Source organism: Pseudopipra pipra, chromosome 3 (assembly GCF_036250125.1).
Source record: "Pseudopipra pipra isolate bDixPip1 chromosome 3, bDixPip1.hap1, whole genome shotgun sequence".
Taxonomy (NCBI): domain Eukaryota; kingdom Metazoa; phylum Chordata; class Aves; order Passeriformes; family Pipridae; genus Pseudopipra; species Pseudopipra pipra.
The window spans coordinates 81,086,287-81,158,375 of record NC_087551.1 but is presented as its reverse complement, the minus strand read 5'-3'; the positions used below and the strand labels follow the sequence as shown (position 1 = coordinate 81,158,375).

At 41.6% G+C, this 72,089-nt stretch overlaps 1 protein-coding gene and 1 long non-coding RNA gene across 6 annotated transcripts; one reads left to right on the top strand and one right to left on the bottom strand.

Annotated features, from left to right (window-relative positions):
* Positions 1–18,380: 18,380 nt before the first annotated feature.
* TBX18 (T-box transcription factor 18) lies at positions 18,381–63,613 on the bottom strand. 5 transcript variants are annotated; one of them, XM_064650056.1, is made up of 9 exons: positions 62,898–63,613; positions 61,958–62,141; positions 60,263–60,364; positions 57,224–57,395; positions 50,667–50,834; positions 49,384–49,448; positions 45,817–45,911; positions 21,521–21,604; positions 18,381–18,830 (listed from the first exon to the last, which is right to left on the bottom strand). In XM_064650056.1, exons 1-9 carry the CDS (start codon positions 63,166–63,168, stop codon positions 18,772–18,774), a joined length of 1,200 nt encoding a protein of 399 aa, XP_064506126.1. In that variant the 5' UTR covers positions 63,169–63,613; the 3' UTR covers positions 18,381–18,771. The 5 variants fall into 5 exon arrangements, with proteins under 5 accessions (XP_064506126.1, XP_064506125.1, XP_064506127.1 ...); XM_064650055.1 differs by lacking the exon at positions 18,381–18,830 and having other exon boundaries at positions 20,501–21,604; XM_064650057.1 differs by lacking the exons at positions 18,381–18,830; positions 21,521–21,604 and adding an exon at positions 33,142–35,203 and having other exon boundaries at positions 62,898–63,612.
* Positions 63,614–63,872: 259 nt separating this feature from the next.
* On the top strand, positions 63,873–68,071 carry LOC135411898 (uncharacterized). Its single transcript, XR_010429374.1, has 2 exons — positions 63,873–65,397; positions 65,755–68,071. It is a non-coding gene; the product is annotated as an uncharacterized LOC135411898 (long non-coding RNA).
* Positions 68,072–72,089: the final 4,018 nt, after the last annotated feature.

The following is a 72,089-nucleotide window of genomic DNA, read 5'->3' as shown; positions in this document are numbered from 1 at the left end:
GATCTTGAGACAGTTGATTTCTGAAGACCTTTAGGGCTTCTCCCCCTCATGTCTTGAAAGAAGAGCTTTTAGAGCATGTAATGTAATGAAGGATCAGAAGACTAGCAACTGGTTTTAAACTTCTGACTGAAGGGGAAACAAGGCATCTCTGTGAATCCAAATGATTTATATGTCTGCTCTTTAAAATTCATGTTCTTGTAGTCAGATTTGCAAATGAATTTATAAGCAAATCAGTAGCCCATCCCATTTATCAATGTAAATGCAAAGTTATAACGCTGCTATAATCAACATATGTACCAAACCCATATATTTCCTTTCAGTTATATGTATCAACTGCTCAGTCTCTCATAGTCAGATTTCAGGATACTTAGTAGTGCTCTCAACTCAAGGATATGGTCCCCACACACAGCTCAAGTAAACAAAGTGAGATCAGGGATACTCCATGGGATTTGCTGGTGAGCAAACTGGCAAAACCTCTGGCTTCTCCCAGATCATCCTACCCCTTATACATTGCTTTGTGCTGTTGTAAATAAAACCTGTGATACAAACCACCCCAAACAGATTTTGTATATTCTGATCAATTTGGGCAGCATTTCTGCTTCAGCTCTCACTCAGCAAGAGGTGCTAGAACCTTGCATTCCCTCTCTATCAAAGTAGTTCACTCCACGTGGAAAAGAGATACTCCCCACCTCCTTCAACAAGCTAAAGCCAGAAACAAACCATTGGTGAGAAGCAAAACCTTAGCCAAGGCAAACTACCAGTATATTTTGTTTGCTGCACTGACTAGAGGCACTCAAAAAAATAATAATAACCCAACTGTGGAAAACTTGCCCAGTTCATTTTTCATCATACATTTTGAGACCAGGACAGGTCTATCAGAAGATTTATTTATGTCTGAAACTTGTCAGACAAAGCCATCCAGTATGGTTATATATAACTTGACAAACTAGTGAGTTTGTGTAATTTTAACATAAGACAATATCAAACTCTATTACACCAATGAAACCTACCTTTCAGCTAAAAGCCTGATGCAAGCTGGTGTATAATTAAGCTAAATGATTTATTTAAGCACATCTACATAAACATAAACATCTACATATACATAAACATTTAGCAAAAACATTAAGTTCTAATTACATCTAAATTGTATCAACATGCACATTTACTTTGGTAAGGACAAGATAAACTGTCTTGACTAAACAAAACTGATTTCACTGTTTTAGATTTTTTTGTTGTTAAAACCATGTTTGTCTGATTTATTACCACAAAAGAAAGTGATTCTGTATTTGGGAGAGGTCCTTACATAGTTCAGAGGTTTTTGGGGTGTCATTTAAGTGATGCAAACTTCTACATCAGAGGTTATTGAAAGTCAGAAAGTAAATGCATTAAATCAAAGCAATACAAAAGAAAATCCTACAAAAGGGGGACTCGAAGCACAACTCACTAAAAATTTGTGAAGTATGGAGAAATAATTTAAAGCAGCTAAGAAGAAAAGAAAACAGTGAAGTTAGCTATTAGGACTGTGATAAACTCTGGTTATTTTCCTTTGGCATTTGAGAGATCGTGAATCTATCTATGGCACAGAGGATGTCTGGGTTTGAAATATGTCTTGTTTTAATGTGTCTAGTCCATGCTTTTTGCATGAAAAGTATGCATTGTCTTTGTAAGTGAGGGGCAGCAATGGAAAGACAAATCAGAGGGAGGTAAAATGGCAAATGAGAGTTATGGGAGGTTTTGTTGTTGGGGTTTTTTTTTAAACTTACTGCTTGTTTTTCTACCAAGTCTCACTGACTTGTTAACTGCTTAGGTTGCCTCAAGGGTGTCATCAATTAATTGAACTCTGGCCTTCAGGAATTTGATTGATAGGCAGGTGATTGAAACACAGACTGTCTCACCATTAATGACCCTTCCTAGAATGCTGGATATTACTCAGCACCCCAGAAAAACTGTAGTGGTGATAGAAGGGTGAGTTCGATGTCTGAAGATGTTGGTGTCATGCTTGCACTATGCTCTGAAAGCTTTATATTTGAGAACATATGAAAGAGCAGTAAGGCACACAGAAAGTTGTCTTCACAGAAGAGGGCCTGTCTCTCCCTGCACAAAGACCTGCTGCATAGCTTTTAAGACTCTGGACTGGTTATGATACCTATCAGAATTTTAATATTCCCAGCTAATTTTTGTCAAGGCTTAAGGCTTCCTTAAAAGTCTTGGCTAGGTAATAATAAATTAAGCACTGAGTAATCCCAGTAGGTGGGATTATCTTCTTGTTGCTACTCCTTCACAGCAAAGATGTTTATGTTGTCCAACTCTCAGAAAGAAAGTCTGTGGTCAGACAAATATATCACTGTTCATATTGCAACAACATTAAAGAGGCCATCGTAGTACAGAATGAGACTGTGAAAAGTACAGATTCTTCAGAAACCACCTTTCTATTCTATAATCGAACTACCTGTATTGTCAAATATTGAGTCACCTCTGGAGACACACCAAAACAGCTTAAGTCAAATAGAAAAGCTTTACAAGTAACAGTTGCACACAAATTTTTCTTTTATCCCCTCAGATATGTTCTAACAGTTTTACAAGGCATAAAGCAAGGGTTGACTAGCCAAGCAGAAGAGTCTTTCTTAGTCATGGTTTCTTTGGAAATTTACTGTCTATGGCTTTAAGAAAGCCATCTCCAGTAAGCATTTGTACTTTGAATTGCTTCACAATTCCAATGGCACCTCCAACCAAGTGGCCTGCAGTGGAAGGTCAAACGCCACACATCTCTCTAAACCCTTCGCAAACTGAGCAAGAAAACACTATTCCACACACTTTTAACTACGGCTGTTCCTGTTAATCTTCATATAAGTCTCAATTGCCTTACCTGTCCTGCACCTCAAGAAGATTATGAAGATGCATACAAGAGAAATATCCCTTTTCTTCTGTGTGCACAACACAATCCCTGTATCTATAGTCATAAATTAAGTATCAGTTTACCAGCTATTAGAATAAATGCAATAGATTCAATAATCTATATTTTGAATGGTTAGAGTGGTCCCAGGCATGGTTTCAGCTAGTTCTCTGTGCAGTGGGAGTCAGCATTAGCCAAAGATCGTCCCCTGCAAGATGTTAATGATGTGGCTGTGGGTGCTCTGTGCCAGCTGACCTCACAGCCAGGGAATGATCCCGGGCATAATTAAGTTGCTAGTGTGGATACAACCAGTGAGGGCAATCTTGACACAAGGCCAACCATGACCAGAGATAGGTGGGGCAGAATGTATTACTCTAAAAAAATGTGTTTTTCTAACCAAGAGCCCAAGGAAGATGCCTATGTATAACACTATCTAAATAGGCCCTTTACTTCCCTATATGGTGCTGTGTGTTAGCAAGTTGTACCACTCCTGTGCTTCCAGGTCTAATGCTGGACAAACTGCAGATATGCAAAATTCTTTGAAAATTAGAAGAATTTTCATAATTCTTTCATAATAACACAGCATGTTTATTTCAAAAGCAAAGGCTTCAATTACTTTTTATACAATTTCAAGCATTTGTATGGTTGGCAGTATGGGACTGGATGATGGTGAAGACACCGGAAAAGTACCTTCGACTTTATAGTTTTGTGTTCTGTACTCCAAGAAATAAAGCACCATGGACTCTAAAACAGCAAATGTTACTTGTAATCTTTAGTCCTGTAGTTTTAATGATTTAAGTAATGAGACATGAGCCACAAGCAACCAGGAAGAATGTTTTTCCCCTGCAAGAAAGCATTTTTATAACAGATAAACACTGCCTTGAGCTCACATTTTCACACACAGGGCAGTAAATTCAATTATAAAGTGCTAGAGAGTTGAATGGATTTCTTAATTATTTCCAGACTTATTAACTTTGAGAAAAATTGGAAAAAGAGAAGAGTGTATGGGGAAGCAGTGGGGCAGGTCATTCCTGGAGAGTAGTGGAAGGGGCTCACACATACACATAACCTTGCTGAATTTCCCAGGGAAAGATAACATACTTTTTTCCTACTGCTACTGAAACCAAGGAGAGAAGGACCTTGAGTTCTCACTATTCCTGGGCTACATCAAGTCCCAGGACCTGTCCCCTTAAAAGGCAAAAAGAAATTGCCCTTTTCCTTACCCTTGCAGGATGATTTGGTAAGAAACTCTGTTTTATTCTTCCTTTTCTCCTTCACTAGTGCTTGTAGAAAGGACTATTTATAATATCATCAACCCCCAAATCCCCACAGTTGAAAGGGATTTTGACACTCAAACTGCTTATCTCCAAGACAGGAGCAATGCACTTCTCATTAAAGATTCACCACACAGGGAAACTTTAGACTTACAAAAATCACTGATACAAACCTTTGATTTTATGGTTGAGTGTTCTTGCTGTGAATGAGAGGTCAGCAGTCTTCTCCCCCTCATTGTTTTTTCTGTATACAAGGACTTTCTGAAGGTTTATGATGTCACCTTTAACCCAAGTTATAAATACACAACACTGAGATCATAGGACACATTAATTTCCTGCTCAGACACTACACATATTTAAATATCTGGGTGAGACATAAACATATAAACCAAAATTTATCCCGAATTTAAATCCATTTCCTTCTGGGTTTGTACTACTATGTTGGCAAACACAGAATGTTTATTATCAATTAACACATTAAAACTAAAAGCAATGTTCACGTAAAATTCTCTTCTTAATATCCATATGACTACTCACAACAAAATGGGCTCTAAATCTTGAGATAGGTCGTAACACACACATGAAGGCTGCATACTGCAAACACTTGGCATTTATTTAAGTAGGAATAGCCCTGCTGCTTTCAAGCAAACTGCCTGTATATGGAAAATTAGGCACAAGAACTAGGAAAAACCCTTCAGGGAACCCCAGAACATGCAGTTTTGGTCATCCCAAGTCTATTTGCAAGTTTGGATGGGGAACGTCTAATAGCTTTGCCAGTGAAAATATTTTCCTTGCTTGATTTTTGTAGAAGAGAAACAGATAATAATCACTCTGACTTTTACACAATTTGTTTCCTATAGTTTATTTGTATGCATCTGAGATTTTGTTTGGTTTAAATTAAATGTTTTATTCAATGTAGTTTTTTTTTCAACTTCCTTTCGAGGAAAAAACATTAAAAAATAGGAAGGCTATAATTTTCCATTTGTTTACACAGCCCTAATCCTTACATCCTAAGTGCTTGCCAGATTGGAGCCCACCTAAGTGAATGAAATGATCCAAGTGTCATTAGGTCTTGAGTTCTCACTTCCCACTGAGGGTGCCCAGCAGGTCTGGAGGTCTCTTGATCATTCATATCTCTGAGTCTGAGGGAAAGTAGTGTTGGTCCAAATTTTATACTAATGGTGGTTTCCTTAGTACAGTTTAGAAGCTTTGTACTTTCTGAAAACCAGCCCTAGAAATTATTTGCTTTAAATCCTTAAAGCATCCTGCTCCAGATGCAAAGTTTAAGACATTAAGACATGTTTTCTTTTGCTCCTCTCAGATTCTTCCTTGATACAAAATAACACTACAAAATATGAAAGATATACAATCACTCCTAAATTCTCAATTTGTTTTTTAACTTTTAATTTTTTATAGTTTCCTTGTCTCTGTTGTGAGGTATTTATTCCCTCACTGACTGCTTTCCTAATCTGTGCACATTTTTCTCATCTTGAGAGATCATCGAAGCTGATTTAAAACACAAAATAGAAATGGACTGTGATTTTTGTTAAGTGTTTGCTCCTTAGCCTGTCATCAGACTCCTCTGACATAATATCTTTGCATTACATCAGTAACCATTTCATGCTGGTGATGAACATCTTGTAGTGGCCACAGAGAACTTGCAAGATACCGAGGGAGCAGATTGTCAAATATAATTAAAGGTAAGAAGTCATGTAAAGCAGTTCTAAGTTTAGACTGTTTTGGAGATAATGTCTTACATTAGATTGATTACATGCAGCTTGAAAAGCATGGCTTATGCATCCACTCTTGCTGTGTGCTGAAAGATAAAAATCCCATTTGCTCTATTTTATATTGGCGGTCTTTCACACTGGTAATGGAGATCTGTATGTTCCTTGTAAATCACATATATAAAGACTGCCAGATAACAACCCACTTAACTGCTGAATGAAGTGTTTCTTAGCTGGAAACTGAGCTATGCCATGTTCATGATCTAGTGACTTACCACACAAAGCACCGGGTGAGTCATTCATTTGTATCCCCATTAAAACAGACGCATGCAGAACTCTCTGTAGTCTGATGCTGTAGTTGTGATGGCTTGTTACCAAGCCTCTCTCCTGTACTTTAGCTGAATTTGTTTATTTGGTCATGTTCCTCTATCACCATCCTTAGTATGGTGTCCAAGCACTCTATGTACATCCAAGACAAGTTATAGTCCCTGGTTGGAACTCAAAGAACAGCACAAGACTGCCTTCCCTCTCAGATTTTCCTATTCAGTAGGTAGGGTTGCCATTAAACCAAGAGTGTAGTCACTCCTGAGCCCACAGGAGTTGTCACTGCTGTTGTTCCAGGAGTAAACAACCTACTGCAGCAACAGGACTGACAGGTCTTCTCTGAAAAGTCTCCTCCTGCCAGCTCCCCTCTACCCTCCTTCATAAACTATTTTGACAGCTGAAGACTGACCTAGAGGGTGGTTAAAAATGAACAGATTGCTCAGAGAGGTGGTAGATGCCCCATCCCTGGGAACATTCAAGGACAGGTTGGACGGGGCTCTGAGCAACCTGAACTATTTGAAGATGTTCCTGTCTATTGCAGAGGGGTTGGACTAGGTGACCTTTACACATCCCTTCCAACCTGAATTGCTCTACGATTCCATATGATTCTATGACTCTGTATGACCTAGGTTTTATTGTCAGGTATTTCTGCAGCACTAACACATACCTACACAATGTTCTAAATTAATTTTTTTCATTCTGAGATCTGATTTTTTGTTTTAACAAAGAGACATTCAACCCTGCCACATCTGCAGTGCTTATACCTAGGTTCCCAATTTTTCTGAAGCCCTCACACCACTCTTGCTAGCCAGGGAACTGGTAGCAGGTAGATGGTTCTCATTACATAGGCTGCTACGACAGGCTTTCCAGGTGAACAAGGTTCAAAAAATGCCTAGAGCAACACTCCTTTTCTGTCCTTCCCTGGAGAACTGCATGTCCCTTTCTAAGCAGACAAGGAGTGCACCTCAAAAAAATCCCTGCTCATGCACTGTCATTCTCTCTTCCCTCCATCAGTTGCCCTGCAGGGCCATTCCCTCACCAAGTGGTTCCTCAGTCATGCATGGCTTTTTCTCTGCTTTTCCACGAGCATTCCAGTCCTGGTAAGAAGCATAAATACAACTATCTCCTCAGACAGGCTTGCGTGCAGCCAAATCCCTGGAGAGACCAGATGTGGCTGTCTCCCCAGCAAGGCCCATGTGTGGCCATCTCCACAGGGAGGTCCAGACACACCTGTCTCCCCAGTAAGGCCCGCATATGGCCATCTCCACAGGGTGGCTGGGGTGCCTCTGCAGCCATGCTGGATGCATTTTGGCGCCGTGTGCAGCAGCACTGCTCGAGGTGGGGCACAGCAACCATCTGGCAGAACTTGCAGCCAGACCCAAATCTGCAAGCATGCACATTTCATGGGCTTATTTGAAACTTTGCTTAACGCATCGCACATGGAACTGTGCAGGGCTTGGCAGCGGCGGGTTATATAATATATAGTCATCCATCTGCCGCCCCCATGAAAAGTGCTTACTCAGATGTCTGCCGGGCGGCGGGTGGAGGCTGCACTACTCAGAGGCTTGCTATTAAAAACAGAGCTATTACTTATTGACAGTGACAACAAACCAGTAAAATCTCTCTGAATCTCCTTTTTCTCTGGCTGCCAAGCCTATTGCCATCAGGGGGAGGAGGGTACACCAGGCAGCTGCAGTAATAAAGCTTGTCTAAATGGGTTTCTTTGTATGTCTTTATCTATCAACAGTATTGCTCGAAATGAAAGCAAGGGCCTAGGCAAGCCAGGCCTGCCTGTGACCCCTCACAAAGGTGATCCAAGACAAGAGCTCTCATCTGAGGCTCTGGGCAACCACTCTCCCAAACTGCATGGCCACGTTGAGAGAGCCCATGGCCGGTGGGGCCATCAGCCCTGCGCTCTGCTGCTCCTCTCTGCCCCCTGCCTCACCAAACTCCCAACACAAAATGGACAAATATTTATTTGCCTTAGATCCTGTGGCAGGAGTGTTTAGGCCCAGAAGGTGACAGACATGCAAGTTTGTTTTTTAAAATACCAAGGCGTTTACAAAACAAATACAGCTCCTCATCTCAAGCTGAATACTTTTAAACAAGGTTGTCATGTCACATTTGCCAGCGCTTTGCAAAAGCAGCTCTGGGGAAAATTGGCTATAATGTTGTCCCAATAATGGGAACAGCCTAATGTAAACATGGTTTTTCATCAGCGCCACACCAAGAACTGAAATAATAAATAGAGCTAGGGGGTAGCCCCACACTTCAAATAATTTGTGGAATCCAACTTCCACACACTCAGCCCATTTCATATTTGTGCAGTTGCTGACCATAAGGATGGCCATAACCCTTGCTGTGCCTTGGACAAGTGCCGTGCTAATCACTCCTCACATCATCTCCAGCCTCAGGAACTGAGTTCACTTGACACTGCACAAGTGTCTAAACTGTAATGAATTTCCTCAGCTTTCAGGGCAGCCCCTTCAGTTTGACTGGCAGGTCAGCACAGCAACTGGCTGCCTGGGTGGCAAAGAGGAGCTGATTTCTATACCTTTGGTTAGTACCATTACCTAGAGAAAGCACGGTCATTTATGATTTTTTTTGTAAAGATAAATCATAAAAAATACATCAAACTGGGTTTCCACTGAGCAGCACTTTAAAGCTTTATAGTTGAACATGCAGAGCTAAAGAACAGAAAAGCAATACTACTTGAAAAATCAGGCTGCTAAAAATTATTCGTATTTTCTCTAAAGGTGTCTGATTACTCATTTATTTTCTGATGTAGACAACATAGTCACCATTCACTCTGAAATCATAAGTATGACCACGATATTTAAAAAAAACCCCACAAGTAATAGTGCTTACTGTAGAAAGAATCAGTGTGTTCAGTAGATTTTATCCAATTTTCTTATTGTTTTCAGACTGGATATTGTTTCACAAGGATATATGTGAATTTCCTCTCAACTGCCATCCTTGAAAATACCATAAGTCAAATTAATGTCTGGTGAAATTTGTCCTGCTTTGATTGCACCCAGAAATAGCTACTTCGGTAGCTTTGGAATCTTTCAGACTCTTTTCAGTACTAGCCGTGTAGCCCAAGACTCAGCTATTCAGTCCATCACACAACAACCGGTGAGGAATGAATTGGATACTGGCCCCACTTTAGGAGAAACCCTCAAGGCCATACAGCAGGTGAAAATTGGCAAGGCAGCTGGGGTTGATGGAATTCCACCTGAAGTCTGGAAACATGGGGGCCTTGCACTCCGTGCTAAATTTCACGAGTTTGTGGTGTGCTGTTGGGAACTAGGTGAACTACCATCAGACCTTCGAGATGCAGTCATCATCACCCTGTATAAGAAGAAAGGAATTAAATCAGACTGCTCAAATTACCGAGGTATTACTCTGCTCTCCATTGCTGACAAAATCCAGGCAAGAATACTCTTGAACAGAATAATACCTGCTATAGCAGAAGGCATTCTACCTGAAAGCCAGTGTGGTTTCAGAGCCAACAGGAGCACCACAGACATGGTATTTGTTCTCAGACAACTGCAAGTGCAGGGAACAGAACAAAGGTCTCTATGTAACCTTTGTTGACCTCACCAAGGCTTTCAATATTGTGAGTAGAAAAGGTCTATGGCAGATTTTGGAACGTTTAGGTTGTCCTCCCAAGTTCCTTAAAATGATCATCTCACTCCATGAGGATCAGCACGGCCAAGTCAGACATGGCAATGAACTGAATCATGGGTCATCTACCTCCACCACCTGCAACTCCTAGAAGGCTTCCATCAACGCTGCCTCCATACAATCCTAAACATCCACTGGTCAGATTATGTGACTAATACATCTGTTCTAGAACAAGCAGCAGTCACAAGCATTGAGGCCATGTTGCCGAGAACACAGCTGCGCCGGGCAGGGCACGTCTCAAGGATGAAGGACCACCGCCTCCCTAAGATCTTGCTTTATGGTGAACTTGCCACTGGCTGCCACATGAGAGGAGCCCCAAAGAGAAGATACAAGGCTGAAACAACATCTCAACCTTGGTCATATTGATCTACATAACTGGTCTACTCTGGCCTCCAGTCGGGAGGTCTGGAGACACACTACCTATAACCCTGTCGATGCCTTTGAGAACGCACGCAGAATCACTCTCAAGGAGAAAATACAACGCAGAAAGAACTGTGCCTTGCAGAATATACCACCTAAGAAGTCTTTCTGCTGTGCCTTTTGCAACCGGACATGCCTATCTCGTATTGGCCTTTTTAGCCACCAGCGCGCTTGTAACAAATGTGGGTTTGTTCCCAAATCTTCGTTCACGAAGCCCAGCCATGATGATGAGCTTTGGAATCAGTCACAGAGTAACTAAAAGTTATGTTGCAAAATCCACAGGAAGAATTTTTCCAAGTCTTCACTCCAAGATCTTGTTAAGATTTCTCATCTTTGACAAGAATAATACATTTATTCTCTGCTTTTACTGCCCAGAAAAGTATGCACAAGCATGGCAGATTTCAAGGATTTCTTGTAAGGTCGTGTCCGTACACATGGAAGTCACCTGTGGTTTTGCAAGAGCCCATAGCCATGAATTAACTCCTGGTCCTGGCAGTGCCAAACATGTTCCCAAAAACACCAAGTCTGAGAATCTAATGTCTCATAGTGAATTTGGGCAGCAAATCTGAGACACTCTTTACAAAGAAACTATATAACTGATATTTAAAAGGGGAAGAAAGACGTGACAAATGCTGTCCAAGGTGTATATTTATTCCTAACCCCACATCTAGCCTGTCTTTTCCTGCTATGTTACTTCTATTTTGTGCTAATGACCTATTTAAACAGTGGCAATAAGTCGCTGCATCTAAGAGAAACAACAGTGAGTTACAAGCTTTTGGCACATTCCAGAGACAGCTCTCAAAGTTTTGGAGAATGCAGACACATTTAAAACCACAGCCCAGGCACAGAAAATCCTGGAAGGTAATATTATCTTGCCATATGTCACTTAGGAACTAAAAATGAATATCCCAAAGACTTTGATTTCTGGCACTTAGTAGATGGTAAATATTATTGTTATTTTTAAAGCAATGTTATTATTGGAAAGAAATTAATAATTTGAAAATAAGATTAGTGTTGAAAAGACTTCTTTGGTTTGAGCTTTCTGTAAACTTTAAATCTGGGTCGACTATTCCTGGACAAGTATTTCAGCTGGAATTTTATTTTCATTTTTCCTCTATTTATACTGTGATCTATTCCAGTATACACAATGTGGCATTGACTTTGCCTTGGGATATCATACATATTTTTTTTAATTTAAAAGATTTCAAAGAAAGGAAGTTAAAAAGCTCCTACCACAGAAATAAACTAGGCTCATACACCATTCCTTGAGAAACTTATACATAATCCAATGGTCATGGCCATCATCTTCAACAGAACAGTGGAGAGCGTGTGATAAATACATGTATTTCTTGGACGTAAATGGTTAAAAAATCTTATTTTTATTTTTTTCTAGAGTGACTTTAAGATACCATATCAGCAATTTATCAAATATCCCTATGCAGCTTTCTAGTCAGTTCTTAGTCCTTTACTTGAGAAGTGGCTGATTCTTGATGAACTACACAAACAACAATAAGTTACAGAGAAACGAGAATTAATTTGAGTGCATTTCACTGGCTTTTACACAAATTTTGCATTTGTTTTTCACACAATAATCTATAAGAATAATTCATCCAGGATCTGCATGGTAAAAGTAGATCAGACACCTGCAATTGCTAGAGCAAACAAAACCAAACAGAACAGAATGTTTTATACATATACAGACTTACAAATTTTAGAATGCTTGTATAAGGGATATTAAATGAGACAGACATAGAAATGAACATAGTCCTGAGACCAGCGCATTTAAATCACCAACACCAGTTACCCATCCAAATAAAGCTTTGCATATCTTCCTATGAAGTGTGAAGCGAAAAAAAGCAAATAAAGACGTAGGGGTAGAAATCACAAATGAAACTTGAGAAAAGAAGTGTGTTAGAGGTTTCTAAATACAAATTAACATAATGTGTTGGCTTTTTTTGCCTTTGATTTCTAAATGGAACTTGGAATAGGAGGGAAAATTGGAAGTATATTATTGTATCTTGCAGACTTTAGAACATAATATCCCTGAGAGGTGTAAATGGTAATTCTATTCTTCTCTCCTTTTCCAGATAGGTGGTCCCTGCTAACTGGAAAGTATCCAGCTCTGTAAATCTCTTCAGGCACAAACATGTGGATCAGAAATTAAAAGTATTTTTGTTAAAACTTCTTGCTTCTTTTCCAAAGTGTCACAGGTATGCTTTCTGCAATTTATCCAAGCAAAGAATAGAAATTGTGTGATCAGGTTGCAAGGGAGACCTGGAAAAGATCATTATTAGTCTTCTGTGTCATGAATACTCAGAGTTGTATCTCAGAAGTTTTTTGATACATAGACAATAAACGTATCTATCAATATGTACATTGATAGATAAAGTGTTAGAATTTAGTGAAAAGGGCTTTTTAAAATAAATAAGTAAATAGATGTACCTAACTGAGAAAGGGTTTGCATTAGTCTAAAATTTTTGCTGAAGAAAAGAAAGCTTTTAGGTCATTGTTATGGAAATTCAAAAGGAACTGAATTTGTGAAGTGATTTTTGAAGCAACTTCCCTCAATAAGTGTCATTAACCCGAGCCTGGAACTGTGTAAAGGGCACACAGAAAATTAATCTGGAGTTGCCACGATGATGAGAAGGAAGAATTACTAAGAAGAAGCCGGTGATCCCTCTTTCTTTCAACGTGAAGGAGATGGGAGCAGATAAACATTCTGATGAAGTGTCACAGGCATGAAGTCATGCACCATGTATCTTCAGTGGAGTGGCCACTTTCCCAGTGTCTGAAATGTGGAAGGAGGAATTTGGGCAGGAGGAGGCAAATCCACTGTGTACCATTAGCAGTCCCCTCAGCCTGCTTGGCAACCTCAAAAGTGCATTGCTCTTAACAACCTTTTTCCAATACTTACTTACAATAACATACTTGGCTTGCATCAGACCTATAATGTGCTGGGTACATTCTAAAAATAGGACCACATGGGCCTTGCTATAAGCAGCCCAATATCTAAGATGTCAACCACTAGATTAAGAGAGGGGAAGAGGGATAAAACCTTTTAAAAAATAGTATCAGCTACTTTGGCATGTTATCTAACCACTATTATCTGGGAATTTCTTGCTCAGAGGCATTTTCAGTGTGAGAGAGAGACAAGTTCCAAGCACCCAGAGGGCAGCACAGTCATAGTTTGAACAGCTGCACAATCTACTGCAAGCAGCAATTCATCCTGACATCTCACACGGACAGAAGTGATTTTATGGGAGGTCCTTGAAGAGCTGCATTGTCTTTTCTTCCTGCTCCAGCCTGGCCCGAGATACTCAAGCAGCACCTGCATATGGCCAGCAATGTGCATAGACTCTTGCTGGGTGGGGGACTTTGGGTTGATTTCTCCCCTCTGCTTCGATGATATAAGAATTGCAGCCAAAGTCAAGCAGATTAAATCTCCATTCCTGTCATTCAGAAGATGTTCACATTTATACAGCACCTTCCTATTTGTGATTAGGATGTTTTCCTGGGAAATGGAAATTTGAGCTCATGAAGACTGAGCAGGGTACCTATAGCTCCCATTCAATTTTCTACTTCATGGCCAAGGGCTGTAATACTCAAATACCACCAAAAGATAGGCAGGGCTGGCAGATGCTGCCTGCTTTTTAAGGTATTGGGTTTGGGGAACTGTCTCTGTGCATGGATACCAAGTATGCAGATGGCCATAGGTGACTCTCCTTGCAGGCCACAGCCATATGTCTACTTATTCAAGGGAGGGACTTGTAACCACTGAGCATTGCAATCTCTCTGTCCCACTAGACAATACTGAAAATTTCTCTACCTGACTATGGAGTCTGCATTCCTCTCTAAAGTCTAACACCTAATTCATAGCCACCTAAATATTTTATCACTTCTAGCTCTTAAGCAGAATCATAGAATCATAGAATGGTTTGAGTCTGAAGGGACCTTTAAAGGTCTAGTCCAACCCTCCTCCAATGAGCAGGAACATCAACTAGATCAGGTTGCTCAGAGCCCCATCCAATCAAATAGAACAGAAGCCTCTCAAGATTGACTAAAGTAATTGGAAAATGTTGCAAGAAAAATTTCATTCTATTTATCCCTCAAAAATATTGAGGAATTCCTCTTTTCTTGTGCTATTCAGAAGGTTTTACTGCTTTTCTTTAGCAAAGTCTACCTTCTAGACTACCTCTTTCAAATGCTGTTCCTAATAGTGTCTTGAAGTGGAAGATATTAGCATGCCTGTAAGAAGTGCCCAGTGCTGACTTTTGCTGTGTGTCTTGCTGTGCAACACTCAAGTTGGGTATCTGGAACAACACAATGAAGCACACTACCTAAGGAGTCTTTCTGCTGTGCCTTTTGCAACTGGACATGTCTATCTCATATTAGCCTTTTTAACCACCAACGCGCTTGCAACAAACGTGGGTAGAGCCCTTCCCAAATCTTCCTTCGTGAAGCCCAGCCATGATGATGACGTGTGGGCTTGCCAAAAAATATGTGTTCCATCCAAAACATTTAAATACAGTCCACCTCTCTAAAGAGGCATCGTTTTAATCAAATGTATACTTGGAGCACTGCTCACTAAAAATTTATACTTTTCTTCTCAGTGTTTATATTAATATGAAACAGATTGCAAGTTTTAATAAAAAGGCAGTGATCTTCTTCTGCTAATGGATTAAACACAGGACATTTGCATTTCAGTGCTGCATCCAAGAGCATGGGTGGCCTAAGTGCTTTTGTCCTATTTCAATGTCTAGTTATAACACCATATAGACAGAAAAATACATTTCTGTCCATACAAAAAACAGCTGTAGTTGTTCACAGAGGGAATCAGGAGGACGTAAGGAGTTTGTTAACTTCTGTCTACATCACAGTGCAGCACTCTTTGTAGCACCTATTAGGAATATGTCTACTTCTTAGAGAGGACAGTTCCTCATGACTTTAAGGAGGTCTGAAGGTTTCATGGTAAGGTAAAATATAATGTGATGCTTGTGTTTATCAAATTTGTATTTTGATTCATACAAAACCAATCAATTGTGTATTTGAATGTCCCTACTTTGCCAGTACAGAAGAGGTGATATGATTCAAATATTTAGTGCTTTTAGCATCCTAATTTGTCCATGCAGTTTGCTTTGCTGACTAAAGCAACCACATGGCTCTGTGTGCGGTGGAAGACTGAAATGTGGAAAAAGCCTGGGATATGATGAATGGGGCTTACCATTGTCTTCATGTTAGGATTTGTGTAGATTTAAGACCCTTTCCAAAATTTGCTGTAAGAGTTTCAAGATAAGGCTTCTGTTGAGCTGTTGGCACTTATTCCTTTTTATTTAGCACTGGAAAACTTCATTAAATACAGAAAAGAAAAAAAACAACTTGGAGGAGGTGTCAGGGAACAATCTGGGCTGCTGGCTAATTTGGATTTGTGGATTTGCTAATTGCACATATCCCCCTGCATCTCTTATCTTGTCTTCTGTCTGTACTCATCCTGAGTTTAGGTGAAAGTGCACTGTCCTGCTACCTCAGGATCTGCTCAATTAAAGGAAAAAACCCAAAGCCTTCCTTCATATGATTTGAGAAGCTTGCTTTCTCCCTCCTAAATTTTTCAAGCCTAGGACAAACTGAAAAAAATGCATGGACCTGCCAGCTGAGCTGACACAAATGCACCACCATCCATCACAGAGTTGTTGGGGAAAGCTTAGCTCCCTGCTGATGCACAAGAAAGCCCATATTGTTTAACAGTTTAAATAGCTGTTTAATACATTCAAGCTTGGTTTTACTGTTGTTGTTGGGATTTGTTTGTTCATTTCAAGAAAGTTAGGGCTAACTTTCAGAAGAGTGAACTTTTCAGAAGAGTGAACTCTATGAAGAGCTGCAGACAAACTCATCAGGATTGCATTGGAACCGTGTTTGGAAGCATGTTCAGGCAGTTTTCCTTGTCCATGGGATCATGTTGTACTTTGAAAACAAGTCTTTGCATGCATGTGAAAACATATTTATGTGTATCAAAGCGTTTTATGACATAAGGCAAACTGAAACACCAGAAATGGGAACCTGATGGCAGTTCCTGCCTATATTTCTTCTTGAAAAGCTAAAAAATTGGCAAATGAACTAAAACCACGCTTAGACAGTAATGAGGGAACTATAGCAAATAATTACATGTGAAAATGATTCCCTGGTCTTGCAGTGTGTACACACAATGAAAGCTGGGATTTATGTATATACATAGCCGTTACAAGACAACACTGTAAGTGCTGTGGAATCACAATGGTGATTATTAAATGATTTGTATTTCTGGTAGAAAAAGGCAAACTAGTGCAACTATATTGTATAACATTTTAGGATAAGAGCTTGTGACTTAAAGAAGATAAAAACTGAATGGCATATGGGACAAATCAGTATATTCATATAGCTAACTGTAAATTGCAGATTTTTATGATCTGACCTTTAATTCTTATGAAGTAAAACTGATTCTCAGAATAGATCCCTACCCAGAAGCTCTTTTAGCAAATGAGCCCATGAAAAAAGAGATGAAAATAAGTTTAGGCTGGTTTAATTGTTTCCCTTTGTTCACCCACAGATGCTCACAGAGGGCTCCCAGCCCTATCCGTCCTCTGATGTGTGGTGCTTTCAGGCCAGTCTGAGCTGCTTTTCTCCTCTTCATCAATAGATGTCAATAGCAAGCTTCCTACGCCCAGAGACTTCAACCATTTCAGGGCTCGCACCACAACAGTAAAGAGGAAATAGTGACTCCCTTCCCAGCAAGAGTTCTGCTGTTGCGTACTTTCAGTTTGTCCTTAAAAACTCGTTCCTAATATGACTAGGCATACTTCTGTATTTCATGCTTTGAAACTCTGAAGCTAATCCAATGTTTGGAAGCTTCAATCACCTCATGACACATAGAATCCCAAAATTTGATCCAGATTCAGTGAATTCAACACTTCGCAGATTTGCAGGAACATGACTCAGTCTCCTCTTCATCTTGATGAGCTCTAAAGAAAGCACAAGCAAAGAAGCTCGGCAGGGCACACGTCCATATCTTTTTCTGTTTCTCCTCTCTTTCTTTGGTTTTGGTTTTTGATTTCCACACATGAAAAGTTCTGTCCAAGGATGGCAATTACATGCAAAATAACCTGCTGGAAACAAATTACTACATTCTACAGTCATGTACACTGAATATGAATGAAATGTAAATGAAATGTAAATGTATTTTCCTTATCCATTAGTGTAACTGTACAGAGACTCAGAACCTGGTGGTGTTGCTGCTAATATCCTCTGAATTTCCTTCCTTCCCTCCATTTCTTCGCTCCCTTCTTCCTTCCCTCCCTCCCTTCCCCACTTCCTTCCTTCCTTCTTTCTTTCTTTATGCTGCAAGATAGCAATCCACAATTGATATCGAACATGACAAACTCAAAGAAACTGTCTGATACCAAACTATATGTGAATCTGCTGAGTAACTTGCTTTGCCACTTTCGTTCTCAGCTAAAAATAAATAACTAAGAAGGTGGTGGTAGCAGCAGCCAAGAGAGCAGAAATGGCAATACACTGTCTCTCTTATATCAGCCAGGGATTTGGATTGCAAGGACAGGTGCCCGCCAGCTAAGTGCACTGCCTGCATTTTCCTGCCATTCACCTGCCCAAAGAGCAGATCACAAATCATGCCAGTTGTTCACAGAGGCACCAGCAAATGTCAGCATGCTTTAAGTGCAACAGCCAGCAGCTCTGCTGAAGCTAGCACATAGCTGTGATGGCAGGAAGCCTATGTCATAATGTTCTTCTGAACAGTTTACTTTTTATTATTATTTTTTGGATGGTAAGTGGAAGAATAAACTTCTAGGAGTTATGGAGGATTCAATTACTGATAAATGCTGAAGTAAAAAGAGTTAATGTCTGGGAATCCAAGAAGCTCCTATCAGAAAAGCTCTGTGGCATCTCCAATGACCTCTTCAGATAAATTTGCTCTAAATGTTATGTTTTTCAAGGCAAGAATTTTGCAATATATTCCCAGTTTCCCTATCTTCAAGACTTCTTGAAGAGAGGTAAGGAGAACAGATATCTAAAACCAGTTGTGGTGGGGTTTATTCTAACCAGATATTCTTCAGTATAGAACAGATCACATCTCAGTAAATTCCCCTTGCACAGATTACCAAACCAGAGAGACAGAATTTAGGACCATATATAAGTCACTATAGTCCCCTATTGGATCTTGAAATGCAAAATTTGAAATTATTATCATTGTAAATTCATTACATATTAGTCCCTGGTGTTGCTATGTGGCAGTTGGAATGTAAAAACACACTTCAGGACATGTTGTTGGTAGAATAAGGAGAAGCCCTCAAGGAGAACAGTCTCAGACTTGTTACCATCTCATCTCCTTGACTGTCTTATGGGGACTCTGTAGGAAAGACAATCAAGGCTCTCATTTCCTATGCCTTCAGGAAGTTCATCATTTCAGTTTGATTAAGCTGATGTCTGTGTGTGCACAGAAGGTTGCCCTTGTGATGTCTGAAAAAGAGCAGATCAGGTACTGACGGGCTGAGCTGTTCTCTGAAACAGAAAAGAATTGGCACCAAGATGGAGTTTCTTATTTGGAACCTGAATTCTGGCCTAAGGAGTAGTACTCAAGCTACTACCAAGGGCTTTTAAAAGCATGGGCTTCAGATGGCTGTTCACACTGTCTGAGACCCCTGAACATCGGCTCAAAGTGACCCCTTCCCAAAAAGCCCATTTAATAGCTGATTCTGCCAGCACCAACTCTTAGTCATAAATGTGATTCTCTTTAGGAGTTCTACCTTTCTTTACTTATAAAAGGGACACTGCTCTTCAGGTCCTCAGTGATACAGGACTTTCCTGACCAAATTCTTGCCTGGAGCTCAAAAGGTGACATTGAATCTAACTTGTGTTCTATCTAAATATCCAGCCTTCGATTAAAATTTCCTGGAATAAAACCTTTATCACACCAGTTATGGCAATGATCAATGAGGTTTCTGTCTTTGCAATTGTTTTTCTTGACCTTACAGTCTTCGAAGAAGTCTGTATATTTGTATCTTTCCCTTACTGGAGATATGTTCTTCATAATTAAGCAAACCTGTAAATTCTTTCTGACAAGCTAGAGAGACAGACCTGTAGGGAAATATGAGTTAACACATTTTCTAGAACTTACATAATTATTGTTAGAACAGAGAAGGAAGTAGTTACTGGTGGTAGAGTATTTCTTTCCCTTCTCTCTCTCTTTCTTTCTTATACTGAAAGATACTAAGGTCTTCAAATTACTTTCTCATTTTAAGACAGAAGGAAAAGTCAAAATAATTCATTTTTTCTCTAAGCATCAACCCAAAGAAAATGGTATTGGATTATTTTTTTTTCTACAACAAAAAGCTTTTGCAGCTGAAAAAATAGTAAGTACAAATGTCTCCCATTGATGACAGTAAAATTACAACTGGTGGAGTAGAGCTCCATAAACCAGGATTTCCTAAAAACTTTTGAGTTGTTCTGTGATTGACAGCACAGTTAGGAATGTTGGAAACAGATTCTGCTGCAGCAGTCAACTTTGACCAGGAAAAGCTCAAGTACAGGAGTCATAGTGGCACAAGGCTGAGTTACTTTTTAAAATTTCCATCCCTAATGATGGTTTCTGCCACATGAGTTCTATCTTTCACTCCTGTTTCACATCACACTATTCCTTTGCAGGCACTTTGGCTAACAGGCATCCCCTGACTTGAAGATGTTCTGCAGGGATGCGTCCTGTCTGCCTGCCAGCTGCAATCTCCTTATCATCACAGCCTGTCAAAAATCCCCTTGTGTTTAGCAACAGTTGCTCTTGCTGCTCTTCTTTCTGGTTGGTAGCATTATTATCTCTTCTGCAAGAACAGTATTCATGTCTGTCATTTCAACAACTCTGAATTTCTTATTTTTTCAGGATTGATGGCAGCGATGCTATTCCTGTTTGTTGTACAATCTCCAGGACTGACATAATGAGTCATTCCTGTGTGCTCTGTGATTGCCAGGTCAAGTTCTTTTCCTAAAGGGGGAAGGCTTGTAGAAAGACTGGATAAGGAATATTGCCTGACTAATGCCTTAATGTAGCTTTCTATGATGTGACTAAACCATGTATCACAAAAGTTTGACATATGAGTTTATTTTAGTAAAAAGCAGCAAATGGAAAGAAACAAAAGTTTTTACAGTGCCCCATGGATATATTCCTGTGGCTTTTCCAAAGGCAGGATTAAAAACACTGTAGTGATTTGATGGAGAAGAGAAATACAAAGATGAGTATATTGAGCATAGAGGGAAGGATTCACACTAGTCACCTTCGGGTTTCCACGTAAAATTGAAATGGCCAAGGAAACATTTGTGACCATCAAACTCCTTTCTGATTGTGAATGATTATTCAGCTAGTTATACAAGAATTTACCAGAAACACTTGGGGGTTTATTGGTTTGGGGAGCTGGGAAGCATTTTTACATTTCCTAATTAAAGGTTCATTTGTCCACTGAAGTGTAAAACAGCTAACACAGATCTTGAGTCACAAACACAAGAATCTAAGTGTAGTTTGGCTGAGCCACACCAGTGGTCCTGTCTCCAAGAATGTCAGTAGCAGATGTCTAGGGAAGGCAGCAAGAACAGGTCAGGTCTGCAGTAATATTTCCTCAAAATACAACCTGAGTCACCAGTTACTTGTAGTTTAGGGAGTATTCTAATCTGAAACGGCTTTTTTTGTTTATTTGGATATCTTCAGTAGGGTTTTATTTATTTCCTTTTTTTGTCTAGGTTTTTCAACCCATGTAACAACTAGCATCCAAATTATTCAGTCGCAAGGTGTTCCACAGTTTACCATCAACTTATTGAAGAAATATCCCCTTTTTTTCTTTCATACTTGCCACCCATTAGTTCCATATAAGGTCTCATTGTTTTAACTGGCTTTGTGTTGCAGTGGGTATCTATTTGTCTTCTATAGGAGAAGCATGATTTTAGAGGGCAGTACCGTATCTCTTGTCAGTTGTCTCATGCTCTCCTCAGTCACTTCTTACAGAAGCTGTGCCCTACTTTGACAACTCTCCTTCACTAGACCTTTTCCCAGCTCTGTTACATCCTTGTGAATGCAGAGGCCAGAACTGCATGCACTGCTCCAGACACCACCACCACAGGCTCTATGCTGGCATAATCGTAAGTACTTTTTGTCCTCTGTTTCCTACCAGTTCCTAACTTCTGATTTATTTTCTTCACTGCTTCTGCGCATTGGGATGGTGTCTCCATGGAAGTGTGCAAGGATCTCATTTCTGAAAGACAGTGGAAACAGACCTTGAGGCCCATCACCGAATAGGTAAAACTAGAATTGCTTTTTCTTTTATGCATTATTTTACATTTACTGACATCAAATATCTTCTGTTTACTCGGTTACTTTATCTTGTCAGGTCCTTCTTCAACTGTGAAGAGGCCCTTGTCCTTACCACCCTAAATAACTTATTATCATCAGTGTACCTTGTCACCTCATTATTCACTCCTTTTTCCATATCACTTATGAACATGTTGAACAGCACAGGCCAGAACACAGATCCTGCAGGATTTCACTCTTGACTTCCCTCCACCTTTCGTTCCTAACCTTTTCTTTCCTATCTTTTAGTCAGATAGAGCATGTCAGAGTTTTGGTTCTCATCCCATGGCAGCTTAGTTTCCCTAGCAGGCATTGGTGAGGAAACCTTGCTGAAAGTTTTCTGGATTTTCAAGGACAAAACAGCTGAACCTTCCTGATCTGCATGCTTCAAAGAACTAATATGAAAACTTGTATCTGTAACCACTGAGTATATTGAACAGAATCTGAGACATCTTTTTAAAACCGAGACCACTTTACACATCATTCTCCTTCCAGTGATCAGCTCTGCCATTTCTTCTGTGTCTACTTAGCTGACAGAAGGCAGTGATACTTATTCAGCCTCAGCAATATCCTTTCTGCTAATCCAAACATCGTCACAAGCTTGACTGTTGTTTTAAGCTGTGATTTTCTAGAGTCTGATTTTGTGTAAGGCAATTGATAGCACGATTGACCCAAGGCCAAGAAGTGTGTGTTTGGTTGTTTGAATGATACCTCCTGGCAAATTTTCTGCTTGTTATTTTGGACATAAACACACACCCTGCATAAAAATCCTCACTGAAGTCAGCTTTGAAAACACACATACCATGTTATGAACATGTACTAAGCTAAAATATTTTTGACATGTATATACACTCAGAACATTATTAAGAAATATTCAGCTTGATATTATTTGAGATGAGGAAAACACTGAGGTACGAATATCAGGAGTTCTAATCAAAATTCCATTGGGACTTCAATTTGGGATTGAAGCTATACTAAATATTTGCATCTGAAGCAAAATCCACAAATATTTGGATTTTCATCAGTTCTGCTTGGATGCAAAACTGACAGGCACTGCAGTTTTGGCAGTCAAAAATTGCTTTCCTAAATGTTATCTGTGTTTTCCACCCATTGGAAAAATTGCAGAAGACCCAGGGGGGCTTCTAGTTCATATAAAGCCAAGTGCCAAAGAAAAGAACTTCCTCAGGGGTTCCTTGTATCTCCTCAGGGGTAGTCTGTCACCTCCAAATCTATGCTTCATTTTCAGGAGGAATAATTCCTTATGGCAACTTTCCCTGATTCTGCCTTGGAGCAGGACGATTCCCAGCAGTCACAGATGCTGCAGTCTTACAATTTTGTTTAAACATCTGCTTGGATTAAGAAAATATTAGCACAATACTGGGCACAATGGTCTTTCCATAAAAGGATTTTAAAATGTCTCTGCTCACAAAGTATTGTTTTCCCCAACATGGAAGGGAGGGAACTGAGGGCAGGTGTAAAATTGCAATGAGTGCATGTATTTTTCAAAAATCTTTTGAGGAAAATGTCACAGCCTGTGTCATAGCTTCAGAGAGGCAAGAACCTAATTCCTGATGATGAATGTTTTGAATCCTTATTGTCTGACAAATACTGACTCATTCTCCCTTCTCAACCTAGAATCTCACATATAAGATCTATCGGCAAAATCATCAACTTCTATGTTGTTTTATTAGCTCAAGATATCTTGTTTTATAACTATAAATTATTTAGTGAAGAATGTTAAGCAATTACTAGGGAAAAACCCACCTGCTTTACCTTTTCCTGTTTTTCATCTTTCTAAGACCTACTTTGTTTATATCCACTTTATGTTTCTGGATACCTAGAAAATACACCCCGCTTACAAATAAAGATTAGAAATTAATTTCTTATTCAGAATTGATCCCTTCAGCAAATGATCATGTAAATGAATGCTGGTTGTGAGATTTGCTCATGTTAACTGTGTGCTGTGACTACTATTACAAGATATTTTTTCTCTTCATTGACACCTTGGGCCCGCTGGCTGACTAAAATAGGAAGCATTCCTGCTTCCTGACTGAGAAGACAACTCCTGAAATTGTAGAACTGTTTCCAAGATGGTTATTCAGGAACTTGGAGCAACTCCGTGTGCATTAACACCCCTCCTTCTCTGAAAACCTTCTCATTGGCACGAATACACTCACATGGGAAAGGAGGGAGGACACAGAATGTAACCACACCAACATCTGTATCTAAAGAAATACTTCTGGCTAGTGCATGGATGAGTTATTTCACACCCACTTTGCCCCTGCAATGTCAGTAGAAGGATAAAGCAGTGATATTGTGTGGTGGAAGAAAACATGTGAAGAAGCAAACATATACACAGATCAAGGCAAATCCAAAGCTGTGGCACTGAATTTAGCAAAGTTTCATTCTTGCCAATATACAGACCTCATTCCTTTTCTTTTTTCTTTTTTTTTTTTTTTTTTTTTTTTAGGAGCTACTCGGCAATGCAAAGTTTTTGTGTGGAAATTCAAACCTTACCTTATATTTTAACTATAAGACTATCCCTCCTGCTAAAAATAAGTTGACCCTGGGCTGAGCAAAGTATTGGACTGAGTTTTGTGTTAGTAATGAAATCTTATAGCTAGTAAAGTTTTAAGTTTCACTGTGAACCTTTCACTCTGTTCTAACTTCATAATTCTTTGAAAGTCTAATGCTAAAATATTTTTCCTTATCAGTTTATGTCTGTATATGTATGTGTAAATATGTACTCATATAAAATAACAAGATACATATGTAAACACTATATATATATAATATGAAGGCAAGATTGTGTGGCTATTGGTATGAAATAGAAATGTCTACATTACTCATGACTGAAAAACCATGAATGCTTTTCTCAATGAGTGCAAGTACAATGTTTCAGCCAAGCCAAGTTGGTATAAGATTAAGAACATTATAATTAGGTATAAAAGCGGGAGCTGTAACTGGAAGTTTCACTTCAGTCTCAACTATGAGTCACAACTGCTGCACTGTGTTTATTTCAGCATAGATAAGTAAATATACCGGTCTAGTTTACTGTTAATGACTTACAAGGACTGAAATAACAACTACCCACTTAATGTTCACTACCATTATATTGATAACAACACAATTTTGTGTCAGTACAGCTCAATTTTATGCTAAAAAAAAAGGCAGGAAAGAGGGGGAGAGTCTGGTCCACATGTCATTCTTAGTTATACTAAATCTCTCTGAGGTCTTGGACAAAGGAAAGGGATTTTAACTTTGCTGAAATTACTGATCTCCTCTGCACTCTGGTCTGTAAAAAGTCACAGTGTAGCAGCTCTAGTCAAGGCCTGGTTTAAGAACAGAGACAGCTAAGTTCTGTTGCCAGTGTTGTTTTACAGTGCCAGAAAAATTAGGCCACAGCTGATGTTCAAAACATTAATGTTTTAGATTTCTGAACAGACAGTTGTGCACATCCAGCACCGAGAGCAAAATGTTCCTAAGTGTCACTTTGGGAAGAGAAATAGAAAGGGCTCATGTTCACCCCAGCAAAGTTTAGGGCTTGTTGCTCCAGGCACAGGTATAAATGTCACTCTGTCCAAGAGATAGCACCTTGCAAAGCACTGATAGAAAAGCACTTCCTTTTCCAAAGAAACCACAAGGTTGGAAGGAGCAAATCTTGGACAAATGACAAGCAGTTACTGTGTGCAAGGGCAGGGCTTGTATGTATGTATGTGTGTATATATATATATATACACAGAATAATTAACGTAGTGATTTTAGATAAGGTTCATCCCACTGAACAACTTCCTACATCTGAGTTGGGCTTCTTAGGTGCCCTTTGTAATTCCAGGAGAGCATATAGTCCTTGTAGAAAGTAATTGATCTGACCTGCTTTACATGTCTTCTTTACGTGAAAAAGAGGAATGGAAACCCAGAAATTCCAAGTTTCTGCCATGGGCTATGAAGTTGCAACTTGACAACCAGTTCATGTATTGTAGCTATCTATAAAGAACATGAATAAAATGTGTGTATATGCACAGACCCCAGTCTTTGACAAATGGTGGCTGCTCAGTTCATAGTTCCCAGGCTGCCTCCTTAGTAGAGCTTCCATGGTAAAAAATGACAGGACCCTAGCATGGCATATTCATGCATGCATGATATAGTCACATTTCACTCTATTTCAACATTGTTCCATCCTCATTCCAGCCTTGCCCCTCCCCCTACCCCAAATTCTGCCCCTGGAGGTATCCTAGAAGGTGCAGGAGATAACAACAGTGGTGAGCTGATCCTTAATCTTGCTTGTTCAGAGAATCACTTTTGTGTGTCACTTTGATCTCTAGTTTAGGCATCTTGTTAACTAAAAAGGGCAGAAGCAGGAGAAAAAGGTGGTTTCTGCTCAAGTATTTTACTTGAGAAAAATGTTCCCTTCTACCTCTAACAACTTCTTCTTTTATGCTTGCCTCTTCTATTTATTATTAGTTAAACATGGGATCCTGGAGGAATGTTTTTGAATTTTAAATCTGAACTTTTGCAAGCACCATGATAGACAATCATATCCTTATGAAAAACACAGCATGGTTCTAATTAATTTTTTCAAACATCAGTATCTCAAAGCTTCAAAATATTTTTCATCACAACGTTAATCATCAAAATAAAAAAAAAGAAATCTCTGTGTTCATTGGAGTCTAATTGTTTACAAATATTGTAAATCATCAACAATTAGAAATCTGGGGTTTTTTAAAGTCCTTTGCATCCTTTTTTTGCCACTTTTCATTTGTGGGGGAAGGTATATGGAAATAATGAACAGCATGTTAAAGAAAAATAAGCAACAAGGCTGACAGTTTTCTGGGCAAGTTTCAGATCAATTGGATTTCAAGTGGCAAAGATTTTGAAACCATCCCAGATCATGGCTGACACAAGGGAGAGACAAAGCAGTATCTGCTGAGATGCATTCACTTTCTCAAGACCTAGATGCTTCACATTGCAAAAGACTACAAAGTGCAGTGCTATGCAAAAAATTTTCCATTTTACCTTGTTGGGATAAGACAGCAGCACTGGCAGCTAATAATATACCACATCAAATATACTTTTTTAATATGAAACCCTTTTAACATAGCTTGGTCTTAACACCTGGTGCCTAGAAACAGCAAACCCGAGAACAACAAGATCTCAAGATCTTAAGAACATGTGGACAAAATCTGCTCATGTGCTGGCATTTTAATTATGTTTCCCCTGACCTTTTTCCCATGTTCTATAAAGCAGACCAACAATATCAGCAGAGGAGGGGGGCTGAATCCACCTCAGTAGCACCACCTCAGCTAAAAAAGATGAGCATAGTGTTCAAAATATTATTAGCAAATAAAACAAAACCAAACCAAAAATATATTGGAAATTAACAAGGAAGTTGAAGCTGATACTTAAAATAATAGTGTAAAGAGCTGTCACATAGTTTCTCTTAATAACTTCAAGGACACCTTCTTCTGGCTTTTAAGCAGGGTCATAGGCAGTGTTACGTGCTTCTATGGAGTCAGACCATTTCTCTTCCCATCCTCCGTGAGAAAGGCAAGCAGGGTGAAATGGATCACAGGGATTACAGATGCTTGTGATCGAACACACCAGTGAATTGGGGGAAGCAGCCTCCGAGGCGATGAATTCCAGCCCCCAAATTCAAACCTGAAAACAGCCCAGATGGAATTATTCCATTTGGAGTCTGAATGGAAGAGACAAAGTTCGACATAGCCAGGACCCTGCAGAAGGCCAGGGCACCTCCCCAGGCACAAGCACTATGCGAGGAACCCTGCTAGTACATGCCAAGGAGGGGTTGGTGTCACTTTTCTAATGGGGAAATTGTACTGCATGCAAAATGATATCACATTGCAAATTCTCCAAGCAGCCAGCTGAAGTTGCCAAAGTGAAGATGCTGTTTCTTAGTGTTCAAGTGCTTAATTAGTCAAAGCTTAATCTTATCACTGATAGCACTGCTTTGTCCTGTTGGCAATATTTATTTTCAAAAACTAATTAAAACAAGCTGATAAGTCCACCTGGGACAAGTTTTTCTCTCTCAGTCCTCATTAACAGCCGAATGAGGTTACACAGATTGCATCTAGGAATATGAAAATTAATAACCAAAGAAACAGTACAGGGAAGGCTTATTTCCTCTGACAGTCATACTTGAGCTAGTCATGATGATGGGCGGAGCAGAGCATGAATTCACTGCCCTGAGGCTCCAAACAGCAAGAAAAGGAGAAGGTTCACTGTACCCCAGTGACTCAAGACACAGCTGTCCATAACACCTTGTGCAGAGCAGTAGACAAGAAGGGGAAGATGTCTGAGCAGTGCTGCGAGGTGGTTGGGCTACCTGTAGGCTCCTCAGGAATGATCTGAGCCTCTTTCACAAGGACAGACAATTGCAGACTATTGTAATGACAATTTTCTTCTTCCAGACAGGTATTACTGCAAAATACATGCCTTCTGTGCCCCCTACTTCATGTCAGCAGGAACAGAGCAGCACCTAGAGGCCTGATTCTCAACGAAAGGAGTTACCTGCACTTATCACTCTGTTGCACCTCACTCGTAGCAAAAATCATAGAATCACAAAATATTCTGAGTTGGAAGGGATCCACAAGGATCATCAAGTCCAACTCCTGGCCCTGCACAGGACCATCCATGAGAGTCACACCCTGTGCCCAAAAGTATCATCCAAACATTTCTTGAACTCCGTCAGGCTTGGTGCTGTGACGACTTCCTTGGGGAGCCTGTTCCAGTACCCAACCACCCTCTGGGTGAAGAACTTTCTTCTAATATCCAACCCTGACGCAACTTCAGGCCATTCTCTCAGGTCCTGTCACCGGTCACCACAGAGAAGAGATCAGTGTCTGCCCCTCCTCTTCTCCTCATGAGGAAGTTGTAACTGAAATGAGGTCTCTCCTCAGTCTCCTCTTTTCCAGGCTGAACAGACCAAGTGACCTCAGCTGCTTGTCACACAGCTTCTCTTCAAGGCCCTTCACCATCTTTGTTACCCTCCTTTGGACACTCTCTAAGAGCTTAATATCTTATATCGTGGTGACCAAAACTGCACACAATATTCAAGGTGAGGCCACACCATCCACAGCTGCTCCAGTATTAACATAAAACTCATAAGCTTGAGCAGAGGAAGGAAGCTGAAGTGGCAGTGACTGTGACAGATGTTGCAAAATGTCAACTTATTCATAACAGAAAGTCAGGCAATCTTTTGAAACCTTTTTTTTTCCCTTCTCCCCTCCCCCCCCCCCCCCCCCCGTTTTTTTAATGTGCAGACTTCAAAGCAATGAATTGTGGCATCTGTAACAGCTACCAAACCGTGCCAGTTGAAGCCAGTAGAGCACAATCCACAGTGATAGAATGCAAGTCATGCAATTATTTGAGTTTGCAGTCCTGGTTTTTGAAAAAAACATATGGTCTGCAGCAAGGAAGCCAGGATATTTTAAAAGAGCTCCTACAGGGTTTCAAACTTTGATTTTACAGAGGTGTGGGAAAAGAAGCAGACTCCATTCAGGCTCTGATATTTAAATACATGTGTTGTCGTTTTGCTTATTGAAGAGAGCTGTGCTGCGCTTTTACATATGCAGGGTGTATTCTGAGTTTCTAAGAAGCAGGCAGCAACATATAGGTATTTCACACGTTTCTTCCTTTTTGTTAACATTTAGGGAAACAGTATTGTACCCTTAGTGAATACTGAGTGGCCTGAACAGCTTTAAAAAAAGTCTAACGTATCAATGTGAAAAAAATCCTGTTAACTGTCACAATGAAAGTGTCCATCTAAGTATTCTTAGTCACTGACTATTTTATACTGAAACACTGTTGTCAATGCAAAAATGAGGATCTGTGAGGTCCCCTCAGGACCTATAGGCATAAATCCTGATGACAAAATAGTGTGAAACACTCTGGTTGAAACGTCTCCCTGGCAGGTCAAAATGAGTATCTGTGGTGTGTCCTTACCTGTTCACTCCACGCTGAGGGCTGCCAGAGCTGAAAGGCAAGCCTAGCCAAGTTGAGCTATCATGAGCTCCAGTTTCCATTTATTCATGATTTATATTGTAAATATCCCTTCAGTCTCCTCATTCTCTCTTGACCATGAAGGTGTCTTAGTCTAACCTCCACCTTTTTAAAAGATGCAAATATCCAAATCAGGCTTCTGTGTCAGTGTCTGTCTCTAGGACACTGTCTTTCTCAGGTTTCTCAGGTAGCTATATTTGCTTTAATGCAAAGAAATCTAGTAGCTGCTCTTTGGCTTTATCTTATGGCTTGCTACCTACAACCCTTCAAAAGCCCTTATCACTCCTGGATGTTGAAAAGCTAATCCTGGACATAAAGCAAGCCTTACATAAAATATAAAAAAATCAGCACTAGACACAACCACAACCATGGTATGGGATGTTTCTGTTTATTAGATGAATTATAACTCTCTTTCTAATGTCACTTTTTTATCGTCCACCTTTTAAATATATTTTAGGTATATATTGCCCAAGGCTAAGCTCCCAGGAAATGTGGGACACCTTCCTTAGCTTTCAACATCAGGAAGTATCCTTGTCACATCTGGTTTAAACCTACACCTGACACAAATCAGAGCTCTGACTAGTAACTCCTGCAACAGGTCCAGATTATTTGGCTGTGCTGCAGCTGCAGCAAAGCCCTATGACCTCAAATACAACAAAAGATATTAAACCTATTCTGAAAAGTTGACTGGGTTAGCTTCAGAGTGTGAGATCATGAAAACTACATACTTTTCATGAACAGAAAAGAAAAACCAGTCAGCTCAGAAAACTGGATTTGTTCTCATCAGCAACCAGGTGCTGCTGCTTTATGGGACTACCCAACCTCTTTACCCCAAGGTTGTGCAGGCTTTCACCAAGCCTCTCTACTTGCTACTCTCCATCTCCTCAGTCAGTATCTTCCTACACACACCATACTGGTCACTGAACTCTCTCTGGTTTGGCAGAAGTAATCTTTGAAGCTTCAGCAATCTTCTACTCCATGCCCATGGTCTGAGTAACCCAGAAAAATAGTCATGCAGGAGTAGAAATCCACCAGAGCAGTTTTCTTTTGAGAGGCTGAGGGCCCAGCCAATGTGCTTTCTATTGTATCCTTGCTCAGAGATGCTGATGCACTGAGAGAAATGAGACCATTTCTTCTGGTCTCCCTGAAAGCTTTTCACAAGGGAAGGCTGAAGGAGTTAAATACATATGGCTTGACTACAGGATCACCGAGTAAGGCTGTGATAATGCTTTCTAATGTCTGAAGTACATAAAAATCTATGCAAGAGTGGCATTATTTAGGGTCATAGAGAATGTGTAACTATCAAGAATGGGATGGCAACTACTGAAGCACACAGTACAGGAGTGTTTCCTGACAGGAAGATCTACATCTTATGAAATCATCCCTAAAAGAAAGTTAGCAGAAGCCAGGTCTCAATTAACCATAAAGCAGAAAAAGTATGTTATTACTGACAAAGAAATGAGTTCTATCTGATTTTGCTTATGTCTCTAGGAGCTTCTAGTGTTCTCACAGGATTTGTACAGAACTTCCATGTATTTGCAAATAGGAATTCATATTCAATCGCTTGTTTTTAAATAGTGCCCCCATTCTAACAATGTCTTTTCTGTTTCTGAACAATCAAAGTTCTGTATAAGAAGCCCTCTTGCCTAAAGAAGTGTATTTGGGTGCAGTTGATAAGTCTCATGCTCTACAAAATGCTGCAAAGAAGGAATGGAGAAGAATGTACTCAGAAGTGGTTAAGCTAAGTTCCAAACCATTTTGACAACTGCTTGGATCCTTGAATCTGGTCTTAAGGCTCTATGCCTACTTATAGAATCATAGAAGCATAGAATCATAGAATCAGGCAGGTTGGAAAAGACCTCTGAGATCATCAAGTCCAACCCTTGATCCACTACCACCATGATTACTAGACCATGGAACTAAGTGCCACATCCAGTCTCATCTTAAAAACCTCCAGGGACAGAAAATCCACCACTTCCCTGGGCAGCCCATTCCAATGCCTCATTACCCTCTCTTCCTAATATCTAATCTAAACCTCCCCTGGCACAGCTTAAGACCACGCCCTCTTGTTTTACTGATAGCTGCCTGGGAGAAGAGACCAACCCCCACCTGGCTACAACCTCCTTTCAGGGAGTTGTAGAGAGTGATGAGGTCTTCCCTGAGTCTCCTCTTTCGCAGGTTAAACAAGTCCAGCTCCCTCAGCCTCTCCTCATAAGACCTGTGTTTGAGTCCCTTCACCAGCCTTGTTGCTCTTCTTTGGACCTGCTCCAGCACCTCAATATCCTTCCTGAACTGAGGGGCCCAGAACTGGACACAGCACTCCAGGTGTGGCTTCACCAGCACTGAGTACAGGGGAAGAATCACTTCCCTGGTCCTGCTGCCACACTGTTCCTGATACAGGCCAGGATGCCATTGGCCTTCTTGGCCACCTGGGCACACTGCTGGCTAATGTTCAGCTTCCTGTCAATCCAAACTCCCAGGTCCTTTTCTGCCTGGCTATTCTCTAGCCACTCTGTCCCCAGCCTGTAGCTCTGCATGGGGTTTTTGTGGCCAAAGTGCAGGACCCGGCACTTGGCCTTGTTGAACCTCATCCCGTTGGAATCAGCCCAACTCTCCAGTCTGTCTGGGTCCCTCTGCAGAGCCCTCCTGCCTTCCAGCTGATTGACACTCCCCCCCAAGTTAGTGTCATCTGCAAATTTGCTAATGGCGGACTCAATCCTCTCATGTAAATCATCAATAAAGATATTAAACAGGACTGGGCCCAGCACTGATCCCTGGGGGACACCACTAGTGACCAGCCACCAGCTGGATGCAGCCCCGTTCACCACCACTCTCCGGGCCCAGCCCTCCAGCCAGTTCCTAAGCCAGCACAGAGCGTCCCTGTCCAAGCTGTGGGGGCACAGGAGAATGCTATGGGAGACGGTGTCAAAGAATAGACACTGAAGCTTTCCCTTTTGCAGCCTGGGAAAAAACTTGCAAAAGGATCAATTTATATTTGATTTGGTTTTATCCATCTTACAGTGAACCTTCTTCACCAATCATTAAGTGCTTAGGAGAGATTTTTGTCTCCCAAGAGAATGAAGCCACTCAGATGAGGCAGTTCAACGCGTCGTTTTTGCATTGCATACATGCAATGTAGGTAGCATACAGATAGTTTTGTACAACAGAAATAAGCCATTTGCTCATGTGTATAGACAATCTACATGTAGCAGATCTTGTGCTTATGCAAACTCTCAAGTAGCAAAACCCCAACAACTATAGCAACAAAAACTAACTAAAACACAGACCTTTCAGATGCAAATTTGGTGTGCAGAAGCACATATGTAGGAGTAGAAATCAACCCCTCCTGGCTCCTTTCAACTTCCTTTGAAGTCAGTAGCAAAATTCTCATTGAGTTCAATAAGAACAAGAGGCAGCCCTTGATCTAGTAAAAAGTCCTTATGAGGTTTTATTAGCTCTTTATACACAACTTTATTCTAGTTGTATATAAAATACATTTTGACTCCATATCCACCCACAAGACTTTGTGGCTGATTGAGAATAATGTGACACCTCCACTCTGCCCAGGCTGCGACTGTCACTCAAAGCCCTGGATGTGCAGATGTCAGAAGGATTCCAGTTTACCTAAACAAGTTTTGCTTTTCAGAGAAGAGCCACTAAAGACAGGATGACAGCTCAAGTAGCTTGTGCCCAGCTATTTAGGAGCAGGTTAGGTCAAGGCCATTTCTGGCCACTGATCCAGCCTTCCTCATGACAGCAGACACATGACAAATGTCCCTGCTAATTCTGCTCAGTCTTGTGGTAGTCTTGGACACAGCTCATCACAGGGGATTAATACCAAGACTGGAGAACCTGGCAGGAGCAGATGGAACTGCTTTAGTGCAGTTCTGTTTCATTCCTTTCTGATGAAGTCCAGAGAGTGGTGATGGGCAGCTATTCCCTCTGCTTGAGGGTGCTCAGCTGTGAATTCTCTAAGGGATCACTCATGTTGCTTCAGCTGTCCTACATTTATATGAACTCTCTGGAAATTTGTCAGAAAATTTGGGAAAATTATTATATTTGGTACTTTGTCTGCTCTCCAACTGACTCAGAAACCATGGTGACTGGGCTTAACCAGTACTGACAGGAGTAATGTTTCAGCCAAAAGCCAGTTGGCTGAAAGTCTACTCAGAAAATATGGAAAAGATGGTGATTGGCAAATATAAACACTGCTGGGCCTGGCAGCCACAGCAGCCTCAAGACAGTGACTTATACCTCTGTTATCTCTGTTTTGTGGCACCCAGGTTAGGAGATCAAAATGGGGCAATCAGGAGAAAGCCATGGAATTCCAGGTAGCTCCATATAACTGCTGCTCAGAGGCTGGGTAGTCTGCTCTAGAGGAAGGAATCCTCTTCTGCACAAATCCTGGCATCATGAAGGTGCAATACACAAGGAAGTCAACTCAGTCAAGACTATGCAGCCCTGCACCTCAACCCTAGAAAAAACACTGCTCAGACTGATCCACGGTTCATATTTTCACCTTGAAAACATGAGTATTACCTGCCCATGGGAATTTCACTATAAAGTGTGCAGCAGGATAAAGACCAGCAAGAAATGGCTGGTTTATGATTGATTCGGCTACAAAATGATGGATGTTCTGTTGTTTAAAATACTTATATGAAAATAAATTTTCTTCGATTTTCAAAAGCTTCCCCATTAACTTGTACACAAATACAAAAAAACTACTTCAGGAAGACAAACACTATCACGTTAGGCATTGGAGTCCTTTGACCATCTGGAACAAAGGCAAACGTTTTGTGGAAAAGTACACATTAGTAGGCTGAATTCATTAAATGCTAGTAATTTTAGCTCAAGTTAAAGCATCTGAGCCCTTAATGGGTTCAAGGGCACAGTATTAATCAACAAAGAAAGTTTCTAATAAAATTTGGCCTTGGGAAATTCTCTTATATATTCTTTCTGGGTGATGTTATTGTTTTGGGGGAGCTTATCTACTATCTTGCTGGGAACAACTATCCACTTTAATAAAGTGCCTAAAATAATGTAATAAACACACAGCTTATATCAATAGCATCATATTTCCCCACATAGTATTTGTGTGTGGTTTAATTAGATGGAAGGATTACAGGAAAAGTTTGTGTCATAATGATTCTTTAAAGCGAAACCATAGATCAAAGTTCATAGCTGCCAAATATACAACTTTCAAAACAAGCTCAAGTGCTGCTATTAATCATGGCTGCCGAGGGATTTGATGACAAAGATTAAACTGCTGTAAAGGATACTGCTGTGCATCAGATTCTTGCAACTGTCATCATATAGTCTGCCAACTATTAACAGGTCAGAAGAGTTGTCCAGCATTTACCGTGGGTGGCTCCATCACTGCAGTTGGTGAGGCTGTCTATGCCATGGTGACAACCAGTGACACCCTCCCAGACAGACATTTGTGGGTTGTTATTTTTTGTAGTGTGGCTGAAGTCTTAAGGTCTTCCTGTAGAGCAAACAAGAGAGGGAAACTGCAGGAACTCAGGCTCAAAGCACTGTATCTTCATAGGAACATCGCTTGTGTGGAATATTTTCTTATTTTCCACATGAAACACCTCCTCCTTGCTTACTGCATGTGAAGAGTGCCCACCTGTGGAGCTGAGGTGTTGTAAATTCACTCCTAGTTTCGCTGTGTATAGATAAGCCCTTAGAGAGTACCTCAAGGAGCAGCTTTCATCCCATTTGCAATTACGCCAACCCTCTCTCCTTCCACACTGGATCATGTAATATCCCTGTGGGAAGCTACAGCATTTGCTTACACAGAAACATAATATGAAGGAAGTATGTAAAGCATACTTTACAGGGTGGGAGCCAACAACCTGTGACCCATGAGCCAGTGTTCCATGGTGGGTCATCGATAGCCATTAGATGGCACGTAGAGAGTTGTTAACCTACAGACCTATAATATGCTGCTGTCACTGCTCATATGTAGCAATGTGCTTGAGAAGTGGCCTTTCTGAACCTCAGCTTTGTGGAGTCTGAAACTGGTATCAGAGTTTTGCACCGAGCTGTTGGTGTAACAGATGTGAATGACAGTCTGATGCAACAAGCAACTGAAGATTCAAATCCAAACCCACATATTTGACTACAGTCTTCAAAGTTTAGGGGAGTTACAGATCTGATTCCAGACTTCACAGCTGCAGTCAGCTATAAAAGACACTTATCTATATAATGGGTTTAATCCAAACTACATTTGAATATCTGTCATCTCTGGGAATGTTTGCAGACACATCTGGCTGGAAATTTTTAAGCATCATCTCATCTTTGCTAGCCGTATCTTTCAAAAAAAAAAAAAAAGAGAAAAGGAACAGAATGTTAAGACTTAAAATCAATGGCATTCAATCTCAGATTATTTTAAGTAGTTCAGCCTTTACCTTACCAAACACCTTCATTCTACCCAACACTTCATAATTGAAAGGTAGCACAGATCATTACACTCCTTAACGTAACAGTTCTGTCCTCTACTGAATGCAAGGATGTGACATCAGACAGATCATTTTTAGACATTTACAATGGTATACTTTGATGTCTAAAGGATCCTTTCTCATAGACCAGTCTTCACTTGCCTCCTCTTGATTCAAATTTCATTTTCCAAGGCTTCTCTCTCTCCACGAAAAAAATTCCTATGTGACTGAAACATTCAGTATTACAACCGCCAGACGCTTGGTCCCCTTCTCCCTCCACCACCAAAATGTGGGTTATTTAGTTATAGCAAAGTGAAAGAAATGCCTGCTTAGATTAACTGTTTTTATATTCATTGTAAGATGCTTTTTAGTTACCACCAGAGTATAACTGGAGTGCATGGGCTTGGCATGTAATGAGTTCTCCCTGAGAATTGGCCTCTTAACATAGCTTTGAGATCTGCTTAACACTTGTGAAGTTACACTTTGGTGTAGGATTTACTAGAACAACATAAACAGCATTCGCTTGCACGTCTTTGTGTGGCACTGACAACGTCCTGCCTGAGTATGGGGCAGGTAATCTGTAGTGCACGCTGTGTCAGCAAGGCATTTATCATACACCAACAGCAATGACATATCAAAGGGTCTTTGCAGATGTCTCTGGAAGCATTAGTGCCCCTATTGCACTTCAAAGAACACAAAGACTATCCAGGAACATTTCCCTGAATTGGGATCCATTTTTCTGGTTTTCTGGTTTCTGCCATCTTACATTTAAATATGGCATCTGGTTTTCTTCTTACCGAGAACCATATACTGAGTATAGTAACCAGGAAAGGGTGGGGAGGTGTTTTCCTTTGGGTTAGTGAAAAATATTGCCTGAGGAATGGAAACACTGCTTTGATTGTGATACAGCCTCTACTTTTATTACTGTTCTCTGTAAAATACAATAAAAACATTGTGGGAAATATATAGTCAATTATCTGCAGTGGAAAGGAATATACTGGGGATGGAGCACCAAATTCCACCCTTGTCTTGTCTTTCATTTTGAGACAGACTATGGCTCAAAAACTGCAGAAGCACAAAGTTAAAAACAAACTATGAGCATGTGAAACGCAAGAAGCCAGTCATCCATCTGAAAAGCACCATAAAGGGACAGAAAAATGCACAAGAGAGTTATGACTACAACTGCTGCATGGGTAAAGCACTCCGGAACAGAAAGAGGGATGGCTTAGAGTCTGAAAATGTGGTATCCATAAAGCTCAAGTCGGGGGCACCATTACCACTGGCCACAGTTGAGTCCAGGTTTCCTTCAATGTGCTCTAAATTTATTCTTGGCTCTATATTATAGCATCCAAATAAAATCCAGTGGTGTGCAAATGAACATAAGCGTGCGGCATAGTCAAAGTGGCTGCAGTACTGACAAAGGCCAAGTCTGTGCTGGGCCTACACTTAACATTCACTGCCATAGACCAGCTTTTGGGTAGCACAAGTATTTTCGCATCATGCTTTATCCTTCCTGACCAGTCTTTGACATCAGGTCTTATTTTAGGCTATAGCCCCCTGGCATGCGTAATTACCCTTGTGAGAGGCGCACTGAATTATGTTTGGATAGAACTATACATTGTGGGTGCCATCACAGCACCTGTGACATTCCAAAAGTGTATGGTGGGACTGCAGGGTGTATTTGGGCTATCTGCACTTCTCCTGCCATTCCCTGCTGCAAACCTGGAGCACTGGTGCTTGTCTTGAAACCTGGTTGTTACTGCCAACATTTAGAAAGGCCACAATGGAAAAATGTGGAAATTCATCCAGCTCATGGAGGTTTAATGCTCATTCTGGTGGAGTGGAACATGTTGGATATTAACTATTTAAGGTAATAAACCTCTGAAGGTGACAGATAAAATTCAGGAAAGTTTTTCTATTTGCCCACAGTATTTTTAGTCTTCCTGATAGCAGTGCTGATCTGATTTACTGAGGCTTCTTAAAAACATTTACTTTATGGAGTTCAAATTCTAAAATTTGCTGGAACTGCTCTGTCTGGGCATTGGGCACCAAACTATCTGAGATAGTTTTATAGCCAATTCAACATTACTTTGCAAGAATAAGTGATGACTGCATAGGACTTATGCTTTTTTGGGTAACAAACACCTTTTCAGAGCTTGAAGATAACAACACTGACTAAAAGCAAAGTTTAATTCTCTAGAAATGTTATTTTCTAATGAAGCAAGGCATCACCTCTTAAAAGTGTGTGTCATCTTGGCATGCCAGTGTTTTGAATTAACTGGGTAGCTGAGGAATATGGTGGAACATAAGGCAGAACAAGAACTCTCCTGTATTTTTGCATATATTAAATTGACATATCAACATCTTTGTGTTAAGTACAAGGTGAAATATTGAATCTGAGGTTCACATTAATGAAGAGCTCAACTGACAAGTTAATATATTTTGTCACCTGAAGTGCAAAGTCAGCTCACAAAAACCATTAACTCATTAGGTAATTAGATAAACTGCAAACTTTTTAAACATACCTAGGTACAGATTGACTAGGTATATTATCTTTACAGGTAAAATATATCCATAGAATCTGTGAGCTACTTCTGATGATGATTTATATTTCTTCTGCTGAACTGCTCACAGTACAGGCTTACTACTATTAAAGACAACAATATCCATGATTTTCAGCTTTCTCCTGATGTCCATTGCTGCAGCAGAAATGAGCCCTCTCAGAATCTGACTGTGCTATTCAAAAAAAAAAAAAAAAAAAAGGCTCTTCTCTTATTAAAAACAGAAGCTTTCATTCTCTCTGGAGGCCTGATATTTATGATCAAGCATTTCATGCCTACTTCTCTTGCCCTAATTCTGGTCATTTGCAACAATGCTGGTGTTAAGTGACTATGAAACCAGAGTCTCTGAAGTAATCAGATTTTCAGGCCCTCTGCCCTATGTCACAGAGAATCATTTATTGCAGTACAATAGGAAATAAGGCCACTATGCATAACAGTATTTCTTGACGAAGAAATGTTGCTCATTGCTGAGTAACAGTACAGTCAGATTGCAAACTTTCAAATCAATAGATTTCTGCATTTAGAACTAGCAGAACAGAGAGCAAATGACCAAAGAAACCGCAGAGAGAGAAAACAGGCAGAGTACCAAGTTTCTGCTCAAGTCGCATGGAAGAGCCAACTTCCCAGATCCAGTTGATAGGGAGCAGCTGAATTGCTCTTAGCAGATGGGATGCCATGGGCTACAAGGAAGCAACCAAGTTCCATCACTGGCTAAAGAGCCCAGCAAGCAGCTCAGTCCCGTTTTCCCATGTAAAACCCTCAGAGCTCTGCTATCAGCCTCAGTATCTCCTTGTACACAACATCTGTTGGGATCTTTGCGTACAAATAATAGAGAGATTCAATGGCAGATGGTTAAACTGAACCATGTAAGAATTGTGGACTAGCTGCAGCTTGTTGTATTAAGTCTCTGAAACCCAGAGCTTACCTCAGAGTCACTTCCTTTGTTCTTGCAGAAGTTGTAGAGAAAAAAAAGGCCCAAGCCTCTCAGTTTTCCAAATGTAGTAAAAAGTGTTTGAATACACACTTTAATATATTTTCTGTGGCATTTTTGTAAAATACAGATATATAATTATAGATATAATGCATATATAGCATTTACTGTATTGATAAAAAGTTAGTCTTTTCACAATGACACACCAGTATTTACAATATGATTCAAATTTTAAGGAACAAATGAAACAATATTGTGTGGTTATATGATAAAAGTAATTTGAGGAAAAATAAGAGACCAGTTCTAAAAAATTCCCAGATGATAAAGTCATGTCAGGAGCACCTCCATGAACATCCATGCACAACCCTTTTTTTCTCCTCGTAAGAACATGCATGATTTAGCTCTTCCACATTTCTACCTAGTCAAAGCCCTTAAGATAACATGGGTAATTACCCTTTTTCAAGTACAGATTAATTGTACCATCTTTGCCATTTAAAGATTTGTCCAACTACAAAATTTTAAAGTTTTGGCTGGAGCAAGAATTACTATACACAAGTTACTTGTTAATTTAAACCAATAAAGCTATGACAATTTACATAACTGAAAACTTGCCCATCTTGTACACATCTTAGAACCATTTCAAAAATCATTAGTGTGAGTTTGAATAGCATTTTCAGCATTGCAGGTCTTTTCTTTAAGATCTGCCTCAAGGACACTGAAATGCCAAAACCAGCATCAGACCTGAAGTACACAAATGCTCTTTCTTATCCTTGCATATGAACACTTCCTAGCCATTCATCTGTAACATACTGTCCACAGCACAGAAGATGTAAAGATGATCTTCATCTTCAATATACTGTCACCCTTTTCTAGGAGGCATGAAGTGCTATTATCACATTTTACAGAAGAAAAAAAGTCTGATATAGAGAGACTGAGTGAACTGCTCAAGGTCACTTAGGAAGTTTGAAACAGCAAAGAAGCAAACCCACATCTCCTCAATTGCATCCTCTTGTCTTTCTAACTTTGAATGAGAACTTTATATGTATCTTCTTTAACAGAAACAAATATGCAAGCAATAAAAATAAAGCATTCTGCAGGCACAGGCTTCAAGATAGTTGTGGTTTCTCTTCTATTCCCACATAATAAGAGGAGATAGCAAGAGGGCTGTTTCTGCCTGCATTATCTCCATCCCACTAATGAAATGCAAGCTGAAATGAGTCCTTCTTGAAGTGGGAGTGGTTAAGTGCACTATTTGCTAGAAAAGACACAGGAACACTTGAGAAACATGAAAATTCACTTTCACAAAAAAAATCTAGCGTAAAACTTGAAAGGCCTTAATCTTCTTCAATGCTTACTGGGGAAACATTTTCATCTATATTTGTACCCACCTTCTAACGCCTTTGTATCACCTGCACAATATAAATGAGGCTTAGTATACCGTTGAAGATGACCTGTCCTCTCAAGCATTAAAATTAGTTCTACAACCTCTGTGGTTAAGCTCTGACAGAAGGGCAGCTGAGAGGCAGCTTTTGCAGAAGGACTGATACACACCTGTGCTGTGCAGGTGCAGATGAGGGCAGAAATTTCACCATGACAAGTGTTTCCCTATGTCCTTGTCACTCTGGAGAAGTGTGGTCAGGAGCAGATTGTGATCTATGTTCTTACAAGTGCCATTTAAAAACCAGAGGTGGGAATGAAGGAAGCCTCTCCAATTCCAGGACAAACGCTGACAGAAATAAAGCAACAGGAAGTCAGCTATGACAATGTTCTGCTTCCAGAAACACTTGTGGGCAAACTGGGTCATCTGCCTAACTGATACAGGTGATGTATTTTTGAGATACTGAGATACTTTTGCCCTTACTAAAAAAAACCAAACAAACAAAAAAACCCCAAAAAACACCAAACCAAATCCAAAACACAAGAAATACACAAACAAAACAGGTAAAACCAATAATGGAATTTCTCATTCTGCTCACTTTTTTTTTTCTAAATCAAACCTGCATTTTCCTTTAAAAAAAGTAAAAATACAGAAACAAAGATACTTTAGAATATCCTACTGTCCAGTAAATGTCTTATAGGCAATATTTATGGAGGAAAAAAAAGCATCAAGCCCTTCCTTTGACAAAAACTAAGCAACCTGAACTTCATTCCGTACTAAGGAATGCTGCTTCTAGTGCTGTTGGTTTAAATTATTTCTATCACCACAATTTGAATACACATTATTAGTCTTCAAATATCTAACCGTAAATCTAGACTAATGCTGAAAAAAAAAAATCCTAGTGAGAATGCTGTGCTGTTGATAAGCTAAAAACAATGTATCATGAGAAGGCAAACTAATCTTTCAATTTACTTTGTAAATAATCCATTAGCTAAACTTCTATTTTAGGCTAGATGCTTCATGCTCAACACTTAAAAGTCCAAATATCCTTTGTATCCCTTATAACAGAGAAGAAACTTGTAAAATGCCTTTGGTGCATCAGCTTATCATTGTATGAATGTTTTAAAGAAACTCACTAGTGCTATAGGAAATGGGCAAGTGGGCTTGTTTGTGTTGTTTAATACTCCAAGTGTCATTTCGTTCTTTAAAGGCGCTGGAACAGAGGAGGGGGAAAGGGGAGGAAGTCTTGCTTAATTTGTTGCATATGTCCCAATGTGTTATACAACTAAGTGTATTATACCAGAAAACTAAAGCAGTCTGCAACAGAGCAAATTCTGTGTAACTCAAAATAGGAAAATAATCTGGCCACAAGCAAGTCAAAATTTCACTAAAACTTCCTCTCATATTATATATATATACATGCACTTTACAAGCTACATCGAGTGTCCCTTCATATTCCAAAAGAAATACATTGTAGACACCAAACATACTGTACTTTTACTTAAAGGCTTCATCAAACCATATGTGCAGACACTTGAGAAGACGAGAGTGTCAAGCTTCCTAGGGTCCTAGAGTCAAAGAAATTTTGCTGCCCCCCACTGCTAAGTAAGTGCACTCCTTCCACAGGGGGCAACATCTGCCGATCCGTCATGGTTCCACTTGGCGAGGACCCCAAGAAACTTCCTTGGGAAGAAACGATTTTCTCAGGACTGGCAGCCAGTTTAGGAGATGTGGAAAAGTTATATCCATAGAGCGCACAGGGACTGTGCAGTCTAAACGTGTTGTAGGAGCCTTGGTGGGTTTGATTAGTGGTAAAGGCATTGCTGGATGGGGATGGCATGATGTACTGGAGCTGTGGAGACATCCCTGAAATCTGCATAGATAAGCCAGTCTGTGGGCAGCTGAATGCATCCCCATCATTGCCACTCATCGACATATTCACAGTTGTGCTACTTGACACACCGACATAGGAGGGAGTCCTCGGGGGTGCAAACGTCTCACTGGTTTGGTTTGTGAGCCTGTTGTAGGTTTCAGCCAGGGAAGTGCTGTATCTGTTCAGGGTCAAGCCTGAGCGGGCACAAGCTGTGTAGTCAGCTGGAGCAAGGGTACACAGCTGGCTAGTGTTGGGATTGAGGTGGAAGGCTGGAGATGAGCAAGGGGAACCCGGTAAAAGGTGAGGGTGGGTAGATGGCACTCCACTGCCAGATCCCTGGAGTAAAGTAGAGGAACCTGCATTTCCTGGAAGAGAATGTTACAGCGTAAGAAGCGTGCTGGGGAAGTTCACTTCCTAGGTGACAGATCAAGACCTTTGGCTTTCATAATAACCCTTGACATGAAACACAACTCAAACTAATTAAAAAAATCTTTTACATATATGTGTGAGTAAACCACATGCATATTTCTAAACAAACAACTTGACCAAGAAAGAGAACTGAAGTTACATTTTTACAACCGTCACTCAATATTTAGAGCTCCTGCCCAAAAGATTAACTGCTCCTTATATGACACTGGAAGGAAATTGCATGGCAGTTAAGATGTAGCCAAGTGAGTACCACATCACAGGAAGCCTTCTTCAAAATGATGATTTTTGATGCGTCTGTGTTCTCACTACAGTCTGGAGTGTGTTTCAAGCACTCTGTGCCTGACTGTCACTATCAGAGCACCAGCTGAGGAACCAGCTGCTTAGCTCAGATGATAGAGGCTCCCATAGTTAACAGCTTCAGGAAAGCTACTAACTTCAAAACAAAAAAATTCCAACTTTGAACCAAAACAATCTGAGAACGAAACTTCAGAACAACTTCCGAAAGAGTGTAGGTTGAATACTGCAGACAGCTGCTTCACTTCTTGAACAGGCAGGATTGCAGCAAACTGTTTGCAAATTGTCTATTTACTGATATAAGAACTTTTTAAATTACAAATACCAGTGCTGAATGTTCCTGAAAACACACTGCTACAGGTGAAACCTTTTCTCAAGACTGAAAGTTTCCCAGCTGCAAGAAACACTTCCTTTCTTAAAGAGATTGTATCTCTGTGAAAACTGACTGTAGAAAAATTAATTTGGGCCTTTCACAGTCTCCCAGGCAGAAGACTCTTAACATGGCAGACTCTCCCATTTGTGAATCATATTAACAATCAAACGGCTGGATGTTGCAAAGAGATACATGTTGTCAATAAGTTAACAGGTTATCATGATAGGTGAGCTAGTAAAAAGAAACATACATTATTAGTGAACAATGCCTGCTGCTTTTTGCTCTGTTAACAGGACACCACAAGATCAAAGCATCATTAGACACTGCCACATTCCATAAGTCCTAGTATAAGACATATTTTTTCTTCCAATCTACGCCAATGCCTCTGCTACCTGATGACAGGCACTTTCAGCATTAATAAGCCAGGCAAATTTCTAATGGGGTCTTTCAGAAAGTCTCTAAACCACCCTAACGTCTAAGGTATAGATGACTAAAGACTTTGCAAGGATCCCAGTTTCTATCCTCAGAATATCAACAGTAACTTCAACAAGCTCCTTAACCCCAGGCAACAGCAGAACAGGAAGCGAAAAGTTCATGGCAGCAGTTCCCCTGCTCTCAAACAATGCTCCTACATACAAACAGGGCAATAAAGCTGGTCTGTCTCCTAAATGGATTAACTGCATAGTGAGCTGCCTTTCAGTCTTACAGTCTGACAAGGCATTTCGGGTTTGATGCTAACTTCTCGTTACAGGCCTTTTTTATGAGAGTGTCCCTCACCCCTGTGCTCCACTCAAAACTCTGCCAACGCTCAGCCAATGTATCTGTGACTTGGCACAAAACCTCCTTTTGAGTTGCCCACATCCTGATGCTCAGGATTTCTCAAAGGAATGAGCTAAGAAGCTGATAAAAGTTATTTCTCTGACTTTCTGTATTTTCTGGATTTTTGCTTTTAAGATGTTTAACAACTTTGCAATACATTATCAAGAAAGCAGACTGGATGTTTGTAAATTTGACAGCAGGAAATGTGAAGAATCAGGAGCAATATGTTTGATTTTGTTGGGAAAAAGATGAGAAGTTTAATATTTGCACTGGGGTTCTCTGGAAGTAAAAGAATTCAGAAAAGAGTACAAAGATTCTACTCTCTATCCAAAAAGGTCATTTAAAGGCTATTTATTTCATTCATGGCACTACCTGTATCATGGGGAAAGTGGAAACCAAGAGGTTTCCAACAAAGACTGAAGAGCAAGAAAAAACAAAACAGAGAGATCCATTTTTTCAAGCTCTAGAATGCCGATAAAGTTTGTTGGCAAATTTACTGAAAAATTTTTAGGTCTTTAAGAATCAAGAAGGCATCCAAGAAGAAACCCAGTTAAGCTTGCCACTATTTACTCACTACTTAAGAGGACATTTATTCTCTCATTCCCTTTTTTTTTCTCACAAGAAATTCCTGCATTAGAGTTTGGATGTGTACAATACATGTCATCTATAAATGATCTCTACCTTTTGTATGTAGCCAGTGCATAGCTCTAAGGAATAGGCTATTCAATCCTTAAACTGAATAATTTAAACCCTTAAACTGGAATTCTCCTCCACATGTGATCTGATTTATCTTTACAATCTAACATTTTTATTGCCACAGTGATTGAATTAGCATCACCTTCTCAGCTTAGAATAACTCTGATGAGAGGTGATAGCCTGCACTGGGGTTAGTTGGTTGTTTTTTCTCTACAAGCGACACAGACTTTCGTAAAGTATGATGGGCAAAGCTTTATCTTCATGCATTTTTCTTTTGAAAGAACACAAAAACAGCCATTACCTTGTTTGGGTATCCCAGGTATATCTTCAAAAGTAAGTGTCCTCAGTGAAGGTCTCCAGAAGGCATAGGACTCTACCAGAGCTTCCAGTCCCATTCTATTTAGAACAAAAGAACCAAGGTGGCATGAAAGCAAGCTGTATTTTGTCACATATCTCTGGATACTCTACCTCAGAAACACATAAAAACTAGTAACATTCCAGGATAATTCTGAAGTTGATTTTGCTTTGTAGAAAAGAGCCTTATATCCTATCCATGAGATCACCGAGATCTGCTACCACTGGGCTTGCAGCAGACAGAGTTTTCCAATTCCATAAGTCTGGCTCTCTATTTCAATATTTTGGGCCTCTTGAGAGGGCTATTTGAGTGGGGAGCCTTGGCTAAATGTTAAAATGTTTTCCTAGTATGATATTTCCTTAAGAGATCATTCCTCTGCCTCTAACTGCCAGAGGGATGTTCTATTTCTGCCTACAACAAAGGTGATCCACTGACAACTTCTATTAAAATAGGATTCCCGTTCATTACTGATGAGCTAGAAAATTACACTTAGAACATGAGCAAGGCATGGGTGTACAGCTCTTTTGCCACTAAAATGTATAAAGCAATGTTGTGTCTCAGTTATTACGTGCTGAGCAAAATGCTCTTACAAACAAAAAATCTTCAGCGATTTTCTTTCAACAATGTAATGAGAAAATTGAAATAACTGGGTAGATAGTTCTGGCAGACACTATTTATAAAAATCTCTGTTTCTGAAGGTAAAGGCCCATTTGTTTTCTGACAATTATTTATGAATAATGCACCTCAGAAGCATAAATACTCAGAGGTATAATTTTGCTGTTATTTTTGGCTGCTGGGCCTCAGAGGCCTGTTAAATGTCAACATCGGGTACACACCAAAAACAAGTGCTTGCCTTTGAGCAGTAGCACTCTGTAAACTCGAATTATGCAAATAGCCCAATTTGAAGCAACCAACAGGTTCTGATACTGCTCCTTCCCCACTGCATTTCCAGCAGGAACACAAATGTGTGTCAGGAAACATTTATAAAGTATTTATTAGCTGAACCTGGACTAAAAAGATAGCCTTAATTTTCTGCAGTAACGGTGAATTTTCAATTCTAGTTAAAGTGGAGATAAAAGCCACCTCCTGGAGGAGTGCAGCCAAGGCGATAATTTATACAAGATGCCTTCGAACAATTTCCACTTTTTATCACCACCCTAATTTGCGCTATCAAATGGCCGAGTTTATTTAACAAAACAGTTATGTTTTTCCTGAAGTATTTAAAGGGAGAAATTCTGGTCCTTTCCTGAGTAAATGGTTTTATAGGGTCAAACTTAAGGCCCAACTGAAGAATGAAACTATTCTCAGCACATAAATTCTGTTGCACTTTGCAAATGCACGGGGAATGCTTTTAAAAGGTGAAGCTACTGATTTCTGTAAAATAGGCTGTGAGACTGAATGGGAATGACCTGAAAGGGAATATTTTTAATTAAACATGCAATTTAATTATTGCATGCAGCAGTGCAGAGTAAGATAGCTGCAATAATTAAAGCAATATTGAAAAGCTGGATATAATTTTACCACAGTATTTTTTTAACCTTTTGTTGCTGTCTGAAATACGCTAATGATAAACACACCAGCTACAACAATGAAGATAACAAAACCTTAACATTTAATTTCAATATGTATTAATCATTAGTTGAGTAAACCAATAGACATTTTCCTTGACAATTAAAAATCTGAGCTGCATTCTCAAACACTCCTGTTCGGTACCACAGAGACTATCAAAGAAAACAGCAATACTGACTTCAGTAAACCAATGTCAATTTGCAATGGACAAGAATTTGCAGTCACTTCTGTAACGACTGTGTTTGTACAATAAAAGCATTCAGATCTCATCTAAAGGCTGCTCCAAAACATTTTACAGAGGCTTGCCCTTCTATCAGGACTGGCCTTCTTAATCCCTTTCCATAAAACATAACTGTCTTTCAATTAAAATATCCTGCTTTTTTTTTAATGCCTGAACCAAACTATTCCTAGTAGTCAAACCTAAAAAACCTCTCTGGATATCCCCAGTCCTACAACTGGATCTGTGTGGTTGCAGATACCGAACTCTTACAGCACTTACATTGTCCTCAGGTAATACCAGAGCTGTCCTGCTTCATTAAAACCTGTTCAAAACTGGTTTCTGAACAATTCTTTCCATTCTATTTTAAAGGGAATCGTCTCTTGTTTTATATAACATTATGGAAGAAATTCTAAATCCACTTAAACTCATCTAATTCAGAGGATCAGGATTTCACACTTCTTAGGAGGTTCCTTAGTACTTACTTTATAGTTCTGCAAAAAGCAAGCATACCAAACAGAACAAAACATGGCTAATTGTTTCTCGATAGAAGACAAAATCTCAGACATACTGAAAAGATACTTACAGTGAATTCCTGTAAATCTTTACAACTACCCTACTCCTTCTGTAAGTATTCATCTTCTAAAAACTACTCGTTTGCTGTCCAGTCTCAATTTTTATGTAACTCAGGTGGAAGCAAAAAACAGGCTTTAATGCTGTAGCCTCTGCTAACAGAGAAGCTCAATAAAAGTAACTATCGAAAAGAAACTCTCTGATCATTCCTGCCAGTACACTGTCTGCTCCTTTCTCTGCAGGGATAGGGCATAAATATAGCAGCTGTAGACACCAAATGCGATGTGGTCACTGGAACTGATGTACAATATACACCATAATGAAACACTGCCTTTTTTAGCTGAAACGGTTTAACATACAATTCATAGCAGGCTTAAGTAGTTTGCATTAAACAGTCTTTGGATAAAATACCTCATCAGCACTGGCAGCCCGGACTAGACCCAAGTCTGCACTTTGCACTACTCAGATTTCCCATTGCTATTTTCAAAGATTCACAGATTGAGAGAGAACAAGCAATTAATCAGTTCATCCACAACAGAAGAAATGGAAACCATCCTTATTTCAAAGTCTTTTATAGCCTACTAGGAAAGGCATTCACCTAGGAAGTGGATTTAAAACTCCTTAGACTAAAAAGACACTTGAACACAGGTCTCCCACCTCCTGTGCAAGTGTACTAAACATAAGGTTACTGCACAAACCAACTTAGTTTTTAAGAGAAAACAACAAGCCATTCATCCATACTAAATGCCACTTACATGCAAGAGAACCTGGGCTTATAGTTTGACAATGGTATTTGCAATTTGTGTCTCCAGCCAGGAGAAAGAGGAGATTTCAAGAGCAGCCTGAAATCACAGACCCGAGCATGCATTAATTCCATTTGCAGCCTTCATGGTATGTCACTGCTTACACTGAAAGGAAACTTGAGTACATGCGTCAAGCCGAGTGCCAGCCTGTTTTTGACCTAGATGGTCAGAGGAGCAGGAATGAGAGCTCACCACAGAGAACATTGCTGGGAAATCTAAGTGCTCCCTCCAGGAGTCTGAGTTCTCAAATTAGTTTGTCTGTAGATACACGTATTCACCTTGAACAGCCTTCACAAAGTGATTCTGTGAGCCTGTGAGCAGTAACAAGCCCACGTCCTTCCCAACACCTACCTGTTACGACCCGAATCTCTAAACCCTTTGGCGAATGGATTCCTATCAATCTTCAGACGAGTTATCTGTGAATATGATTAGAGAAATTATTACCTGTAAATTCAGCTGAATAGCACATAAAATGACTCTTCTGAAAGAATTAAGCTGACAGTAGAAACATCTTCACATTTGCATGGTTTAAGATGGTTGTCCTGAAACATAGCAAAATAAGGTCCAATTTTCTGATCACTACTTTTGCAGATCCCCAGAGAAACTAACACGTATTTAATGCTGCCAAGTGGCAGGCTGGAACTATTGAGCAAAATCTTCCGGCAAATGTCATTCTTCACCCAAGAGAGTATACTGCCTAACTGCAATAAAATTTAAACTAAATTTTATTTCTGTACGAGTCAAGAAGAAAATGTGAAAAAACAGATTATCTCTAGGTTAATATCCTCCACAAAAAAAACCCAAAACCAACACCACCACCACCACCCCCCCCACACCCAAACAAACAAAAATATCCCAGCAAAACACTCCCTACTCCAAATACTTGTAATTTATTTGAAAAAAATCAGAAAGGCACCAAATAATTATATTTCAGTAATTACACAGTTCTCGTACTCTTCCATTTGTAAAGATATCAATGCATATATAATTTCAAAAAATACAGCTGCAGTAACTTACATGGAATTAATAAAATGTCACAACACTAACTATGATGTCACTATGTATGCTAACACTTAAACAAGTGGTAATAAGAGCCAAACATTGGAGTGATGCAACCTGCAGTTTACTTTGGACCCAGATAAATTGCCATTAATAATATAAGATGAATGCAGTTAATGAAAATGACTGCAACTTTCTTTAGACCTCTGTTGAGGACCTGGGAGTTTTGAAAGCACTGGAGTCAGGAATAAAAGTGCTTTAAAAGTTCTATCCAGACATGTATCTACACTTAAAGGTACAGAAACCCCTTTAAAAATTACATTGCTCTTTGCCTTGTTCTTCAATGCTGTATTTATAATTAAGACACCATTAGACATGATAATTAGACTGTGTGATCCCCATAATAACAATGATTTTTTACATACAGCATCAAGCCCATGTGGCCTCAAGTCTCAGCTATAGCCTCCAGGCGCTGCTGCAATGCTACCACTGAAAGCTGCTTGCAGCACAAAAAATGTTTACACAACTTTATTTTAATAAGTAGTATAATGAAAGTATCTGCTTTTCTCCTATCTCTTATGTCCCTGGTCTGCTCTGAAAAGCCTGTAAAGTGCCAAGCAGATAGCCCAAATTACCTGTTGATTTTGGTATGCTGTGACAGTAGTGAAAACTGTCTCTGGAAAGGAGAAGGCTTTCACCCCTTCTCCTGAAGGGATAGGCTTGACAGGGGACAGATCATCACCACAATCTTTTCGGATGACATGGACACGAGGCTGATATTTATGCATAGAGTGAAGGATAATCTATGCAGTCGTGAAAGGAAAAAAGATAACATTTATTAGAAAGGACGCCCTGCTGTTACAAGACTAATAGCTTTTTGGAACAGATTAATGGTATGTGTTTACCATGCCACTTACTGGAAATGAAATGTTTTCTTTAACCTCTGAAGGTTCTTATTACAGTAGTCTAATCCCTGTGCATTTATGTTATTGCCAACCCTAAGCATTTAAAAATTACGACTCAGGAGCTCCAAATTCAGAGACTGGCTTGATTGAAACTGACTCCAAAAAAAAATAAAAAAAAAGAAAGAAAAAAAAAAAAAGAAAAAAAAAAGAAAAAAAAAGACAAATCCAGAGTGAAGTCCAGGTCCCACTGGAATTATCAAAGTTTTGTCACTTTTTTCCACTGAAGTCTGAATCTGATCTAACAGATTAACAGCAGCAGAAATTTGCCTTTTGTTTTTGAAACCTTTGGGATATGCTAGTGGAGCAATATTTTCTCCTTATATCCCAAAGGCTAGAAACAAATCTTGTCTGGAACACAAGCTGAGACTCTCACATTCTGAAGAAGCATAAACTTGAGAGTAAAATGATACCAAAATCCAAACCCCTAAAGTGTTAATAACAACTAGATTGATAATACAGACAACGAATATCCATTAACAAACCCCTCCCAGCATACAAAAAATCAAAAATAAATTATAGAAGTATATGAACTCATAATGCATAAAATTAAACACAAAAAAACCTTTTGGTACTGCACCTAAATTTTAGAGGAGATTTAAAATACAGAATTTTTCCTATATTTTACTCCATTTCAGCTAACCACTATTAAAATAGAAGATTTCAAGAAAAAAAATAAATTGGAAGTTCAACTATTATTGTTGGAAGCCTTAAGAAATTAGTAACTCAATAAATAAATACTCCTATGGCTATTGGCTTGTGGAACCACTAATCAGCATTCTGGGGAAGCTTTTTAATTTCCTGCTCCTTGAGTAGCCTCAGAATGTGCGTGTGCCCAAGTACTCAACAGAGCCCCTATGCTAGACACCATGGAAGTTCATTCATCCAAATGATATAGAGGACATTACATTTATTTGGATAAACTAGAGTTTGGCCATTTTAATACACTTGGTCCTGGCCAGATGACATGACCCTGTTTTGGATAAGCCAAGTTTCTGCATAATCAGGGGTTTTATTAGCCTGTGAGTACGGTTTTGAAAATGACATCACAGGCTCCAATTAATTTGCTCAGGGAGTGCCCTATGGATGTTCTCATATGAAGCCTTTTTCCAGTTTCTGAAATCTTGAACAGAGTAAGATTTTTTTATCATGCAAACGTGTATTCTCTTTTACAACACTCATTTCAACTCTCCACTGGCAAATATCTACAAAATGAAAATGCAGAGAGGACAGGACATTCCTGACCCTGTTTTCCTATGAATATCCAATGATACCACAGGAGATACTGGTGCAACAGAAAAAGAAATGATCAACGAAAGGCATTTCACTGTTCAAACCCACTGCTATTTGCCTTGCCATTCGCCTAGGTGCCACTGAGCATGCCATGTTCTGCTCCCACACAAACTGATTGACCCCATCAGCTCTGTGGTGCAAGCCACCACTTGCCCACACAGCAGTGATAACCCTGGCAGCTACAAACAGCTCTGCTCATGTAGCTGAACAAGGGAAATCAAAGAAACATGGAGAGGAACACCTCCCACTGCTTATCTGGGTGGCTATTACAGCTAAACTGATCTGTGGCATCTCTTAAGAGCAACCTGTCTGGCCTCTGTCCTATACTAAAATTTCCTGCACTGACACACTGCTGGCAGCTAGCAAATCCAAAGCAATAAATTTTTTTAATTGATTTTGTACTATGCCTTATAATGATGGAATCTTTGTTAATGATCAGAAGGACTCTGAATTCTAAATAAATAATACATAATTGCAAAGCCCTGGTGAATTAAAGAGCAACACTACGAAGATATGACATAAAAGGAGAGGGAGATGAAACATCCACTCCGAAAACAGTTTAGCTGTATTATTCTAAGCATCACCTAAAGCTACTGCAAAGAAAAAGCTAAGGAAAAGGAGATTCCGGCTTTTCATTTCACAGTGCTTGCATATTTAAAAGCACAAACGGGATCTAACAGTTTAGCTTCAGAAACAGCAACTTTCCCTTCATAGCCTTAAAATCCAATAACAAAAACACCAATCAGAAGTCCCACTGTGTTCCCAAACATGAACTGGCATTACTTTCAACTCACAGTTGAAAAGCCTGCCTCTCTCTATAAACCCCTCACAGGGCAAGACCAAAAAAACTTCATGGGGAAATAAACCTCTCCCACCAAAAGTAAAATTAAACTTTGCCCACAGCAGCTGCCAAGAAATCATTATCAGACGGAAAACGCCGCAGCAGGAAGACCACAGGTAGGTGGCAGAGCAAAGGTGACCAAAAGCACCTGTACACGCACAAAGCTGGGATTACCTTTGCAACATGGCTTTTGAGAGCTGCTGCCACGATGAGGCCTCAGAGCTGACCATGAGCACAACCATCACAACCAGAACAAGTGAGAGCCGAATGCTCCTTCACAGGGGAGATTCCAATCCTCAGGCAGCTTGGCAGTGCCAAGACTACACAGTTACCTCCCCACCACCACTGTGGTCCTTGCTGCTGGTTTTACTAAAAATCCTCTTTCATCCTCTCTCCAAAGCACATGCAATCAGGCTTTCTGCAGTCAGGGAAGTGTGGGGCTGAGGAGCATGGATTTCCTCTTGACTAGGACAAAATCTGCAAGTGCAAATGCTGATGTTTCACAGCTTTTCATTGTGACAAGAATATATAACTACCCACTGACTGTAAGCAGAGCTCACTACTTGGAGCCAAGTCTGGGCAGAGTAACAGTCCGCCTCTGCTTCCAGCCTCGCCCCACTTTCAAATGGGGAAAAAAAACCACCCCAACCACCAAGGAACAATTAACACGCTAACAGCCTCATTTTCACTAGAAGTTAAAAGATGTTCCTCTGCATCAAAAAATACTCAGTTGAAAAGCATGGAAAATAGCATAAAAAATATTGACTTTTCCCCTCTACTGAAATTGAGATTAAAAACTGCATTGAAACAGAAAAATCAGCCAGCTCTAACCAGCCGGAGGGAGAGACTGCTTTTACAATGCAGCACTTAGTCCACAAATGAGAGAGGGATGAAAGGCATTAAAAAAGAGCATCCAGACCATGCACTACTCCACTTCTCAGTGACAACTGCAAAATCCAGCTTTACTTTTCCTTGCCATCACTATTTAGATGAAAGACACAAAAGCCACAGTGTGTGTCTTAATGCCTCTATAAGAACACAGTATTTCCAAAGTAGGGAATTCACCCTGGAACTTTCTTTTGAGATCAAAAACACACAAGGAAAACACATCCTTACAAATTTTGCTTGATCTTCTCAAGCCTGCAAATGAAACCCATATATCAGAGTGTCCTATATGCAGATGTACTTCAAAATCTCTCCTCAAAACAGAGCTATAAAATTGCATCCGCACAAACTCCCACTCAAAATACTGTTGGAAACAGCAGCAGGCAACAAGGAGACTGGAAAGCACTTGAGCAGCAAAGCAAGTCATCTTAGAGATGGCTGATCTCCTTTCACAAGATGCTAACCTCCGAGCAATACACTGCAAGGGCAGCTGGCCACCTGGAACTACTACCACAACATAAATATTGCTTAAGAATACTACTTAGTGCCTGTTTCCAACTACTGTCCCCATTCCCACACTTCTCTCACAGATTCTGACAGTTAATACTCTAACATAGGTAAAAAGCTCTGGATTGTTGTCATGCAAGCTCCCTACAGGACCAAAACCTACCCCATGGATTTTAACACAAAAATTCTGCAAAGGTTTATGCCTTTGAGGAGCACAGGAAGAGTAAAGGAACAATTTCAGCAAGGATTAAATTACCAGAACCAGAGAGCAGGGAAAGCACACCCAAAGAACTAAAGCCCAACACTGCTTGGTAGAGACCTCGCCAAGGTTTCTCTGAGCCACTCTGCCTAAGTAGGAGAGGAAAAAACTCACTTTCTAATAATATAAAATATACTTCGTGTCCCATACAGGAGTGGAAGAGCCAGAACACTTGATGTAAGAACAAATATTGGAGGGGCAGTAGAGCCTTGACCCCTGGTTCTTCTGATTCCTCATCCCTCCCCTGCTAGCCTCTTGAGAGAAATGGTTCCTTCCTGCTTATGAGAAACAATTGCTTTTCATATTCATCACAAAATATGATTATTCGTTTTCCATTATTGCCAGAGGCATTCAGAGGCTACACAGCTTTTTCAATACAGCATTCCACACTGCCATAGCTTTAAAAGAAAAAATGTACCCATTGGAAAAGACACTTTTCTGCTTTCTGCTTTTGCCTTTTCTGGTAATTATGAATGACATGTTTGCAATTTCCCAGATTTGAGAAATATGAAATTATTTTACAGTCATCCTTCTTTTGTCCTTTTATTTTAATACTTAAATTTCTACTTTGGGAAGGAGGGACACTGCCATAGCTCTGAATCAGTTCAATGTGTCTCAAATCGCTGCACTCGGGTTTTGCTTCACTCATTTCCAAGTCGAAATACTTAACTAAAGACCAGAAAATTTATATCCCCTCATATTATGAATAATGGTGTGCTGTATACACTACACAGGTTTCAGTTCAGAACAAAAACAAAGCTAAAATCTAGAATGGAAAAATACAGTAATACAATTCTCTGCATAGCTAAGATTTCATCACAGGGCAGTTTGCAACTGCAAGTGCACGGGTAGACCACAGTACCCATGTATCGCCCTTCTGAAATGAGGCAGTACACAAACCAGCTGGCCTGCTCACTGGTGGAAAAGCAACACTTTACCCATTTGCATCCACTTCACTTTTAGAGCCCTTATAATAGACTCACGACTCAGAGAAAGCAACTCCCACTCAAGAGGAGTCACAAATACACAAATGCTGGGAAAACTAAGGGAACTTAGTGTGCTAATCCGGACTCCAATGGACACTGCCAAATAACACTCCCTAACTGTAATTCTGGAAAGAAGCAATATAAAACATCTTTCTTATTAGCCTAAAGAAAAGCACTGCTAACATAAGAGACATGAATACCCCCACATTTCTTTGAAGGAAGAATAAATTAAAATTATGAATATTATTATACAAATGGAAGGCTTTTTATCTTTGTTATCGTATTTGCTACCTCAGCTCAGCCACTCTCTTATATTCCTGCCTTTGTTAATCTCATTTGCAAACACAAATGGGGGAAAAAAATCTCATACTTAAACTTAGACTATGCATTAACAAAATACCTGGTTCAGTGTCACAGAGTTACAGCTACACAAAAAGATGCATGTATCTTTGTACTCTGTTCCAGGTATGTTTTCTTTCACTCCCTTCCCTGAAGCAGAAACTATCCTGCTTAATAAATCGGGTTATGCTAAGGACAATGGAATCCACATCCTGTCTCGAAACTTGCCTCCAACATCTTAAAACTCTACCATTTGGAACTTGATGCTCCTTCTGAAAGGATGCCAACATTTGCCATTTATTATGGGAGTTTGTAAAATCAAAGACTTCATCCTGACTAAAAACAATTCTCCTTTTTTAATTATTTCTTAAGGTGTCAAGTAAAACTATTTTAGGGATTGCTGGAATGATACTGGCTTACATCTGTCATGTTTCAACAGTTTTGAAGAGAAAAGGAAATATTAACATAACACATTTTGTCACATTAGATAATGTCATAACTAAACAATTTAGAACTTGCAAACAGAACACTCATACTGCATACGTCTTCGCCAGTTTTTTCAGAAGTAATGAGCCTCAGCTGTGAAAGGGTCTTGCTTCATAAGGTATGTAATAAATCATCATCGGAGCAAACCCAGCTCCCATGTTGTTCGTTTTTGACTGCAATTATTAACACCTCGTGGGATTTCACACAAATGTTTAGGTTAAGAAAATACTTAAGTGTATTTTTATTCATGTGAAGTTATTACACACTATTAATGTTTCTTCTAGCCACTTGTGAATTTAAGCGTCCTTTTCGATCAGAGCAGAAGTTGCAAGTAACACGCTCGGTGGGAAAACATGAGAGCAATTCTGCCCCTTTGTATTAGGCAATTTAACCTTGTAAAGTCTTACTGTGCAGAAGGAGTTCTGTTTTTGAGGGCGGGGGAGTAAAACAGCAGGGTCTAATAAGCAGTTAATTATCGGAGCAGAAAGTAAGCAGATTTTAGACCTGGACAGTAAAATTCCAAAATAACTTTGAAAAGTCAAGCCTATTTCTGGCACCCTGAAGCTGTACGTCAGAGCCTTTCAGGGCTGAGCAATGCGCCTACATATAATACTGCAGAAGAGCAAGTACTCACATGCCCTTGATCATCCAGCTCGTTATTGGTAAGCTTCAGTTTGTCAAAGCTGATCACTTGTCTCATCCATGTCTCCCCAGAAGCGGGTGAATCAGGATGAATATAAACGCGAGGCGGTACTGGGGAGTCAGCATTACCAGCGACCATCCACTTGGAGCTATGATAAACATACCTACAAAAGGAAAACAAATACCTATAACCACAAAATAATTCATCAGATCCATTCAGTATTAATACATTAGGGCCCTTGCATACAGCAAGAACCCATCAATCATCAAAACATGAAAGGACATAATTCTACGTAAATAAAAGCAATTTTTTTAGTTTCAAAACATAGTTCTGGCACCTGCAAAAACGAGGTTAAAAACCATGCTCTGATTTGACCTAAGTCTTCCTAAAATCAATCAGTCTTAATACTCCACACTGAGCTTTAAGCTGGTGTCAATTCATTGATTGCTACAGCTCTGCTCTGAATAGGCATCAGCAAAGAGGGAAGAATCTGGTCCTTCATTTATCAAATCGAGTAGTAATTCCATATTTGGAAGATTTAACATGTTGAGTCTAATATAAGAGTCTATAAATAAAGCCATTGAAGGGAAAGAACACTATGATTGGGAAAAATAATGAAAGTATGTCAAACTATGCTCCTGATATTTCCACAGACCATATTAATTGGCTTGAATAGTACTGCATAAAGGCTTAAAAATGAAAACACAGAGTCTGTATTTCATTTGATAGGCCAATGCTGACAAAGTAATTTTATAGTAAAAATAGCGCCTACTTTGGTAGAAGATTTATTTTGAAGGCGGACATTTCGCAGAGCAATTTAAAAAGCACTAATTGAAAGTCATTTTATTCAAGTACAGTAAAATTCCAGTAATTCAGCTATATTTTTAATAAAAACAAGAAAGACTTTATCAAATATATTTGTACAATTCAGCTCTTTATTAGAAAAACAACATAATCGGAACAAAAAACTGAGTGATCCAATGCACGTATCGGTTCATACAATTCAGATCAAACTGCATAACTAAGATATGGAATGGTGGTGAAATTCTCTCCTGGGGACAAATTCTCAGCCCCAGATCACTGTTATAACATTTTCCATTTATTTTGTATTTCTGGGTTTATATGCTTTCCCCACAAAAGTAAATAAAGTTATAAATACACATAAAACATTTTGAGCAACAACTTAAGCTTCCAAGTATTTACAAGGTCCAGTTTTCCTAGAAATCTGTACCTAGATATAATTTTCTTCATTTACATTTAGCTTTGATATCTGCTCTGTCAGCTAAAGACTAGGCTCTATGTAACTGCTGTCATGTCTATGAAATTTAAAAATTTGCAAGACAGTTTGTAAAGCCGCACAAACAGCCAGAGTTAAACTAACAGTCAGTAATAAAAAGCACAGCAAAGAATGAATTTTACATCAAGTAAAATTGTAAAATTAATATTTAGCAAAATAGCTAAAAGTGTGGTTACTACATAACTACAGAAATTTATATCTGTCAACTAAGAAAATACCGCCCTTCATACAACTCTTGTTAAGTTACTTCAGCTGAGCACCACGTATCATACTGGGCAGACAGTGCAGGTCATTATGACTGTAATTATTTTAAATGAAATTAGGTTTAAATAACTCATATTCAATATAACTGCTTTTAATTTTTAATATTAACATTTTAATTCATTTGAAATTATTATGTAGTTTTTTCTATGAATTTAGGAATTGCTCAGACCTTCTAGGAATTGTATGTTTAGATTGTTAAGTAAATGCACACATGCAACACAAGGCAAGAAAAGATTTTCATTTGAACTGTACTGCATTGATCCAAAGAAAAAAGGCATTCTTCCTCTACGGTACAGTCAGTAAAGTCTCCCCTAACTGTATATGCTGGGCATCCTTAGCACTGCTATCTGTCCCTTTTTGAAAGACATAAAATCTAAAATGGTCCTAAGAAAGATCTTATACACCACACGAGAAAATAACAAAATAGAAGTCAATGAGTTAAGTACAGGAAAAACACAGGGCAGTGTTTGGTTAGGAAACAAAGCAGCATTCCTGCAGAACCAACCTTTTAGTCTTGGTCTGAAATACTTCTAGTTCTACAATTAAATCTGCAGTGGTTTTCCCTACATTATACTAAGTATAGGTTAAAACAATCAAACCAGCAATTGGTAAAGACCTGATCCTGTCTCCGCTGAACTACTTTGGCCAGGCTCCCTCTGGCTACTATGGGATTGCATTTGTGAAGCAACACCTACGAAACGACTTCAACTCACAACAGTAACTGCTGCGGGCTCAATCCTGCAAGCATTTCTACAGCACCAGAGGCTTCTGCAGTGTCTAACTAGCTCCCTCAAAAGACTACCGTCGAAACAGTGAGAGCTTTAGCTCTTCCTACTCCTAAATGTTTGAAGAACAGCCTCTTTGGTTCCTCACATTATTTTTCAGACAATAATACCATTAATTCTTTAAAAAACAGTAATTAGAAACATTACCCTTTTTAATCTAAGGAACCAAATATCTCAGTGATAAATAACTTTTAAATTAAATTATATAATCAGTTTCAAGCATGACAAAGAAAACTTATACATAGTTAAATCAGACATCCATATTAACATACTAACATTAATATTATTAATGTTAATGCCAATGAGCACTAGAAAACATACATTTTCTTATTTATTTGTTAATAGAAAATAATTCCCACTAACAGAATGAGGAATATAATATGGTAACATTTCCTGACCACACTAGAACTGCACTCTGAGAGCCAAAACCCAAGCATCTGCCAACAGTACATACACAATGTGAGGCAAATATATCGTAAAGAGCTTCAACAGAAATCTTAGTTGCTTTTGCACACTTGCCGCAATGTTTTTGTGTTGTTTTTTTTAAATGCACTAGGATGAAAATAGAAATCTTTACAGAGAGTTAAACATGATCTTTTGCTAATTTATATCTTGTTAACATTTTCTTCCCTATTTGCTCCCTACGGCTTGCATCAGATATTTTTTGCCTGAAAGTCACCATACCTGTATCTTTTGTTATCCACTGGCACAATATCCATAGCAATATAATACTGCTGATGTGGGTCTAAACCTGAGATCTTCACTCTCATCGCGGGAAACATCCGCCTGAACATGGAAAGAGAGAGGTCATTTTTAATACGAAACAGACTCGGGAATGGTTGTTTAGAAAAAGTAACCGCTTCGTGGGATTTTTCTCGTTCTTCCTTTTAGCCTACAGAGTCCTTTTGGACGATTATAGTTACATAGCCATGAAATGGCCCATTCGATATGTCAAAACAGATTTCTAAAGTGCATTTACTGGAACAATGCTTCGTATGTTTGGGGATACGCTTTGGGAGTAGAGCTATTACCACATCATTTCAACTTTATTGTTAGACAGTAAATCATTTGGTTTTGAGACTTTACCTTAGCAGTACACGCATTTAAAGCCCGTTTGAGATATTAGTTAGAAATGTATTCCTGGAGATATGCAAACACCACCTCCACTCAGGAAGACCAAGTCGTACACAGAAAGGCAAATTGCCACTGAAGATTCAACTCATAGTAGAAAATGGTGAATCGTTCTAATATCAGCAAATTAGAAAGCTAAATCCACGGTGATACAATTATGACACCGCAAGGATGCAGTTATAAAAGCCAATGTGCCATGCTGTAACCCAACAATATGGTCTTTATTGAGACGGGACTTCCTGTCTGCAACTTACTAAAGGTGAAGTGCGAGAGCTACTCTGTCTTTGAAAGGTATAGTAAAACTTCTTTATTGAAAGCAGAAACGAAACTACGAGCTCATTTCTGGGAGGGAAAAAAAAAAACAACTAACTCCCCCCCACCACCAGAAACCTCCCAAAGCAACACTAAAACAAAACAAAAAAGATCACAACCCAAACGTTGAAGATTTAGACCCTTCTTTGGAGAAAATGGATTAATTAACCAATGAGGTGATTTTAACATAAAAGTGCCCTTCTTAGCTTGGCATGCCTTTTATCAGAAAACTTCATTCTTGAAGTCAAATTTAAAAAACCAATATCCTACTGATGAGCTGACTACCTGACTGCAAGCTAATAAAATACTTTTCTGTATTTTATAAACATGAAAACTATTCCAGTTTATTTAGTATTTGCTGCTGTCCTAAAATATATATATATATGTATACACGTATCTATAAAAATCAATTAAAAGTCGTTACTGGAAACAAAAATCTTATCTCCGTCATTTCTGAACAAGTAGGAGGGTAAAAACCTGACTGTGATTAACTGTTTTTTGCTGTTATTTCAGTGCACCTGTAAGATAAAACAGAAAATCTCCGACTGGACTCTCTTAAGACAAATGTTGCTTTGTGCTGTTTAAGAATGCGTTTCAATCATTAATAAAGCCCCTCTGAAAATGTAGACGGTAGCATATGGATTCAATAAAATATGTTTTTCTAATTTCTAATAAGTTCAGATACTTTTATACTACCCAGGTTTTTACCATGTGTATCCCCTGGAAACGGAAAAAGCTTCCCCCCAGAAGGGCACGACACTCCCAGACCTCGCCCTAATGAACAGGAAACCCGAAACGCCGCATGCTCCCGTGCCCATCCAACATTATCGCCATCTACCTGCCTCGTAAATCTGGGGGTTCCCCCGGTTTTCGCCCGCTTTGATGTGCCCGCCCGCCCCGGGAGAGCGCGGGTGGCGGCCCCGCGGTGCCCGTTACCTTCCCGCCTTGGTGATGATCATCTCGGTGCCGATCTCGTGGAAGCGCTTCCAGAGCTCGGCGCCCTGCAGGTCCACCCGCGGCGCCTGCGGCGTGGGCAGCGGCGACCCGGGCCTCGAGCCCTTGGGGGAGCCGCCGGGGGAGGCGGGCGGGGAGGCCGCCAGGAAACCCTCCTCGCAGCCGCCTGCGGAGAGAGCGGAGGAAGCGAGAGGGTCGGGGGAGCGCGGACCTCGCGACCAGGAGGCTCCCTCAGCCCCGGCCGACCCGAGGCCGCGCCCCGCGGCAGCGACCGAGTACGCCGGAGCGGGCCCGGGCCGCATCCCTGGATCCGGGGCGGGGGTTGACCCGAGTGCCGGGGCCGCCCCAGGACGGCCGGGCTGCCGGGGGGTCCCCGACGCTCATCTCGGGGACGAGCCACCCCCGGCCCGGGCCGAGGCGGGCGGCAGCGAGTCCCCGGTGCGGAGCCGGCGACGCATTTCGTTTGGCCACGGACTTCTGCCCCCGCAGCGTGAAACGGCGCTCCCCTCCACACACAGTTATTTGCACGCACATATATGTGCGTCGTGTGTGTGTGTATATATATGTATATGCATACACAGTTATATATGTAGTTGCATATGCACTCTTAGCAGCACACATACATTTATGTACTGTATAAGCGCTTTTTCCTTCCCTGGGAAACAGGCCCCGCCGCCGTCGCTCCCCCGCGCTGCGGCACCCACAGCCCCGCCGGCAGCCGCCCCGCTCCGTGCAGGGGCCGAGGAGCGCCGCGGGCTCCCACCGCCAGCGCCGGCGGGAGGGGTGGCGGGCGCCCATGCAACGTGGAAAGACAGAAGGAATAACGGGGAATCAGAGCGGCAGTAGCGTCTGGGGAAGGGGAGCCCCAGCCCAGCCGAGGAGCGGGGGCGCGGGCAGCGGCGGGGCGCGGGGCGGCACTCACCGGCGGGGGCGCGGGCACCGCAGCCCAGGTCCATGTCGCCGCAGGTCCTGCCAGCGGCAGCGGCGGGGGAGCTCTTGGCGCAGCAGCCGCTGCCCCCTTCGTCCTCCGCCGCCTCGTCTTCGCCGCCCAGTTTCCGCCGCTTGGGCTGCCGCGGCGGCGGCTGCGGCTGCTGCTGTTGCTGCTTCTCGGCCCCGATGAGAGCCTCCACGGAGAAGGCGTGAGCCTTGAGGCTCATGGTGGTGCCTGGCGAGGACCGCCGCTTGTCGGCCATGCCCGACACCCTACAGCCCGCGCATCCAGGCGCCCCGCGGCCGCCGACACCGGCACCCGCGCCCGGCCCGCCGCGCCGGCCGCCCTCCCTTCCTCCTGACCGCGCAGGCAAGGGGCTGGGACTTTTCCTCGCCTTTCTTTTTAAATCCGAGTTATCAGCCAAGTTTTTTTTTTTGAGGGGGGGGGGTTGTTTTGGGGTTTTTTTTAAGTGGAAAAAAAATCTATTCCTTTCTGCAGATGCGTTCCTTCTCTCCCCCTCCTCCTCCTCCTTCTCCTCCTCCACGTTCTGCCCCGTCTGATGGGGCAGGCAGGACTGACATGGGTAACAAACGCTCTGCGGACACAAATTAGGGCTTGTAATTGAAATTTGTTGCCTTGATCTGTCAGCACTTCCAGGCAGGAGACCTGTGGGAAGAACTCGCTCATTAGTGTCACTGCGGCGGCGGGGGCCGGGCGGAGCCGCGGTGCGGGGGCGGTGCGGCCGGGCCGCCCGCAGCCCAATCAGCGCCGCGCCGGCCCCGCCGCCCCGGCCCCGCCGCCCTTCCAGGGGGCCCCGCCGCGGCGGCCGGGCGGTGAAGGGGGGGTGCCCCACCGTCCCGCGCCCGCCTCCGCCCAGGCCGAAACAGCCCCGTGCCCCCATCCCGCGGCAGATGCGCCCCGCAATGAACGTTAATGAGACCCCCCTCCCCATTCGCGTCTCCCCCCGAAACTCAGAGGGAAGGGAAGCTCTCCTGGAGCGCAGCGTCTCGGTCGGGAAAACCGTTCGGACGTTCAAAAATGACGTTGTGCCCTGTCTTGCGTTAAGGATTAGGAATTATTGGTGTTACTCGGCTGTGCGCTCGGAGATTCATCGCGTTGTTATTCAAACTCTGGCTGCAGAGAGGTTCCAGCGTAGCATCCACAACCCACTCTAAACCCAACCCATTATCGCCGAGGCTGCAATAAAACAAGAATTAAGCTGAACCTTGTATGAACATAGATGCATCCAGCCACAGCAACTTTAATAATAATTATATTCAGGTGCATAGAATAGTTACGGGGAAAACTCTTTCGTATCTTTCCAGTGAGTAAAACTATTAAAGGTTTGGGAACAGATATTCTTTTCTTTGCATGTTCAGGGAAATGAAAAAAGGTTTTGAGATTTTTGTTGTGTTTTCTTTTTTTTTTTCTTCTCTTGTTGAGGCATTTTTTTCTTTTTTTTTTTTCCCTCAGAAATAAATGGAGTGAGGTGCTCCGTTGAAAGAAACAGAAGAGAAACTCTCCAACTGTAAAAAAAATGGGGCAAATTTCACTTTTAGGGGACTAGGATCTCAAATTCACTTCACTGTTTTGGGCAACAGAGAGAAGGAAATTCGTGGTGTGGTTCGTCTGTGTCACAGCCTTGGAGGTCCTATTCGGGCCGTCGAGTGACACAGCTGAGATTTCTGATCGTAATCTAAAACGGAAATAGCTGCCATTTAGGAGACATAACCGTTTCCACTATCGCATTTTACCTACCCGTAAAATGCAATTTTGTTCCTAATTTCAATAGCTGTTTCGTCAGAGAATGTGAGGAATGGGCTCACTAATAAATACACCCTAGAGAAAAATTATCCCTTCAAATAAGGTTATCAGCGTTAAAATTGTAAATGTGCTTTCCAGACCTGAAAAAATTAGGTATGTGACAGAAAGATAATTAATTAAAGAAAAAATAAAACAAAACAAAACCGAAACCGCAGTAGGAACACTAACGCTCTCCACATTGGAAGAGATGGCAACTTGTCTAAGATTCGTCACCACGAAAAAAATTCCCCTGCAGTGGCTGTCGCTCTGAATTGATAGGGGAGAAAAAAATGCTTAATGCCTGTCACCGACGAACAGTGCTGCGGAGTTAGTTTATCTTTACATTAAATCTGGGACATATTAAGTGTTCCGTGGTCTAAAGTCTGTCTGCTCTGCCTATTCCAGCCGTGATTGAATCTGAAGGAAATCAGATGTGCAAGAGTGATCGAAACGTGCTAAGCTAGAGAATCTTGCAAGAGTTTAAACGCCGTCGCGGTGGGGATGAGATCGATAGGGGAGAGGAAGGAAGGAAATGGATGTTATATGTCCGAGAGCGCTCCGGCAGCCCCCTCGCCATCTCCGACGGCACCTTCCGCCGCCCCGCTCCGCTCTCCTGGCAACCGCGGCCGCCGGGCCACACGCCACACCGCCCGCGGTGCGACGGCCCCGGCGGGGCCCGCGGGAGCAGGTACCAACTCCGCCGCCGCAGCCCGGGGCGGTGCGGAGGAGCGCGGTAGGAGGAGGGCGCGCTCCGCGGCGGCGGGGCCCGGCTTGCGGGTGGCGGGGGCGCGGGGGCTTTGGGGCGAGGCTGCGCGTCTGGAGAAATGCGGCGCGGGCCCGGAGAGCGGGGCAAGCCCCGAGCCGCCGCAGGGACCTGCCGGTGCAGGGGCGAGTTGCCCCCCTCCTCCGCCGGGCTCTCTGCGGCTCGGCACAACGCCGGCGGGGACGGGAAAGAAGCGGCGGGGCTGCCGCGGGGGTCCCGGAGAAGCCTCTGGGCACGGAGCTGCTGATCTTGCCCAGTTTTTATTCTTTTCCCTCCCCTTAGAACCAGCTGCCGCGCGTTCCCGCCGAGGAGACCCTGACCCTTTGCTCCGCACCGCTCCGCACCCCACCGCGCCGCACCGCGGGGTGCGCGCAGCCCGCCCGCCCTACGGCGGAGGGACAGATCGCACGTATTGTTTATTGTTTATTTCTAGAGGGCGGGAGCTTGTTGATTTCTTTCCTCCTCACTAGATTTCTGTAGGTTGCTGTGTGGCATGGTGTTTTCATTTCTTGACTTTTTAAAATAAATGTTTGGATTTAAATTTATCGAACAACCTGTGATCCATATGTCTGTCCGATTAATTTTTTTATGGGATGATGAAAGAGAGAAGAATCTCTCTATATAATGATCTGCTAATGGAGTAATATATGGATCCAAAACACCTTTCTGGGGTTACTTTTATTTCTGGACCTTAAAATGCACTCCGAATTTTAAGGCGATTGGGTGAGGTGCTGCTTATTTGACGTAGGACAATCACATATTTAGACTTCCAAGGGGAAAGAAATACTGTTTTTCACCAGAAAGGTGTTTTCCTGCCCTTCTTTCGAAAATTTCGAGTGACATTAAAGGGATGATTATGGCCATGTTTTGTCATTCACAGTGTGATTTCTGCAAATCTTTTCGAACATTGAAACCGGGTGCCACCAGAGAGTAAAATATCCACAGCATCCTTTTTCCTTCAAAGACACAATTTTCTGTAACTTCCCAGCAGGGACCCATAGGAGCGGTCACTAAGGAAAACATATTTATATCATTAACCGCTTCTTCCCGCCCCCCCTCAAGTGAGCTTAATCGCTTCACCCTAAGGAGACGTGACATGTAAAACTGACAGCAGGTAGCTGACGGCGGCTAGTCAGTCAAGCATTATCAACTGAAGAAAAATTACAGACGCCAATGAGAAAGTCGTCTGCAAACTCCGTTTCTGTGCATACCAAATGCACCTTCGCCCCCGTCCCTTTCCCTTGCTCTTGCTTGCTGGTGTCGCGTGCTAATAACCACTTCAACTTTCCTATAACGGGGTGAACGGCAAGCCTAGAGCGACTGTCCCAGAGATACAGATGACCTTCAAAAGAGGGTCGAGAGAAGGTTAAGCGCGGCTTAAATTTAAAAGAAGCAGGAAAGCCCCCTGAGCCCCTCTGGCCGCGGCGGGGTATTACAGCCCACCCGTTCCGTTCCGCCGAGTACCCTCCGGCTAGGCTGCTTTCCCCCCTGCCAGGCGGGCTGCAGCCCGGCGGAGAAGGTGGCACCAGGGAGTCGGCACGAACGGTGGTCCAGAGCGGCGGCGGGGCTCTCCATCGGTTTCCGATGAGAACGGCCCAGACCTTGCTCCCGCTTGTGTGTGCCACCTTCCGCGGGCGCATAACGAGCGCGGCTCATAGCGAGAGGCACGGGCGGTCCCAACTCATCCCACGCCTGGCCCAGGCCCACGGAGCCTTGGTAGCCCCCTAGTACTCGTCTCGGACACACTGCCTCGTGCACCCGCCCGACGGGCTTTAGCTTCGAGGCCGAGCTGGGACGAGAGGCAGCGGGGCCGGTTTCCCACCACTTGAGACTCCCTGGGCTCAAACTGGACAACTCGACTGACGGTTCCCACAACAAGGGGACGGCGAGGCCGATCCGGACTCAGCCTCCAGGACCAGAAAGCATGCAGCATCCCGCTCCTTGCTCCTAGCTCAGGAGCCGAGAAAAGGGAACCGAGCCGGGAAGACGAGGGCAATCCCTCGCGCCCTCATCGCACACTGAGCCCTTTGCCGCCTGCGGTGACCCAGATTTAGCCCGGACCGGGGGAAGCCTCGTTGCGACTGTTGCCAGTCGCCCCGAAGCCAAGGCAGGAGCGTGTCCACGGCGGCGGAACGGCGGCCCTCAAACAGCCGCCGCGAGTGGAGTTAGAGGATGGCTAATCGGTGCGGCGTGGCACATTTTGTTCCCCCTTCAGCACCGCGGCGCACTGCGCCGTGACGGCCGCGCATCGAGGAGACGAACGGGTCGGGGCCGGCTCGCCGTGCCCGCTGACGGGGAGTCCGGTCCTATGGCCAGGAGCGCGTCATCCCCCGGCCATCCTCACCGGCCTTTCCCCGCGAACCCCAGCAAGCTCCTCGGCACGGCCGTCCTTGCCCGCCGTGCCCCCGCAGTCTCAGGTCTCGTTTTAAAACTTAGGGGAAAAAAGTATTCGCTCCCCTGCTGCGGAGTATAAATAAGATCAACGTACGGAAATAAACGCGCAGCCAACCGACCGGCTTTCCGGACGGGTGAAAATGCCGAGAAAATGCATTAAAGAATTGAAAACACAATATAAAGGCATCCATGATAAAATTGTAAATATTCTGGTGATTGAGTTTTATAGCGCTTACATTACTATCTTAATTTGTAATAACGCAGCCACGAGTATGAATAATTTTTAAGGAAGTCTCCAGTCTTTAATACGATGCTCCCACTTACATTTATTGTTCGTTTCAGACAAACGATTTTTAAAAATAGCCTTTTTATTACTCCAGTCACAAAATAGACATTTGCAAACCCTAAATGAGAGTTGAAGAAACCTCGGGCTTTACATTTTTTTATTGCTTTTCTATAAATTTAACTCAGATTTTCAGTATTGTCTCAGGAAAAACGTGAAAACGTATAGAATTAAATTAAATCAGGTAACCTTAAATCACTATAGTTTAGGGTAGAGCAACTAATTGGAAATATTTATGTTTGCGAGACTGAGATTTCAGCAGTAAAAAGATACAGTATATCCCCTTTTTATCATAACGTGAGTATACGGGAACGTTTATATCATACCATTGTAAGAAATGATGTGTAGTTAAACAACATTTTTTAAGCAGGGCTTGTGTCTTTATGGCAACCCTCGGTCTTTAGTCAGGGCTAGTTCTCATATTACATGAAATGTACTTTAAGAAGTACTACCTGCTCCAGCTGTCCAGGAAAAACTGAATTATGGAACTAGGAAACATATGGCAGTTGCATATTGCATGAGTAAGGTACATATGAAAGTTATAAATTTCTTTTTTAAGTAACCATTGTAAACGCATTTTTATAGGTTTCACAGTATGTATTACATCTGTAATTTTAATTTTTGCAATATACCTTTTTAAAGATACCTATGTTTTCTGTACTCTAGGGAAGGAAATGCAAAGAGACGTTTACGCGTAAAAATTGCTGCGAGCAAAACAAACAAGCCAGGTAAATAAACGGGGAAGCGGAACTTCCTCACAATGGAAAGGACACTATGCCATCTATTGGCAAAGCAGTTATTTACAAAGCTAAGGGTACCCAAGCGAGTATTTTCTCTTCTTTCAATATTGCAGAATGTCGCAGTTGTAGTTTCTCTGTATTATGACAAGAAAATGAAGACATTTCCATGGAGGTCCAGTGGAAAAAAAAAAGTTAAAAATAAAAGAAGAAAGCAAAGACAGTTAGTGAATTTATACCTCATTAATTAGAGTTCATTAACTCACAGGGGGATTTTGCAGCTAATTGCAAACTCCCTTCTTGGAGCACCCGAATGGGAGCAGTTTAGCTTTTTCGATTGTTTTATTACTGAACCGTGTCAAAGAAGGCGCTTTTTTTTTCTTTCTACCTTTTTTTTTTTTTTTTTCCTGTGTTTTTAATGCAAGGTTACTTAAGGACTTAATGGCCACGAAAGAGCCCAGCGGGCTGCTTCAGAAGCTGACCTTACGGTCTCTGCTCAGTTCAGTTCTCCTCTGAACTCTATGCGAGTCTGACTGCAGGATCGGGCCGCCTTTTCCTCGCCTGGCAGAGCTCCCCCGAAACACGACCCTGACCTGCGAGGGGGTACAAGGCTCTGTCGGACTGATCCCGGCGAGGGGCAGCGGTCCGGCGCGGCCGGGCGGGTGGTGGGAGCGGCGGGGGCAGGAGGTGAGCGGCGCCTCCCCCACCGGGTCCCGCAGGCAGCGCTTGTTCTCGGCAGCAGAAAAGCTTATCCCGTAGAAGAGAGCTACTAGTGCTTTTCCTGTTTCCAGGGAGGGGAAGGAGAAGATCATATTTCCCCATCAGCTATAAATAAACCGAAATAATCGGACAGATGCGAAGGGAAGAGTCAATTTCTCCTGTTCCAAGCGTAGATCAATTTCTGAACGAAAGTTCCTGCCTCTCCGCCTTGAACTGGCTTTCTTCCTGCTTCCCTCACTTGCTAAGGACTTGACTTTTCCACTGCCATGAGTAGCCCAATACTGCTCGGTGGGAAACACGAGAGCCCTTTGTTTTAGCTTTCAACGCAGTAACCCCCGTTCCGCAGAACGCGGCTCGGCCGTTCTCGCCTAGATGTGTGTGTCACGGGGGTGTGGGGGGAAAATTCCTGGGAGCACCTCTGTTTCTCAGCTCGAAAGGTTAATCTTTCCCCACACAGAAAAAGAAAAAAAAAAATCCCTAAAATAAAAAAACACAATCCCCTCCGTCTAAAACCAGACCCCAGAGAACAGGAAAATATAAAATCCAGACCCTGCACTCATATCCTTTTACTGCTCTTCTCGGTGTGAACGTGTGAGTAGACGGTGTTTTACAAAGTTGTCTGAATTTCATGAAAGGCCGTTCCTGTGTTTATATGCGAGGGGAATTGCACTGTCTCGCTGACTGAAACGCACCTTCCCCGACTAGTCTTTCTTTATCCAGGCAGAGAGATGCGATGCTGGGAGCCCGAAGGCTTCGTTTCGCAGCCTCACGCCCGGATTTTCGGATCAGCCCCGCTTGTCCCTCGCTACCGAGGGAGAGTAAACCCACGCACTCGGGGGCGCAGCACTCGTTTTCTGCCTTCTGCCCCCCTACTCCACCCCCGCAAACATCCTCAAAGCCCAGGCGAGCCGCGGGCTGGCGGCGGCCCACGTCTGGGAACGGTGATGGGGCAATGAGCATCCCGGGACGTCACCGAGGTTCCCCGCAGTCCTCTGTCTGTGCTGGGACATCACCACCCCTCGCAGTCGCACTCCCTTCGTTCCTCGTGCCTACTTTTAGGGGGACTGCCTGAGAAGGGGGACGTTGCGCCCCGATGCCCGTCCGGGACACACAGAAGCAGCGGGCGAGCACGTTATCGGGGAGCTGTCGGAGAAAGAGGCAGGAGGGAAGGGTACAGGGTTAGAAAGGTACTGATCGAGAAGAAAACCGAGCTCCATCTCGGCAGCGATTTTTGAAGAAGTCATCAACCAGGCTTCTCTGCCGAGCAGCCCACGCACACTGGCTCCCCACGCCACCACCGGCGCCCGCTGCAGCGAGATGCCGGCCAAGCCCCTGAGCATGGCCCTATTTACCCTGTCACCTGAAAGAAGAGATTTCGCTTGTCAAAAGTAAACTCTTCTGCAATCAGCCAGACCAAAATGCTTTCAGAATAGCATCCAGGAGATCATTTCCCCCGAGTTCCCTATCAAGTGTTGCATACAAAATATATCTTCTAAATATATTGCTTTTTCGATGTGCTGAAAGGGAGACAGTTATTAAAAACTGTGCGAGTACTCTGCTTGTAATTTCCCGGGGAGTGGGGAGAGGGCGAGGCACTAGTGGTGGACTTTAGCAAAGCGGGGCTTTAAAATCACCCACCTTTAAGGTTTGCATGGATAAAGCCCCTTGGCGCCTTTTTGACAATATGCAAATGTCTATGTGTATATGCATTCATAATATAAATATAATATATTAAGATAATAATATATTAATATATGATAATATAAATATGTATGTCTAAACATACATACATGTATATCCATATAAGTATTCCCTATTAAATATAGACATGCCTTGCAGGCGGGATTTTTTCACTCGTTGATTTCTGTAGATAAATGCAATTATTTCCTCTAGTGTTTTCTTCTCTATGTATGATTTTACTTTTTCTCCTTTTTCTTCTTCCTTTCTCTTTCTCTCTCTCTCTTTTCTTAGTGGAAAGTGCACAGTAAGTGTGAAATATACATCATCGCCCGAGGAATTTGTCTTGAAAAGTCCTCTCAGCCCCCTGGTGTTCAAAGACTGAAGGATGGTTATTGATTATTGTACTAGATCAGAGCCCGCATTAAACGCCAGGGGAGCGAAATGGACCATCTGTGAGGGCCTGGCTCCCGCCCGCGGTCCCCGCGGCTCCCCGCGGCTCGCCGGGGCCGGGGTTCCGCGGCTCCGCGCCGCTCCCGCCGCGTTCCGCACCCGCGGATGGCAGGACAAGCCGTCACCCGCGATGCCTCGAAACGGCTTGGAGCCCGTCGGGCAGGGGCCTTGCGCGCCCGCGCAGCCCCGCGCAGCCGCTGCGCTCTCCTCAGTTCCGCTCCCGCCGTTTTTTCTCGTCCTGGTCCGGCAGCAAAGCATCCGTCGTGTCCTGTAGGAGTGCGGCTGTACAGGCG

Bases quoted from the DNA above. Each gene is read 5' to 3' on its own strand.
- TBX18 (XM_064650052.1), bottom strand. From the start codon at position 63,168: ATGGCCGACAAGCGGCGGTCCTCGCCAGGCACCACCATGAGCCTCAAG. The intron at 60,365-61,957 runs GTAACGGGCACC...TTCCATGTTCAG, and splicing joins ATCATCACCAAGGCGGGAAG to GCGGATGTTTCCCGCGATGA. The intron at 49,449-50,666 runs GTAATTTGGGCT...TCATATTCACAG, and splicing joins CAGCATACCAAAATCAACAG to ATAACTCGTCTGAAGATTGA.